The 72089-nt window shown below is 37.2% G+C and overlaps 3 protein-coding genes across 3 annotated transcripts; all 3 read left to right on the forward strand.

The window, feature by feature from the left end:
• Nucleotides 1–202: 202 nt before the first annotated feature.
• LOC111915448 (probable L-ascorbate peroxidase 4, peroxisomal) lies at nucleotides 203–3767 on the forward strand. The gene is made up of 9 exons (XM_023911105.3): nucleotides 203–321; nucleotides 1235–1350; nucleotides 1458–1507; nucleotides 1757–1822; nucleotides 1928–1976; nucleotides 2064–2146; nucleotides 2874–2941; nucleotides 3058–3166; nucleotides 3346–3767. Exons 1-9 carry the CDS (start codon nucleotides 203–205, stop codon nucleotides 3547–3549), a joined length of 864 nt encoding a protein of 287 aa, XP_023766873.1. The 3' UTR covers nucleotides 3550–3767.
• Nucleotides 3768–32386: 28619 nt separating this feature from the next.
• Nucleotides 32387–33109, forward strand: LOC111915412 (protein CANDIDATE G-PROTEIN COUPLED RECEPTOR 7-like). The gene has a single exon (XM_023911071.1). It carries the CDS (start codon nucleotides 32387–32389, stop codon nucleotides 33107–33109), a length of 723 nt encoding a protein of 240 aa, XP_023766839.1.
• Nucleotides 33110–71443: 38334 nt separating this feature from the next.
• LOC111915411 (pollen-specific leucine-rich repeat extensin-like protein 2) lies at nucleotides 71444–72064 on the forward strand. Its single transcript, XM_023911070.1, has one exon. It carries the CDS (start codon nucleotides 71444–71446, stop codon nucleotides 72062–72064), a length of 621 nt encoding a protein of 206 aa, XP_023766838.1.
• Nucleotides 72065–72089: the final 25 nt, after the last annotated feature.

Genomic DNA, 72089 nt, shown 5'->3' on the forward strand with positions numbered 1-72089 from the left:
AATGATTATCTCGATTACTTTATGTCAATTTTCATACATTTTGAAGTGATTTTAGAGCATTAGAAATACAAAAAACTGGAAAACTTAGTTATGTGCGATGTTTGGCTTGGTTTGATTCGATTTATGATAGCATATGGATTTACTGAGTGATTTGATACGTTTTAGTTTTTTTTGCAGGGGAGACAAGATGATCAAAACATTGATGGCGGCAAGAGCTCCTGTATTGTCTGAAAAGTACTCGAAGGAGATAGAAAATGCGCGTCGAGATCTTCGTGCTCTCATCTTCATCAAAAAATGTGCTCCTATCATGCTTTCGTTAGCGTACGTTATTTCTTTTCCTTGCTGCATCGTATGAATTTATAATCACCTACACATCGATGATGATCTCTGTATAGTTATTTGATTTATAACTTGATGTTACGAAGTCTAGATACTATTTTTGACTTATTGATCGATCGATCTAGTTGAATCGTTATCTTTGCTGGATGATTGACTTGTGTTTCCGAGATCGGTTATGCACAAGCTCGTTAAAGCAACTTAACCAAAGCAAAAGTTATTAAACGCTTCTTAAGATCAACATTGCTTTCAAGTTCTCATATGGAAATGAGTTCGCTCTTCTATTGTTTATCCGGTAAAATGAAACTATATCGATTATAAATGTTTAGGCATATCATCGTATTGATGTTGTACAACACACAAATTCTATTTGCTTATAATTATGACCTAATTCTTTCTCACACACAAAAGGTCAATTCGCTATGTTGTCGTTTTCAGCAAATTTTATTATATTATTTTACATGTACAATTGGATTGTTACTTTGTTAGTCATGCTTGTATATATTTTACTACCACCATTTGTTTGTGCTAAAACAAAACTTATTTGAGAGTTTGCTGGTCTAAGTTAAACAAGGAAAAAAGAAGGAAAATAGAAGGAATTAGGCCTTTCTTATTACAGAGAAACTAAACAAGTTGAATTCAGGACACAGATAGGAAACAATGGACAGACATAACACTAATGAAACATTTGATTGTTAGAAGTGATGAAGATATATATATTTTGAAGAGAGCACCTTAATTAGAACTCTTAACATTATAAGATTTAGTTATGGTGTTTTACATTGTCATCAGAGATGATTTATGATCAATCATAATATATAGCATATTGATTTGAACTGTTAACGATGTGAATTTGTGTGTTCTAATCTTCCTGAAAACTGTCACTTTGTTGGGCCAGATTGCATGATGCATGGACTTATGATGCTAATACAAAGAAAGGAGGCCCAAATGGAGCAATCAGGAACTACATTCATGGAGAAAACACTGGTTTGAAAACTGCAATTGATCTCTGTGGTGAGTTGCCATGTCTTAATCTTTATTTGTCCCTCTTCACAATGGGATTTGTCCAATGCCTTTTTATAGTGTTCCTAATAAACTTTGTGTTGATTGATTAAAAACAGAAGAAGTGAAGGCCAAACATCCAAGAGTTACATACGCTGATCTCTATCAGGTGATTATTTACTTGTTTAAATATCTGCTTAATTACATTACATGCTAATAGCTTCAATTAATTTAGTGGTTACATTCTTACACTTATGGTATTTGGATAAATTTGTAGCAAATGGGAAATTTGTAAATCCAATAACCTATGCTTATTGTTATCCTTGCAACTTTCTGTTCATTCTGCATTCTAACAAGATCCTTGTGTCACTTAAAATTCACCTTTTTAAAAAAATATATATGATGGAATGTTGTTCAGCTTGCTGGAGTTGTTGCAATTGAATTGATAGGAGGCCCCACTATTGACTACGCAGCTGGAAGGAAGGTATAATAAATTAACATTTTAGTAAATTAATTAATAAAGCAGTTTCTTATATTATAACTTCTCCACTGTATACTTGCTTATTCTCCATGTTTTTCTCTAAATCAGGATTCAAAAGAGTCGCCTAATGAAGGACTTTTTCCTGATGCCAAAGAAGGTCGGTTTGTGTTCATGGTATTAATTAATTGGATTAAAACATGCATATGAAAATGGAATTCTAAATTTACGTGTAATTAATCTGTAGATCCATCACATCTCAGGGATGTGTTCTATGGGAAGGGCTTATCTGACAAGGATATAGTTACACTTTCTGCTACTCACAAATTGGTCGGTTTTCCTTCCTTACCTTTTTTTTCTTCCATCAAGTTCGACACCTATTAACATCAAAAATTGAGTCTTTTGGTAAAAATAGGGGCATTGTTTATTTATTAAAATCTATTCCTTATCTTCAAATCATTATATATATTGAATGTTAGTAAAACATATTTAAAAGATTAATACATATATTTGTTTGGTAAAAAGCATAAACTACAGTTAAAGATAAAGTTTTTATATGAATCCAAATATCATGGAAACTCAAATTTAGCCGTTTTTTTTTAAATTTTAAAATATATTTTAGAATTGGATATTTGTTAAGATAAATTGTAGTTTATATTAGAAGTTTATCACATGATATCATTGATCCAAACGACTAATTTTCGATGATTCACATATATAAAATTTAAATTTATTTTTTAGTTGTAGTTTTATTCAATATTGATATCGATAAGAAGGTATTAATGAGTTCTTTTTAAACATATAATTGTGTTAAAGCTATATCAATATGATATATTATATAAGTAAAAGGACTAAAATGAAAACTTTGAAGGGGTCTTTTCTGTAAATATACATAACGGTTTGTTACTTTGTGGGGTCATCACTCACATTCACAACCCCATTTTTGCAAAAGAAATACGAAACCATTAGGTTGAAAATAACCCCATTAATGTTTTCCAAAAAGAAAACTCTGAAAATAAAAATTATAATACAATCCGTTTGATCAATTGATCTGCAGGTGAATGCACATCCCGAAAGATCTGGATTTGGTGAAAAACCGTTGAAGTTTGACAACTCTTATTTCGTGTAAGTAAAAAATTAAGATGGATCTTTTTGTATAAAATTAAAATTCATATTTTGTGTTGTTTTTTGATCATCAGTTGACATTATTCTTATCGTGTAATGATGAATGAATGAATCAGGGAGCTTCTAAAGGGAGATTCTGATTCTGATGGATCGCTCAAACATGCAACTGGTAAAGCCTTACTTGATGACCCAAACTTTCGTACCTATGTTGAGCTTTATGCTAAGGTAAGGTATCATAACTAAGTCTCATATAATATATATATATATATATATATATATATATATATATATATATATATATATATATATATATATATATATAATATCCTGTAAATTAAGAGTTTATAATAATAAGGAAGGTTAGGTTGTTTAATTAGTATTAGTGGGCATATATATATGTACAGGATGAAGATGTATTCTTGAAAGACTATGCTGAATCACACAAAAAGGTCTCTGAGCTTGGTGTCACCCTACCTCTGTCACAGGATGCCTCATTTGAGGCAAGAGGTGCTGCGAATCTTGTTTCCTCTGCAACTTTGGTCTTCCTTAATTTCAGTTCCATGCTTCTAGTTTACATCCAACAAATCAATCGAAAATGCAAAGAGTAAGCAGTAATACCCACCCCCACCCCCACCCGTTTATTATATTAGCTATATGATATGATATGATTTTGGAAACAACGTATCGTATGATCATCGCATAGTAACTTTACTATTCACTGTTATTTCAGGCAACATGCCCTTTATATGACTTGTTGCTTGCTTTCTTAGTTTTATGTTATAACCTATTCATATCTTTTTTTTTTTTTTTTTTTTTTTTTTTTTTTTTTTTTTTTTTTTTACATCTTAATTTTGTATGCCCATACAACTGGAGTACACAATTTTTCAAACCACCAAAAAAAAAAAAATAGTAAATGATTCCAAATTTGTAAATTGTCTCCTTTTAACACAGTACGTGCATGGTATATATATATATATATATATATATACTAGGTTATAACCCGTGGGAACCAAGGATATAAAAATAATTAATTTTTTATCGTAAAAAGTCATAATTGTTAATCATTTATTTTATATAAATTATTAATTAATAAAGTTATGTTTTTTTGTTTATGTAAAATTAAACTTTTATTATTCAAATAAGTATATGAAATTATTTTTCAAGATATATTAGACAATTTTTATTTGTTTAGCTAATGAAAAAATAATAATATTGTATAATGTAATGTTAAATTGATTATGAAAATAGCTTTACAAACATTCCAACCTAACCTCTTAAGTCATGGTCATGACATATATACTTCTTAAACTAATGATCGGTTTTTGTTTTAATGAAATTAGAAAAGAGATAAGTAAGTGGTTGATTGGCTACAACAATCTTTACCAAGCCCATAAAAGATTTCATAAAAGTGAAAATTTCAGATCAAATAAAGAAATACATCAAGCATGAAAACATAAAGGCAATCCATTTCTCAGGTTGATATTGTCTATATAAAGGGTCTTGTCCAAAAACAATAATGCATAATGGTAGATATTATTTTTTACCGAGGAAATCATTTTTCTTTTCATTCATATCAACACAAATTATATAACAAACCAAATCATTTTTCTTTTCATTCACATCAACACAAATTATATAACATTAAATAACATCAACACTTTATTGCAGGATCATTACATGTCATATGCATGATATAAACCCCAAAAAAAGCCACCAACTAAAATTTAAATTCATGTTCCAACACACAACTTATTACACTACCATTAATCGAACAATATGACAATTTTACTGCATTATTATTAATCTATAAAGAAAGGAAAACAAATTCTTCCAATGAGTAATTTTTCCTATATTTGGAATTTGTAAATATTAAGAAAAACTAACAAACAAAGTGGAGGAAAGTCAGAAAATTTGAGAATCTAAAGAAGGAAATGCAAACAATAATCAAAACAGAAAATGATATTTTAAAAGTTTCTATATAAATTGGGTCATTTATGAATCCCTTTCATTTTACCAAACAAAAGAAAATAATGTTTTTTTAATGGAAATAGCCAAAGTGTATAATTCTGTTTGCATCTTTAAGTGGTAAATTTTTTCTTAATTTCCTTTCAAAAAGAAATGTCTGTAAATGCTCAAGGATCACCTGTTTGGGGAAATGCTGATAGATTTCATCCCTATAATTAAGGCAGAGAAGAACAATACATTAGATAGTATAAATTTTGAAAATGTATACATTATGTTTACTATCCAAAATCAAGAATCTAAAGAGAAGGTTGACATATTTCGTTGCAATTGTAGTTTCCAGATAAAAAAAGGAAAATGTACAAAAAACTTGTAAACATATGCAAAAAAAAATAGCAATGTAGTTTCATAAAATCCAGAGTTGTGCATATGTACTAACAAAAACATATGTAAATGGTTAAAATTTCATTGTAAAATGCAATTTTTTGCATATATATATTCCAAGCCTTGTAAACATATACTAAAAACACCAATCTTTCTTCGACAAAATTCATTCTAAAATGCAATTTTATATGTATTTCTTTCTATATTAGACAAATGAGTGAAAGTAGGTTGTTATTTCTTGCAACATGGAAGTAAAGACTAAAGAGAGTTAAACATACGCCCGGTTTACAAAATTGAATCTCTCTTTGTATTTCAATAGATGGAGGCTGCAAATTTAAGCAGATGTTAGTACAGATAACCACTATTCTATAACCATCTCATGTAGAGTGATGGTCTGAAATGCATATACGAATAACATTTACTAATCAACAAATGTCAAATCGCTCATGTTCTTTGCAAAAGACACTATTATAACGAATGAACAACATAATAATCAGTTAAAGAAAATGCTAACAGAACAATCACTATTGGAACTTGCTTGTTTCTTACTTAGGTAACATGCTTAAAAAGAATGAAATCGTAATAAAGTAACCAGGTTTCTATATGCACGATCCTTTTAACTTGCAACATAGCAAACTATTTACGTAATTCAGTCAAAATGTTTTTCAGTTTTACCATCCAAATATGTGATACACCCATACCATGCTATTTTCAACTTCATATATTTAAAAAACTCTAGTATTAAGCTGATGAAAGGTACAATAATGTTAAGATGCTAAAGACAAAGCATATGTGCTTTATTTATTACAAATGAGAATCATCAGAAATGAAAAAAATGATAATAATTAAACTCTTGTCAAACAGTTAGAGTAAAATATAATTGAAATAGTTAGGAAAAATAGTAATATAATATACCTGAAGGGCATAGTTGGGAAAGGATAACAATTTTAGTAGATACATAAAAGACTTTCAAATTATCGATCAGTTGAACTTGTCCATTTGAAAAGCACTTTGGTTGGGGATTCTTATCAAACACATGGTGTGCGTCTCGTGGCTCATGCCTACGACTTATGTTCCTATATCAACCAAATCAACCCACTCCAAAACCCTATCACTGTTGTTTCATCTTCACTTACACCATCGTCTTCATTCTCTAAAATGATAAAAAAAAACAAAATAGAAATAGATTTTGGAGAATAACATACCTTATAAGCACCAACCTAGAATTTCGTTACACAACATGTCTTCTACCAAAACAAAATTACATGCAATTTTTGGTACCTTCTCTGAAGCTGCTCTTGAATTAATGCTTTGAGTATTGTACATGAAGTAGACGCAAGTTAAAAAAGATACAATGTTTTGATAGAACTAACCTTGATATAATGAAAAACTCAAGAAATTGATGTCGATTACCTTCGTTGCAGATGAATTTGTAATCAATAATAAGGGGTGTTTGGAGGTATATATGAATTCAATAGAATGCATAGGGTATCAGATTCAAATTTGGAAAAGATTAGGTTCCTAATTTCTCACTACTTACTTTTTGATTTTTGAAGATTGATGGCCGATTTTATGGATTGCGTTCAGCTAAATTAGGTTGATTTTTGAATATTATAACCGAAAGGTTGATATTTAGAAATAAACGTGGATGGACCCCTATTATCTCCCCCTTAGGATGATCACGTCTCAGAATCATCAACAAAACAGGGATGTATAATGACTCCATAGGTTATCTTTTTGTCACACCCCAAAACCGGAACGACGGAAACGTTCTGGGGTGGATGACGTCATGTCAAGTATCACAACATATGTAGTATAGTAATCAAAGTACAACAACCATTGCATTAATATTAATAGTTTTACATAAGTTACATTTCATAGAGACATTACAGTAATACAAGTAATAATATAGGTGCAGCTTGGTACTAAACTGTCTTCACCAAAAGCTCCTGGGATGTACCTGTCTATTGCTGACTTGAGAATACAAGTTATTTTGAAAGCGAGTATCAGCATTTTTATAAATGCTGGTGAGTTCATAAGTATTTAGTGTCATTTGTGTAAGTAAGCATTTTATTCAAAATAACTTTATAAAAGTAGTAGTTTAGCATCAATGGTGTATTAGAGTCCTTTCCAGAAAATCCTATATTTTCTAAATAAAAGCAATCTTCTACCAAGACTCGACAGAGTTATGTTTTAAAGAGTAATTTTCCCTGAAATACTATCATTACCAAAATACGGTATTTGATTTTAAAGTAAGTAGGAGGATAAACAATAGGAAAAATAACATATGCCTCAGCAGTAAAATACCGCTGACTAAGGCAAAAGAATTCATAGACTCCAGGAGAGTATCGAATGAATGACACGCCTGGCTCAGTCTAACAAAAGGAGACACAGACCCCAGACGGTATCAAATGTACGATACGGCTAGCAAGGTCTAAAACAAAGAAACACAGACCCCAGACAGTATCAAATGAAATATACAACTAACAAGGTCTAAAACAAAGAAACACAGACCCCAGACAGTATCAAATGAAAGATACAGCTAGCAAGGTCTAAAACAAAGAAACACAGACCCCAGACAGTATCAAATGAAAGATACAGCTAACAAGGTCTAAAACAAAGAGAAATTCTAAGAGTGTGTTTCCAACATTCAGTGCTAATTATCATTACCTTAAGGCCATGAATTATAAGGTAAACATGGAGATACTCGTAACCATACTGTTCGACACTAGAGTACTTGACGCCCTGCAAGCGTCGGTGTAAATTTGACATTTGTCACCCCTTGGCTTGGTAGGCCGTGGACTGTAGCTAGCAGTCAGGGTGCGGGGGTGTCAGTCCCGTATAGATCTATATACACAATGCCCGCTCTCCTTACAGGAGACTCTGGTTACCAACTCGACGACGGGGAGATCCGTGTCTTGAAGATGCATCTCGTAAAGTGAATTCTGATGTAAGTGCTGGACTAATGATAGAGACTCACAACTGAACTGACTCTTTTGAAATTCATGTACGAGAAGGAGTGAATAGAGCTTCCTAACTATTCCTATAATAGTTACTAGTGTCCCTGATCTATGAGTGACGAGTAGGAGGACGCCCTTGCTACCCAAGGGAAAGGAACTGGCCGATGTAAACCTATATGTCTATACATGTATACATAATATATAATTAATGATTAAACGACCTTCGGACGGATATCCGATCCCACCAGACCACATCCAAACGAGGAAAAGGAAATAGGGCGAACTAGCATTCCTAAGTCCTTTAAACATTATTTATATAACTATACAAGCACCAACATACATTTAACTAAGTAGAACCATTTAACGAAGTAGAAGCGTTAACAAAGTAGTAGCATTTAACTAAGCAGGAGCATTAACTAAGTAGAAGCATAACGAAGCAGTAGTATCTAACGAAGTAGGAGTATAAAAACATGGGAGAAAACTTTGGAAAACCTTTACACTTAAGAAAATCATGACTTGGTATTCTTTTGTAAAATAAGTTTGAAAACCTTTAGAAACCCTTGAAAATCTTTCATAAACAAGTTTTGATTATAACTTTGATAAAACAATATAAGTAAAGAAAACCTTTGTTTAAAATACTGCTGTAACTGAATTTGAAGTAAAACATACAGCGCGAGAGACAATTTGAGAAAAGATTTGAACGAGTAAAGACGTTTTGGAAAACCATTTATAGTATCATACTTGGTAAAACAGCTGACAATGTAATAAATCCTTGTGCATGCGGGTTATCAATCACATGTGATTGATATGATAACTGGCATGTTTTAACTTGTATTCCCTCCATAAAAGCATGTAAAAACATTTAAAAGGTTAATTCAGGGGTATGAACTCACCTGTTGTAAGCGGATCGAACGAAAGTGTCGGTTGGGTGCTCGGTGTCAAGTAAAGACTTGAACACACTTAGTGACCTATTAACATATGATGACATATGTCTACATACAATTAGAAAATATAATACTAATTAAACACGTATACGCATCCTAAAATGCGGGAAACACTTTGGTCAAGTGTTAGGAGTGTCCCGGGTAACATCTAAGGGTGTGTATGGCCTAGATAGGGAGTTTACTCTTCAAGAGTAAACTCTTTATAGAGTTTACAGCCGTAAGACCTTATCCCCATGAGTTTACGGCCATAAACTCATGGGTGGTGTGTTCTTTGATGCATTAAGGTCTTATAACACTTGTGGAACTAGGCTAGGTTCAATTCTAGGGCTTATGAAGGGTTTAAGGCTTCAAAATGGACCATTTGATGAGTTTACGGTCCATTGACACTCCTTGAGGAGTTTACGGCTGTAAACACATGAGTTTATGGTCGTAAACTCATGCTCGGCCATTTCTTTTGTTGTTTGGTGGTTCTAACTCATGCATGTAAGGTTCTAGTCACTTTTAGGAGCTTAGGAAGGTGTTTAGGGCACTTAAACACCTTGGAAAGGTGTTTACGGTCTAAGAAGATGTTCTTGGGGAGTTTATGTTGGATTAGTGTCTAAGTCCATAACTATTTTGGTATGTACTTGACCCGATTATGAGCATGGTCCTTTTGGGTTGCCTTCACCATAGCAATATGTAAGATGATTTAAGGAGAGAAAGGTTTAAATATGATTTATTAATATATTATGAGAATAATATATTAAAGGAGAAATCATATTGTTTAATTAATATTAGTCAAAAATTAATTAATAATTAATTTTGTGGCTAAAAGAGATTAATTAAACTTATGGGACTGGACTGCAATTATTGGATAATTGAGTTATTGGGCTAAGGAATGCTAAAGGAACAAGGGGTGAACGAAATTATGATGGAAGCCCATCATATTTTCGTCCATGGCCTTATCCAGAAGGTTCCATGGGCTGCTTAGAGTTTAAGCTGTCCATTAGGGTTTTGACTGAAACCCTAGCAGCCCACACAAGTATATAAAGGACCCCTTAGGCTCCAAAAACGTGGACAACTGATTCTCTAGGGTTTCCAGCCGGTATTGGTGCCTCCCTTCTCTTCTCCTCTTCATCCAAGTTGCATATGGTGTTTGTGACTCCATTAGAGGTGCAACACTTGAGGCACCAAGCTTTTGAAGCCAATCCAAGCAAGGAATTGATTGTTATTGCTATATAACAATCAAAGGTAATTCTCTAAACCCTAATTCAGTTTATAATATGTTAGATCTAAGTTTATTAGTCTTGGATTCAAAGCATATGCAATAGAGAAACCTAGATCCAAGCATTAGGGTTTGTATGAGCACATAGGATTGTTCTTATGCATAAAACCCATCAGTGGTATTAGAGACTTGATTGGTTTCAGTTGTATGTGATGCTTAACTGCTTTATTTGCTGAAAAATCGATTTTTGGCCTCTGCCCGACCTGACTCGGCGAGTCAGTGGATGAACTCGGCGAGTGTTTCCCTGACTCGGCGAGTCCAGGGGTCAGAGAGAGGGAATTCTGGGTTTTTGCTGCTGTTTTGACTTGGATTTGATACCTAATTCGTTTTTTGAAGTTAAAATCCGATTTTTATCTTAAATTAGTGATTATCCTTGCCAAAACAATAGATAATTTCAAATCTTTTAAATAATAGTTTGTTTATATGATAAGTATGGATTATTTCAAATTATTTGGTAATTATCTAATGACTAAAATAAGATTAGGTCAAATATAGATAATTGTGAAATTAATTGTTTAATTTGAATTATTTGTTATTTGATCCCTTATGTTTTGAAATGTTTCAAAACTTGCCCTCAAGTTTTTTTTGGAGTTTAAAAGTTAATTAAAGGGTTAATTTTGAAATGTTAAATTCTAAAACCCTAGTATTTTGAAAAGTTCAAATCACACCCTTATGGTTTATTAATTAATTAAAGTGTATAATTAAAAGTGATTTAATAAACCCATAAAGTTTTGGTTTATATTTAATTAAATTAAAAGCATAATTTTACTAAATTAAACCACCTAGTGTTTTAAAAGTGTAAAATACACCCTATACTATATATAACATTAAAAGTCTAATATTATATATATGTATGAGTAAACAGTCAGTCTTACCGTTAGTAGGCCTCATTCACGAAGCTGGTCTATAAGGGGTGTTTAAGGAAATTGCCTATAAAATGGCGATTGAATGGGTATCCACTCTTACCCACCGCACTCTTGACTAGTGGAGGGTCGTTAGCCGAACGGGTAGGATAGGACAGAAACCTTCCATTATAAGTATAATGAAGTACAAAGTAACTAAATGCTTTTACAAATTCCCAAATCATAGTTACTTTAGGAAAAATGTGAAATTGTATGCTAACCCATGGAATTACACTTCGTACCCTTGTCAAACGTTAGTGGAGCGTGTGTGGTTAACCAGCACACTAATTTGGGGATGACATTGGTGGCGAAGGGTGGCTCAATGCTTATCATAGATCAATGGAGCGTGTGTGGCTAACCGGCACATTGATTAGGTGATTGTAGCATTGGGTGCACCGCGTGATTCGTATGGTTATTCACACCTTGTTTGTGATCCTCGGCATCCCAGTCACAAATAGTAGGGCATAATCGAGATTAAACATGCCATTGAAAGGTTCAATGAATCTCAAAAGATCTAGGAGTTTCAATTCATTTAAAACTTAAACTTCCTTTCGTTTTTCATGATGGAAATTGGTAAATCGTCATTTACCTACCTTCAAATATTTTGCAACTAGATTACGGCATCCCTTTTCTAGGTTGTAGAATATTGTGTTGGATCCTAGCCTTAATAACTCATTTGGGTGTTTTATTAAGGACTCTAATCAACTTAACTTGAATTTTCTCCCGTTTTGTAGATGTCTAACCGTGGTATTCCCGAATCCCAAGGAAAAAGTGTTCCTAATGAAAGTGAAAGCTTGATTCAAAGTGAGAGATCAATGTGGACTAGCTTAATTTCACTTCCTCCTCTTCCTCCCGTTGTTCTCCCTAGCCCTAATGATCGAAGACTTGAAAGGTTCAAGATCACCGAATCCCTATTGGAAATGGAACATCAAGATGGCAAACCCGTGTGTGCTCACATCCTAGGGATGAAATCACACATTGATAGGTTGATCATGTTGTGTGCGTCTATCTCAAATAAGTTGGCTGTGGACTGGGTTCTTTAGTCACTCTCTGAATCATATGATAAGTTCATTAGAGAGTATCATATGATGAAACTTGACGCAACCCTCATTGATTTGACTTATATGCTTATTGCTGTTGAATCATAAATGATTTGGCAAAGTAAGGGAGCATATTTGTCTGATAAATCAACCAACCATGCTTCCGTGGACAATCTAGGAGAATCCACCTGTTCCTGCTGCCAAGGAAAGGGGAAATGGATACGAAGCTGCCCGAAGGACCTGAAGAATCTAAGAGATAGGAGAGTCGATAAGTATGACTCTACTTCAGGTATAAAATCCACTATCTAACTCCATTTAAATCCTATTCTTTATTCATAATGTGATAAGATTACATTTGCATGTTTTGCAGGTTTAGAGAAAAGAGAGGAATTTTGATGGAAGAGCAAGATGAGTCTGATCACGAAGAAATGGATTTCGATCGCATGAATTCGAAGATCAAATTTTGAGCTTAGGAAGTTATGATAGATTTGTTAGGAGTATATGATTACATAGTTTTTCATTTGAATTTTGCATTGTAAGGACATGTTTTCCGCCGTTTTACGAATAAAATAAATTTTGGTTTTTATCTTATTTGTTTATCCTTGCAATGAAATATATGAAAAATTGATGTTTGTGTACTTCTATTATTAGCAAAATGGATTTGATTCTTAATTATGTTATTTGTGGAAATGTCAAAAATTTACCAAATAGGGAGAGTTTCTCATCGCCTAAGTTTCAAGTGGACAGAAACTTGGAATCATGCAATGTGTATTGCATGATGAATGAAAAACTTTCACATTTGGGAAACTTAGACTAATTCTTTGGAAAAGTGTCAATTGAAGGACTAGGAGATCGAGTACACTAGGTCGTACGTTGATCAAGTCTACCACAAGAGTGACAAAGATATTCGTCATGATTTACTAAGGTTTAGTAAATATGGTTATACTTATAAGATTGAGTATAATTCTGAGTTAACTGAAATAGTTTCAATCAATAGCAGAACGAATAAGAAGAATCAAGAAGGCAGAAAGATAAAAGTTTCTCCATTCTAAGAAGAAGGGAGAGTACCTTTTATTGTGTTTTATGATGAAGTCTTAATGATTAAGAACCATATCTCAATTGATCCTCTAAGTGAGTCTTAGTACATTTGCATGTCTAAGAAGAGGAATCAAGAATTGTAGAAATGGTTAAATCAAAGAGTCAATCATACTTTGTTCCAATATCAAGTCTTGGAGTCATACTCCAAGATTGTGACATTGAGTGAAAAGTCTTAAGTAGGTTTATAACACTCATCAAATGTGGAACTTGGAAAAGTTTTCTTATTCTTGCACATTTGAAATTGGTAAGTTGTGCTGTCTTGGATAAGACAAAGACCAACTAGGACCAATTGTGTGAAGTGTTTTGTCTTGATAAGAACTACACTAACTCTTGAATATTTGGTTTGTCAAGAAATGTTTCTTGACAAGAGAATCTTATATGTCAAGGAGTCAGTGGGAGTCTTAATGGTCTTGAAAAGTTTCAGGAACAAATCAAGAATAAACCTTATCGATCATCACTAGCACACGACTTGAGGTTTACAACCTATCGTGCTGACATTATTTTGTTTCTATGCCATTCCAATTGAGTTAATTGTGCATATGAGTTCTCATTTGAATGCATACTAGAGCCTTAGTCGATGGAAAGTACATTGATATGTAAGGACAAATTACTAAACTACTTGGAAGACATGGTGGGCACTTGTGTTACCATAGGGCAAGAAATCAAGATTAAGAAAGTTCAGTCCATATGAGTTTGGTTTTGTCGCAAACCTTGGTTTTGGCAAATTCACATGGATAGGAACTCATACACCATAAAATCTAAGTGTCATAAGATTCCCTCCTTCATGAAAATGACTGTGAGGAAATACTTCCACTAAGAGAGGTTTTAAGAAGATAGCGATTGTGAAAATTGTATTCTCACATTCGATTATGGTTACGGCATCCCTTTCCATAGTTCGAATTGTGAGATCTGGCAATTAGGTTGAACATTTGGAACTTAGTAACATAAGTTCTAGATTGTTTAAACACACATATGAGCTATCTAAGGCAAAGGTGTATAAGTTTAAGAAGCTTAGATAAAGGCTTATCGAAGCATCTGGTATTAGAAATATGAATTTCAGAAATTCAATAGGCATTGTTTTCTGTAAGTTCATTTGTTTTTTGAATACATGTCAAGGCTAGTGGGAGCATAAGTGTTATGCTTATATGATAATAATCATCATGATAGTGGGAGCATAAGTGTTATGATTGTATGATTATTACGGAAAGTATTGCAAGTTAGCAATATTAATTATAGAAAAACAAAGGTTCCATTTGCAGAGATACATGGGTTGAAAAGTTGTTTTTCTATAATTAAGGGAGAGAATATTATACTTCGTTTCAAAATCTAAAGCTTAGATTAAGAAATTTTAATATTTTTCAGTCAAAGGATACATTGTGAGTTCTTAAAATTCGATTATGATTACGGCATCCCTCTTCATAGTTCGAATTATGAGAACATGACACATAAAATATTATAGCAAAAGATTGGTAAAGTATCATATCTTTATGTGAGACATTATGCATCGTGTCCCATACACTTCGGGTATAGGATCGATTGCAAATGCTATAATAATTTACCATTCTAAAAATTTTCAAATGTCTAGCGCATTACTAAACTACTTGGAAGACATGGTGGGCACTTGTGTTACCATAGGGCAAGAAATTAAGATTAAGAAAGTTCAGTCCATATGAGTTTGGTTTTGTCGCAAACCTTGGTTTTGGCAAATTCACATGGATAGGAACTCATACACCATAAAATCTAAGTGTCATAAGATTCCCTCCTTCATGAAAATGACTGTGAGGAAATACTTCCACTAAGAGAGGTTTTAAGAAGATAGCGATTGTGAAAATTGTATTCTCACATTCGATTATGGTTACGGCATCCCTTTCCATAGTTTGAATTGTGAGATCTGGCAATTAGTTTGAACATTTGGAACTTAGTAACATAAGTTCTAGATTGTTTAAACACACATATGAGCTATCTAAGGCAAAGGTGTATAAGTTTAAGAAGCTTAGATAAAGGCTTATCGAAGCATCTGGTATTAGAAATATGAATTTCAGAAATTCAATAGACATTGTTTTCTGGAAGTTCATTTGTTTTCTGCATACATGTCAAGGCTAGTGGGAGCATAAGTGTTATGCTTATATGATAATAATCATCATGATAGTGGGAGCATAAGTGTTATGATTGTATGATTATTACGGAAAGTATTGCAAGTTAGCAATATTAATTATAGAAAAACAAAGGTTCCATTTGCAGAGATGCATGGGTTGAAAAGTTGTTTTGCTATAATTAAGGGAGAGAATATTATACTTCGTTTCAAAATCTAAAGCTTAGATTAAGAAATTTTAATATTTTTCAGTCAAAGGATACATTGTGAGTTCTTAAAATTCGATTATGATTACGGCATCCCTCTTCATAGTTCGAATTATGAGAACATGACACATAAAATATTATAGCAAAAGATTGGTAAAGTATCATATCCTATGTTTTGGTGCATCAAACGAAGGATTACAAGGCTCTAGGCACTCGTGGAAGCTTTTGGAGGTGTTTGAGGGGTAGTTTAACACCTTAAAAGGTGTTTATGGTCCATGGATATGTGTTTACGGTCTAAGGATGTTCTTAGACCGTAAACTCATTTTTACTCCCCAAAATGCAAGTTTTTGGTGTTCTACGTCCTTTTGGGTAAGCCTCTAATGTTGGGTTTTGAGCAATCTAACACTTCCTAAGTGTGCATGCAACCCTAATAAACCTTGGATCTATGTTTGTCTAAATATATGCAAAATAACAATTTTCCAAGGTTCATAACCTATCTAACATGGCATGGGGTACTTTTAAACATAAAAGAATTAGATGAGACTACATACCTTTTGATGATGAGTGTTTGATTCCTAAGGAGTTTGAGGGCCAAGCACCAATAGTGTGAATGCCTCAAATGGAATCACAAATCACCACAAACTCTTAGAAAACTTTGAGAGAGTATATACATACATAAAAATCGGCCACACACAAAGTCTCACACAACTAGTGCCACTAGTGGCTATTTCATGCAACATAAGCATGCTTATATAGTGTATATGATTAGGGTGAAACCCTAATAACCCATGTCTTTTCCTTTCCAAGGACCCATGGGTTAAAAGCTCCATGGATCATCCATGGACTTCCATCCAAGCCTAGCCCATTAAGAAATGAGTCTTAGCCCACACTATATAAAACCAATAGCCCACAATCTAATTAGTCTTCCTTTTAATCTCTAAATTAATTCATAATTAATTTAAGACTAAGACTAATTAAATAACATGACTTCATATTAATATATTATAACTTATAATATATTAATAAACATATGTGTATAACTCTCATAAAATTATCCATAAATAGTTTGGATGAAATGCAACCCAAATGGACCATGCCGGGTCGGGTCAAGTATATACCAAATAAGTTATGGACTTAGACACCTTATCCAACAGACTCCCACTTGGATAAGTCTAATAACTATATTTGCGTATGTTACTTCAGGAACCAACCAACAATCGTAGCTCTCGAAAACTCTGTTGAACTATGAAGTGCCATTTTAGATAAGTGATCATATAATCCTCTGTTCTCATGATATCAGCCGGACAAATACATGGAACAACGTCGTACTTATTGTCCAGCAGTTTGTTTCCCGATTTTCGATTTGTTTGACAAAGAACTTAATCGAACACATCAATTTAGTTCTGACCGGCCGGTACATAGGTCACAACAAAATCATCGAGGGGCCCAGATATCGCTTCTATTTCTAGAAGGAACAGATAAACTTCGACTCATATGCTTGTTCTACTACTTGTTGAATTGTACACAAAGGCACGTTTTATAACATCAAGTTACTGATGCGTTTACGTGCAATCAATGCACAACCAACTCATAGGTAACAACTCATATCTCTAGGTTTGAAGATTTATATGATATTACCGTCTCACGATCACTCGAGATAAATTCCATGAAGTGATACAAGTGAGCGTGGGTTTAATCCAATACTTCATAACTTATGAGCACTCATGAATGTTGTAGCAACCATTGCTATGACTAAACCCATTTAGCCATCTACAAACTCGATTCATGACAGTCTTGATTCATACCTACTTCCAACATATGAACGGCTGTGGAGTGTTTAAATAACTTAGTCATTCGGAAAGAATAACCTAGCTATTTTGGAAGTCAAAACATGCAAAGTGAAACACAATAATAATTGAATCCAATATGGTCTCAGAACCCTTTTGAATATAAATAGAACCACCTTTTATTTATCACCATATTGATTACATTATTCATTGTATAATGTTTCAAACAATCAACTTAAGACTTGAATAAAAACAACAGTCGTCCCATGCTCCTAGCATGTACACTTTGTTTTTCTAAACAATAGTTATGCCATACTCCAAGTATGCACACTATGTTTGTCTATGATCCTTACATTGTGATGTAGATCAATTGAACATGAATCCATTGATACTCATTTCACAATCCCAAATCCTTATTGTAAATGTGAGAATCCCCGATTCCTATCATTTACCAAAAATCCGTTAGATTTTAAACTTTTATGCAATATTCCTCTTGTAATGATTATGCACAAAGTCACCAAAACCTTGTCACCAGTCATTACAGAGTATTCCAAAGAAGGTCAACTTCTATGGAACGGAAGTCTCATATTCAAAGTACATTGCTTTGAACATCCTTCTTGCATTAAGGTTTTCTAATCTTACATAGATTGAATAACTTCCACCTATGGAGACATTTCCATAGTCCCATTTTGACTATCACTTCCGAACAAGAGTTACTTCTTTTCAGAATATGTCAATATGGTCCTTTCCGATTTCCGACAACTTACATCATACTTCCAACTTTCCCTGAGCAACCAATCTTTGGCGAACCTCAGATTGTCCTCGACAATTGCTTAATCACTTTAGTCATATCTAGTTCTAGACTTTTCCCTTCTCAATGCCTTAAGCATTTGGAATATTTAGAAAAGATGAATATTATAGCACTTGCAATCGATCCTATATCCAAAGCATATGGGACACGATTCATGAAGTTTGACATAAAGACATGATACTAGACAAGTCTTTTGCTACAATATTTTTTTATTTGCCATGTTTCCAAAATTTAACTATGAAGAGGGGTGCCGTAATCATAATTGAATTTTGAGAACGCAATATATATAGAATTTCCTTAAGTCGAACCATTCAGACATAAAATTCATACATATATCCTTGACTAAAGATGATTAAAATCTCAATCTAAGCTTTAGAATTGAAATGAAGTATAATTTTCTCTCCCTTAATTATAGCAAAACAATTTTTCAACCCCTGCAACTTCACGAATTGAAACTTTGTTTTCTATAATTAACATTACTAACTTGCAACACTAAACGTAAAAATCATGCTCCCACTAACATGATGATTATCAACATAACACTTATGCTCCCACTAGCTCTGACATATTTCCAGAAATCTGCTGGACTTCTGAAATTTAGATTCATACATCCTTTCTTAGATAGCTCACATGTGTGTCTAAACAATTTTCAGAACTATGAAAAGGGATGCCGTAATCATAGTCTCAACTGCTTAGGTATTTTCCATTTCTCATAAGTCCATGTTAGTGTGCCGGTTAACCACACACGCTCCACTAACGACTTTTGAAAATGCAAATAACACAATTGATATCTACGTAAAATCTACTTAGTGAAAGCGTTTACTCACCATCATTTTCATGAACCGGAGAGAAACCTTATGACACTTAGATTTTATAGTGTATGAGTTCCTATCCATGTGAATTTGTCAAAACCATAATCACAAGATAAGGTTAGTGACAAATTCAGCCTTACATGGATTAAACTTGTTCAGTCTTAGTTTCTTGTCACCTTGGTAGCACAAGGCCCACCAATGCTTCCAAGTTGAACTCTGATAACTCACATGCAAATTCAACTTATTTGAAGTAGGTACACAAATAAGAATTATGTCAACACGATAGGTTGCAAACCTTAAGTCGTGTGCTAGTGATAAATTATAGGTTTTACTCTTGATTAAATCTTAAAACTCTTTCAGGATCTTTAAGGCTCCCACTGTCCCCTTGACATATAAGTTTCCCCAGTCAAGAACCATTCCTTGACAAAACAAATATTCAAGGGATAGTGCGGATTCTTATCAAGACTAACACTTCACACAATTGGTCTTAGTTGGTCTTTGTCTCATCCAAGACATCACAACTTACCAATCTCAAATGTACAGGAGTAGAAAACATTTTACTCTTACATTTGACTAGTGTTAATAAATCTTCCTTTATGTCACTCAAAGTTACAATCTTGGAGTATGACTCTAAGAATTGTTTTGGAACGAAGTATGACTCATCTTCTTGATTTTAACCAATCCAACAATTCATGACCCCTCTTCTTAGTCATAACAATGCACTAAGATGTCCTTAGAGTATGAATTTGTGATATGGTTTCATAATCATTAAGATGATCATGAAATACGATACTAAAGTACTCTCCCATCCTTTCAGATTTGAGAAACTTTTATCTTTCTGCCTAATTTGATTCTTCTCATTTGTTTTGTCATACATTGTAACCTTTCCAATGTTATAGAATTATACTTAACCTCATAAGTATAATCATATTTACTAATCTTTAGTAAATCATGACAAATCAATCTTTGTGGTGGACCTTGACCAGCGCACACCCAGTGTACCTAATTCCTCAGTCCTTTAATTGACTCACATATACATGTGATCAAAGAATTAGTCTTAATTTTCAAAGATGAAAATTCTCATTCATCATACAATACAACTTGTATGATTCCAAGTTTCTGTCCAATTGAAACTTGGGTGATGAAAAACTTTCTTCATTCGGTAAATTTAGACACTTCCACAAATGAAGGAATCAAATCCACTTTCCAATATTGCTATTACTGGAAACATATAAGCAACAATTTTCCACAGATGCCATTGTAAGGATATTTTTAAAATAAATAAAATTAAAACCCTTTTTTTTCTTTTATTTTAAAACTTTGCGGAAAAACTTATCCTTACAATCCACATGAAAACCTTGTTGTTATCTATTCATAAGCAATATATTATAACTCTTAAGCAACAGCTCAAAATTCTGATTACCGAACCATGCGACCAAAACCCACCTTCGCAATCAGAATCAACATATACTTACTTTAAGCTTCCTATCTTTTCTTTTGATTCTTAAAAACATCAACATGTGACCCATTCACATTATGTAATAAGAATCTCCAAATAGAAACTTAATAGAGTTAGTCAGTGGACTTTAACTGAAGTAGAGTTAAACCTCTTGACTTGATCAACCTTATGACCTTTCAGGTGAATAGGGCAGCTTCGCAACCAATGCCCCTTCCTTTGGCAACAAAACACATGGACCCTTTGGCACATGAGACTATCTCAGACTTAGCCTTTCTCTTTACCATTTGGTCAACCGAGTTGACTATGGCCGATCCCTTTCCATTGGGAAGAGAAATCTTTTTCTAGATATCCAATGCTGGCATTGTCAATGTCCATTTAAGACTTGGGAAGTTGTTCTTTTAATCAAATTTGCTTTACTGGTGTTCCAAATCATTGCTGATTCCACAACACCAAGCAAATAGAAAACATCATTAAGGGTCATGTCATAGTCTGTCTCATAGTAGTCCCAAAGAGACTCACTATGTTACTAAGAAAGTGATTGAACATCCAACTTTCATGAGACTTTGACACCCAACTCTCCCGGCTTGTCAATATGTGACTTTATCTCCAAGATGTGAGCACACATAGACTATGCTTGCTAATAGGGATTGAGTGACTTTAAACTTTTCAAGAACTTGTGGGTGAGGGAGAATAATTGGAGGAGGTGGAGGAAGTGAAGCATGATGTTGAGGGACACCATCTTCAAGAGATTTGGGAAGATCATAGTTTTCTAAACCAGACATCTATAATAGGAGAAAATCAAGTTAGTTGATTCAAAGTCCTTAATATAACACCCAATATGAAGTATTAAGGCTAGGACCCAACACAATATTTTATAATTTGGAAGAGGGATGCCGTAATCCAAGCTATAAAATATTTGAAGGTAGGCGAATGACGATTCACCAATTTCCACCATGAAAAACGAAATAATTTATTAGGTTTTAATTGGATTTGAAATTCCTAGATCTTTTGAGATTCATTGAACTTTTCAATGGCATGTTTCAATCTCGAGTGTACCCTCTCAAATTTTGTGACTGGGATGCCGAGGATCACAAAACAAGGTGTGAATAACCATACCAATTCACTTGGTACCCTTAATATTATCACCCAATCAATGTGCTGGTTAACCACACAGGCTCCATTGATCTATGATAAACATTAAGTCACCCTTCGTGATCCTTAATTGTCCAAGTTAGTGTGCCGGTTAACCACACACGCTCCACCAACGACTTGGTAAGGTACAAAGTGTGAATTCCATGGGCTAGCACCAAATTCACATTTTTCCTAAAGTAACTAAGATTGGGAATTAAATAAAAAATATTTAGTTACTTTGTAATATTCATTATACTTTTAATGAGAATTTAAAGTCATTGTCCTACCCGTTCAGCTAACGACCCTCCACCAGTCAAGCAAGCGGTGGGTGAGAGTGGACACCCATTAAGTTGCCATTTTATAGGCAACAACCTTATACCCACCTTATAGACCGACTTCGTGAATGAGGTCTACTAACGATAAAACGACTTGTTCTTATACATATATATAATAATTAACCATTAATCTTATAATAGTATAAGAGTAGAATTTTAACTTTTAAAACTTCTAGGGTATGGAATTAAAGTTTATTAAAGTGTGTGAAACTTTACAAATTCCAAAACTTGAGGGCAAGTTTTGTAACTATCCAAAACTTTTCATTTCATAACTTATGAATTAAAGGTTCACAAAAATGAAGACTCTTCATTTTCATGTAACTTATGTGTTTAAATGTGTGTGTTAAAGAAAGTGACCTTTGGATATCCATAACTTGAGGACAAATTATGGACTCCATTAAAACACATAAATGATCAAGAATTAATTCTAAACAATTCAGCAAATAATTCCTATCATCTTCTAAATTCATAAGAACATGAACATGATCATCAAAATTTCAAGAATTATATGAACACATAAAAATCATGGAATTTTGATATATGCTATTGTAAATGGATTAGAACCACCATTACACCAACTAAAACAAGTTTTAAAACACCAAAACAGTTTAGGGTAATGTTTCTAGTCCATTTCCAGCGGCAAAAGTCGAAAATCTGCACTCTGTCGCTCCTACTCGTCGAGTGCATGAACCTACTCGGCGAGTAGGTTGAAGATACACATGGACTCGGCGAGTCCCCCCATGGACTCGGCGAGTTCATCAGGCAGACATCAAGTTTTTCGACTTTTTCAACTATTTTGCATCAAGTATCAAACAAACAAGCCTAGGCTCTGATACCACTGTTGGGTTTTGAGCATTCTAACACTTCCTAAGTGTGCATGCAACCCTAATAAACCTTGGATCTATGCTTGTCTAAATATATGCAAAATAACAATTTTCCAAGGTTCATAACCTATCTAACATGGCATGGGGTACTTTTAAGCATAAAAGAATTAGATGAGACTACATACCTTTTGATGATGAGTGTTTGATTCCTAAGGAGTTTGAGGGCCAAGCACCAATAGTGTGAATGCCTCAAATGGAATCACAAATCACCACAAACTCTTGGAAAACTTTGAGAGAGTATATACATACATAAATATCGGCCACACACAAAGTCTCACACAACTAGTGCCACTAGTGGCTATTTCATGCAACATAAGCATGCTTATATAGTGTACATGATTAGGGTGAAACCCTAATAACCCATGTCTTTTCCTTTCCTAGGATCCATGGGTTAAAAGCTCCATGGATCATCCATGGACTTCCATCCAAGCCTAGCCCATTAACAAATGAGTCTTAGCCCACACTATATAAAACCAATAGCCCACAATCTAATTAGTCTTCCTTTTAATCTCTAAATTAATTCATAATTAATTTAAGACTAAGACTAATTAAATAACATGACTTCATATTAATATATTATAACTTATAATATATTAATAAACATATGTGTATAACTCTCATAAAATTATCCATAAATAGTTTGGATGAAATGCAACCCAAATGGACCATGCCGGGTCAGGTCAAGTATATACCAAATAAGTTATGGACTTAGACACCTTATCCAACATCTAAGTCATTGCTAAGCATTAGAAGTGGTTTGGAAGGGTTTTTGAGCATTAAAACCCTTTTCGAAGGGGTTTACGGTTTTGGGAGGCTCCCAAGATCGTAAACTCATGTTCTTGGGGTTTTTGGATGATTACGCCACGCATTTGCAAGCTAGATAAGATAAACAACGAGCTAGGAAGGTTAACTTACCGATTTGAAGCTCGAATGGGCGATTTTTGACCAAAACCCGTTTTGTAGAGAGAGAAAATAGAGAGAGAGAGAGAGAGAGAGAGAGAGAGAGAGAGAGAGAGAGAGAGAGAGAGAGAGAGAAAGTCTAAGGTGGGAATGAAACCCACTCCACCCTTATATAGGGTGGAGTTTATGGCTTGGCTGGGGTTCACCTGACACCAACCGCGAACGGGTTTTTTTTTTTTTTTTCACAACTATTATTAATCACGACAAATTTTAAAATTATACCGCCTTAATTTTGGTTCGCTAGACGAATATTATTTAAAATATTCTAACGGGTTTAAATCCGGTCAAAAATATTTTCGGGATAAATTTGGCTAATTTTTGACGTAATTAATTTCGACTTTAAAACTAACAAAAATTTTTGGGTTGTCACACTTTTCATCCTAGGTAATAATCGCAACTTCTATGTTGGTGCATACAAGTTTCTAACTCTTGGACTCCTTGACTACAGGCGGTACTTGATCTTGCACTTGCTCCCTGTCTCACGTTAGACTCTAGATTATGACCTTAAAGTCACGGTCTTGATTCTTAATGGAGACTCCTTCTTCTTCTTAACAAACTTAAGATAAGTATATTTGATTACTACAATAGGCCGATGTGTCATGTTCTAATGACCTCTCATCGTATGTTGCAACGCTCGGACTCAGGTCTCTTAGAGTCAAATTCCAGAACAGACTATACCTTCCTTCATGTTCTAATGGGATACAATCACATTTCAACATGTAGCATTTCTAGCTACCTACTTCTTTAACGATCATCGCGATACTTCTACTGATTGCCTTGGTTAGCTTTCATTTCAATCTTTTGGTTTAAGTCAGATGCTACATTGAACTTGGTTCTCTGAACCACGTATCATACTCATCGTAGTCGGACTCAATTTGATATGACCACTAGGGTTAGAATAGCAGCAATCTTCTTAGTCATTACCGAAACGATGGTAACGACATGATTGAATAAAATGGAATCAATTATTGGCTTCTTGGTAACCTTGTGACTTTTCCTAATCCAAGTGTGAGTCCTGTGTTTCCGGTAGTATATGCATCTACTACCTTTCACACCTACTCATACTCATCCCAAGTATTGTCTCGCAGTCCCCAAGTCCTAAAATCACAAAACAATTTAACACATACGAGTGTGTCCAAATAAATATAAAAATTTCCCTAGACTCTACTAGGACTTCTTCCATGCGTATCTTCAATCATCAATTCTGCTTCAACTCAGTTGGTGATGGAAATTTTAGATGATAGGAAAACTTTAGGAACTACACCAATCGTTATATCATCCCGCGAATCAAATGTTTACATTCAGATGTACCGTACTTCTCTAGACGTACTACTATTTTATCAGACGTATTCTAAAGGCAAGATACCTCTTTTATGATATCTTCCGATGGGTATCATTCACTATCTTAAGCCATCTCATTTCCTCTATTTTCTCAGTCTATGATGGTTCACATCACTTCCTGAACTTCTGCCATTGTCATAGGTTCGGGTGCAGGCGCAATGACCGATGCATGACCCATCACATTCTTAGGCTCAGGTTGTCATCTTCCTCGGATATTTCCTAGTCTGTCTTCACCATGACGTTTTGTACTCCCAAGCAGACGTTCGGTGTACCAAGGCGAGAATTTTAAGATAGGAAAGAATTTATGTACGATAGACGTATAGATCTCCTTGTCACACTGAAAAGTTATATGCCAGTTCTAATACCGTAATCAAACGTTTAGAAATCAGAACACATAAAATTTCCAGATCCGGTCGGCAACAGACCATAGATCCAAACAAATAATAGCATATAAGATATTTTTATAGCTATAACATAAAACATTTAGCACATAAAACATTTTAGGCATCTTTCCTAAAATAAACTAGTGCTTGTGTCTAAAATATAGCAGACACTCATCTCACAATCATCGCTTAGCATTCTAAGTTTAAGTCTAGAAATTTCCTACAAATTCTTAGTTCGCTTAAACTAATGCTCTGATACCAACTGTGACATCCTCATTTTCACGGCCAGAAAAGACCGATTTTGTTTATGCTTTATAAAAATCAGAGTACCTCTTTTAATAAAAATGTTGCGGAATTTGTTCCCAGTAAAACATGATAAATACGTTATCAAAGCATTTCCGAAGAAAAATATTTTTATTCATTTTAAAACATTGGGATGTCATCATCAATACAGAAACATAAGCATAAACGGAACTTACATTTATTTACACTAGTGATCTACATCTCTTTAATCTCTCAGTGTAAGGTGACTTCATATCAACACCTGTGATATAAATAAACTGAGTGGGTTAGGTTGGGAAACCTGATGAGTACATAGGGATTTCAATCCCACAATGTTATACCATATATATAGTTTAAAACTCACAAAACATACAATTTCACCATATATATAAACAACTCTTATTCCACCTCGTCGATCCTCACAACGAGACTATCCATACTCTTGGACCTAAGATTAGCCGTTTTACCTAATCCATACTCCCGGTTCAGAAATGAACAACTTTACGTAATCCATACTCTCGGACTAGGGACGAATGACTAATTCATACTCTCAGATTAATGATGAATGATTATGCCTAATCCATACTCTCGGACTAGGGACAATGACTATGTCTAATCCATGCTCCCGGATCAATGACATATACTAAGGTTTTATTCTCTGAGTATAATTCACTCGTACTCGTAAGAAAACACTACCCAATATTCCTCATAATTAATTTATGTTTACTCTTTATCCTAAATCATCATATATAATCATGTATGTTCTTTAACACGTATTTTAGGAAACGTCAATTAACTCGCACATAAACATATAATTAATACTTCAATCAATACATGTATTAAAATCATGTTCTTGAAAGGGACTATGCACTTACTTGAAAAGGTGGTGAATCCGAACTCAGACAGCGCTTCGTTTCTTAAAAATAATTTCCTTCAACGAAACCTAGTATTATTACCACTAGAGTTTAGTCTATTATTCACCGACATTAATTAATAGTCTAGCTATTATTACTATTATATAAGCGTTAAAAAATACTTATATAACCCATAATAATAGCCCAAGTGTAACAACGTAAATTTCAAAACAATTTTTTGCATTTTATAAAAACACAAATCATTTATCATTCATAAAAAAAATGTTTGAAACTCAATCCATGCTATATAAAATTCCCAAGATCTGATAACATAAAATCACGTGTGTGTGTACTGATCAAGTCGGCGCCTTCCCACGGTCATCACTAGTACTTGAAACAAATAACACCAACACTGTAAGCACAAAGCTTAGTGAGTTCCCCAAAATACCACGCATAACACATATTAGCCACTCGAGGCTATAACTCTGTGGGTCCGTAGACCCTACTCTGTGAACCCTCTGGTTCTAACTCTGGGAACCCTCCGGTTCCAACTCTATAAACATGCACAACATAAATCACATAGAAATAATGCAGTACAACACAAAACATACATATAGCATACAAATACTCTGTCACATAACTCTGATTACCTACTCAAGGTAAAGTATAGTGAGAAGACTCACCTCGTGTATCTCGTTAACTCGCAAATCCCGGAAATCACTCGCGCTCGATCCCCCAAGCTATAATCCTCTTATAACACAATATATCTCTAATTAACACTTTCACAACTAAGGTTGACTACCCCTATCAAGTCAACCCTGGTCAACTCTGGTCAACGGTCAACGGTCAACTTTGACCGGACTCGGCGAGTGCACTAGAGCGACTCGGTTAGTCTATATGTGCTCACTGACTCCCTAGGATCCTCTCTTGACACGTCGAGTACTTCCCTGACTCGACGAGTTCCACCTGGCATGAATCGTGGGGCCACCACGACTCAACTTGCCGAGTCTTAAGAACAACTCGGCGAGTTCCAACTTGACTCAGTCCACTCGTCAACCCCTCTGACTCTCCCTAACTCACTGAGTCAACCCTTAACTCGGCAAGACCACTCGCTGAGTGGTTATGGACAATCTTCATGCTATTCGCCGAGTCTGTTCTTTGGACTCGGCGAGTCTATGCCATGCATGAACTTAAACTCACTCCTGAGGTCAGATCCGTTCCAATAACTCATAGATCCAGTCCTTCCAAGCACATTCATCACGTAAAGTTACAATCTTGGTGCTCATGCAAAGGTCCAAAGGCCTTATTTGATGATGTGGTCTCTAGAGTGCTATTCTAAGCTCATGGCCTCCATTAACACTCATAAAGCTCTAGGGAAAAGAGTCTCTGGACCTCTTTGGGTCCAGATCTAAAGCATCAACACAAGAAGAGGCCAATTACTCCATGAATCATTCGACAAAGAAGCCCTAACTCTAAGATTTATACCAAGGGCTGAGAAAGGAACGAATGGTTACCTCAAATGAAGTCTCTGGACTCAGGAATCACTGGATTAGCACCTCCTTTGGTCTCCTCTTGCCTTGATCCTCTTCTATATGCAAAATCACCCACAAATAATCAAGGATCTTCCCCTTCTCTCTCACAAAACGCTCAAGGACTCTTTTAGGGTTCTCTCTGAGGTTGGTGGCCGCAAATGACGGCAATAAGCCCCTTTAAATAGGTCTCATACCCTGAAATTTAGGGTTTCATTAAGCAGCGTGGACTCGCCGAGTCCACCTTTTGGACTTGCCGAGTCCGGACGCGAACCCTTTCCCAAACCGCGATCATACACGGCGAGTTTGAGCTCCAACTCGCCGAGTCTCCTCACAAAACACCAAAAATTAGAATAATAAATAATACCTGGGAATCCAGGCTGTTACACCAAGTACTTATTATAAGTTCCTAATAACATTACTATAGTTAAATAAACGATATATTAAAAATAGCGTAGGCGTAGCTCACTTACAGCGGGTTTTATAGAAAACCGTACTTTGCTTGGAGCAGCGTTCCCGAGCCAAAAATCTCTTCTTCTCGGAGCCGTCGAGTACTATGGGGCTTCCGCCTCGTGCTAGGGAGGTTCCCTAGGCTTTTCGGGGGGTTTCGGGGCTAGAGAGAGGTTCTAGAAAGAGAGTAAAAAGAAGAAAGAATGGGAAAAGTGTGAAGAAAATGAGGGTGGGAGAGGTTCTATTTAAAGGGTGAAAATGGCTGAACTTGGTGCCACATGTCACCATCTAGTGGCAAGACTTGGGGAGAAAGCAATGGCCAAGAATGTGCCACATCACCAATTTTCGTACAGCACACTTCCGACTTCTAAAATCCGTAACTTTCACATACGACCTCCGTTTTTGACGTTCTTTATATCCACGCGTAGGTAAAAATAATATCTACAACTTTCATTTTGACTCCGTCGGCTAATTCTCGACCGATCTTAAATTTAACAGTACGAGGAGATTATACTGTTAATTGTCCGTGTAAAATTCATAACTTCTACATACGGACTCTGTTTTCGTCCGTATTTTTACCGTTGAGTTCCTATTAATGAGATCTTCAATTCTCATTTAGGTCGCGTAGGCCAAAAACCGCTCGATCTAAAATTCGAGTTTCGAGCTATGCACTACTAAGCCAAATCTTAGAAAATTCATAACTTCCTCATACGAAGTCAGATTTGGCTTCTTTTTATGGACGCTCTCAGGTTAAAATATTCTACGACTTTTGTTTAGATTACTAAGGCCAAAAAGTCCTCTATCGTAAATTCACTATTTATGTCTCCCGATGCCGTGTTGGTTTTGCCGTAAAACTTCGACGAGCCATAACTTCTTCGTTATAACTCGGATTTTGGCGTTCTTTATATGTATGGAATCCTTAAGACATATTCTACATCTTGGTTAAGATTATTTATTCTAAATAATATTTTGCTGAAAAGTCGTTTTTGACCCCTATTATCTCTAAATTGATTAGCCTGGATCTACGGGCATTACATTGTACTCTTCAGATGTTCAGTGAGTAGTATCCGATTGATTTGGTTCTTATCGTTTTGCGTGGGCATAAGGTTATTGTGGGTATGGACTGGATAAGTACCAATAGGGGGTGATCGATTGTGAGTAGCAGTTAGTTCGAATTCGAACCTCAAGTGGGGGAGAGTTATTGGTTCAGGGAGAGAGATCTCATAGTGGGTTGTATTTGTGTTTAGCACCGAGGGCCAAACGTTATATTCAACAGGGTTGTTTCGGATTTGTCGCCTGTATTATGGACACTCGAGATAAGGGTAAGGCAATCGTGGATGATGTGCCAATTGTGCGGGATTATCCCGATGTATTTCCAGAGGATTTGATTGGGGTGCCTCCGAAGAGGCAGGTTAAGTTCATGATTGATCTGGTTCCAAGTGTGGCTCCGATAGCCAAAACACCATATTGGTTGGCTCCTCCCGAGATGTAGGAATTGTCTACACAGCTGCAGGAGATGTTAGACAATGGATTCATCCAACCAAGCAGTTCGCCATAGGGAGTGCCAATCTTGTTTGTGAATAAGAAGGAATGGTCCCATCGTATGTGCATTGACTATCGGGAGCTGAATAAGGTAACAGTGAAGAACCGTTATCCACTCTAGATGATTGATGATCTGTTTGACCAGCTGCAGGGTGCATCATGGTTCTCCATGATTGACCTGCGTTTGGGTTATCATCGGATGAGTGTTAGGGATGAGGATGTGTAGAAGACAAGTTTTCGGACTCGTTATGGTCATTACGAGTTCGTGGTGCTGCTTTTTGGGCTCACAAATACTCCAGTTGCGTTCATGGATATCATGAACCGCGTGTGCAGGCCGATGTTGGATTAGTATGTGATTGTATTTATTGATGATATCTTGGTCTACTCCAAGACCCAAGAGTAGCACGAGGAGCATCTGAGGGAGGTGGTGGAGACTTTGAGGAGGGAGTGACTTTTTGCAAAGTTCTGCAAGTGTGATTTCTGGTTGCGCGACTTGTCAACCAGAATGGTATTCTGGTCGATCCGACCAAGGTCGAGGTCGTGATGCAGTGGGAGGTTCCGAGTTCTCCATCTGAGATTCGAAGTTTCCTTGGGCTAGCAGGTTACTATCAGAAATTCATACAATATTTCTCAAAGATTGTTGTTCCTTTGACTCGGTTGACAAGGAAGACGATTACCTTTTGTTGGGGGCCTAAGCAGCAGGCAACCTTTGAGATCTTGAGACAGTGGTTGTGTGAGGCTCCAATTTTGACCATGCCAAAGGGTGTTGAAGATTTTATGGTTTATTGTGATGCGTTAATCACGAGTTTGGGGGTAGTGTTGATGCAGAGGGGTTGCGTGATCGCTTACGCTTCGAGGCAGCTGAAGCCTCATGAGGCGAACTATTCGACACATGATTTGGAGATGGGGGCTGTGGTTTTCGCCCTCAAGATTTGGCGGCATTACCTCTATGGGGTCCATTGTACTATTTACATGGATCACAAGAGCCGAGGTATCTGATGGATCAGCCAAATCTGAACATGAGGCAACGCCGATGGTTGGATGTGGTGAATGATAATGATTGTGAGATCCTTTATTACCCGGGTTTAGGTTCCATATTGGGGCAGTGTGCGTCAAGTTCTGATGGAGAAGGCGTACAAGTCTAGGTTCTCCATTCATCTCGAGGCGACGAAGATATATAATGATCTTCGTCCTGACTATTGGTGGCTCTGCAGAAAACGGTATGTGTAATGGCATGTGGAGCGGTGCTTAACTTGCAGGAAAGTCAAGGACGAGCATCTACATCCTCACAGCAAGATACAACTGTTGGAGATTCTCGTATGGAAACGGGAGGATATTACCGTGGATTTCATCACTAAAGATAACTCATCTTTCACGGCAAGATGAGTGAGGTATTTCCTTGAATCCTTAACATGATTTATCAAACAAAACAATAATGAAAGATAACTCCATCTCTTTGACATAAATTTGTATTTTTCTTTGGAATTTCAAAACACAATTCAATCTTAAAGTTTTAAAAAACTATTGGTGTATTTTATGTTGTTTTGTATGATTTTAATAACATGATATTTCCTTGTTTGGTGGCTTGCAATAGATGGAAAAGAAAAAAACTAACGTGGGATTGGGTTGAAATTTCTACTTTAATGATGTTTAATTTAGATGTTAAAAATCGATGGGGGAGGTTTGGGGATGGAGAGGTTGAATCCGAAATTGGAGATCGGCAGATTGGTTAATCAAGTGTGCCGGTCCGTATTCATCTCTCTTCCTTACGTGCTTCCGAGATCCGTCCAATCCTCATCGGTTTCTCGTACAAATTATTGTATCCTACAACCACAAGTAGCCAATCCGAACCCCTAATTAAGCCCTAATTACTCTTGACGATGAATCTCCACACACAACTTTATAACACCGATGGTGTAAGCACGGAAGACTTTTTATCGGTCGTTTTCTTCCTCTGTTATCTGTGTTTCCTAGGGATTTGGGTTCTCGTATGCTTGAGAAACCGGCCATATGTTAACAAGATTCACATACTGATGGGTGCGTTGCTTGTTATCGTGATGCTTGACTTGATCTGTGGCCCACCGGATAAACAGTATGTGAAGATTACACATAATGCTCATGGCTGCGATATCATAATTTACACATTAAAGTTTTTCAGGCTTGTGTTTTTCTACGCCATTATCGTGTTGATAGGTTCTGGATTGTTTTTCGTGAGGCGGTTTTTGCTAGTAAGAGAGAAGATAATTGTGATGAGTGTGATGCTAGTTAATATAGCTTTTATAGTGATATGGGAAGCAAACCCTTCTGATATAGAGTACGAGAATTGGTATGTTGACTTTCTGTTTGCAGACTATATCTGCTTTATTAGTCTTTCTTGGCCTGTTCTCAGGACGCTTATCTGGTTAAAGGGAGCTGCTAAGGGCGAAGGAAAGGGTGCTACGAGTTCTGCAAAGATAAAAATATTTGAACACTTCTTTCTAATGGTTATGATATACTCTAGCCTTTGGAGGCATGTTGTTTATGTGGTGAAGAAGCGCATTGCAGATTCTAATGCGATAAAGGAAATATTAAGTCTTGTGTTTTGCATGCTCACGTTTTACTTATTCAAGCCAGTTAAGGAATCCGAATCTGTTGAGATTAACGATGTAGACGTACGTCAACCTGCTAAAGGTAAAAAAAGTCAAACGCCTCCTCAAACTGACGTCTCTTTTTCATATCAATTACCGGAAGATTTCAATGGTGAAGCTAGTGTTTAGTCTACTATAGCCAATCATGTTGCCATCTATCCCAAACTAAAAAAGGGAGGGTTCGGCTAAAAAGACAATGTTGTAATATGGATATCCTAATTAATTTTTTAAATATTTTTATTTGCTGAAATTATATTGTTTTCCGAAAAAACTTATTATAAACAGTTAATTAGTAGTTGACTTTTAAAAAGTGGCCAATGGAATGTCCGCAACATCCTATACATTGTGCATCCCGATGTGATGTGAGTGTAAAGTGTTTGTATATGTATCATGTGACAATTTATTAAAGTGAGGGTAGCCGTTATTAAATATTAGGATGTTAGGTAGGACTCCTTAAGAGGAGAAGATTTAATCATTTTTAACCTATAAATATATATATGGTGTGTGCTATGTGATAAAAATGAAATGGTGTATTTATTTGCTTGTTTTACTAATAGAACCTGGGGAAGAATGTAATTGAGATTTTTATGGAATCAACAAAATTCTTTAGTTTAGGTACGCAAGTGAAAAAAATAATACTAGAAGTTTATTGGTCTTTACATTCTAAAGTTTATTCACAAATTGCTTTAGATACTTTTTCTTCAAAGAGGGTGAAGGGGCAAGAAAACTGACCAATATAATTGACAGGAGGACGTCTCGATAAAAAAAAATTGCTTGATGTTTCAAGTTGATAGTGTTCAATCTATAACTCGTATATAAAAATTTATATCTACCAACATGGCACAATTGCTCACAAGTACAGATAGGGTTAATTATTTTTCATTGTGCATTTCCATACTTTTATGTTTTAAAATATCCAAAAATATATTTTTCCGTTATTTTCTGTATATTTTCTGAAAAATCTTGAAATAATTTCCTTTCATTTTCTTTGTCATATGTTTTTATTAATTTTTTTTTTGTTGCTCGACCTCAATAGGGAAATATCAGATATGTACAAGGCCGGTCCAAATTTATTTGAGGCCCATAGCAAAACAAAAAATAAGACCTTTCAAAATTCGGTAATAGCATATGTAACACAACGATGTCTGTGGAAACGAATACATAATCGTTAAATAACACTAATATATAGCCTTATTTGAGTTGAAGCTAGCAAAAAGTTAAATAAAATAATATCGATGTTTGTAGAATAACTAATAAATACACTAATCGGATCTAAATACATTTGCATTATTTTATATATGAAAACCTTATATATTCTTTTTATTGGGAGATTTAGAAGTGCAAGTGATATATGTCTTTTAAATTGTTCACATAAACTTGAACATAAAACTATTTTGCTCCTATAAAGCAATTTATATGAGACAAGACTGTGATTTAAGTTAACGAAGAAAAAACAAAGTAAATTTAAAAATAGGGATTTTCAAAGCTACTAGAGTTCAATTCCTTTTTGTAATTTTTTTTTTCAGTAAACTTATTGAAGTCAAAATATGTAAAGATTTTAGGGAGAATTTCATATATGCCCTCCTTAAACACTAAAATATCACAAATATATAATCGTTATTTGGATAGGAAATCACCATGTCTTTGCTTCCTGGGCAAGATTTAGTAGGAAGGAAGGAGGTAGAAAGGAGGAAATTCATTATTCAACAGAAGGTAATAGAATGGAAAATAGAAAGGAGCAATATCGGAAGGAATGAAGGCCAGGTTAAGTCTTATGCTGAAGTTGTTAATAATAAGCAAGTTGTTAATAATAAGCAAGATCAGGTGAAAGTTAAATTGAAAGAAGTCAATCAAAATATGCAGCAATCTATAGAAGGAATCAAGGTGGGAATGACATATATTCTAGTTATTCCAGATGCGTCAACAATTGTGCTATGGAAGGTACATGATGTTAAGTCCATGGAAAATCTTTATAAGATTTGCTATAAAGAAGGATTTAATGGTTTGAATATAGCTTATATAGGGGGAGATTGGGTGTGGATTGAGTTTAAAAAATGCAATACATGCATTAAGTTCAAACAGAGTACTTCTATGAATTCAGTTTTTCTGAATCGAAACTGCTCCAAAAAAGTTTCACTTTAGATAGCAGGGTTATTTGGGTAGAGGTGAAAGGTCTCCCTTTATGTGCTTGGACACCACCTTCATTTTAAAAGGTGGCAACGAGATGGGGAGATCTAATTTTTATTGATGATGATGAAGATGCTCCTGTTGGGGTGGGGAGAGTTTGTTTAAAAACAACCAATATGAAAAAAGTGTCAGGAAAAGTAAATGTAGATATTGAAGGTATGATGTTCATGGTCATAATTGATGAAGTTTCTGATTGGTATCCAACTACACTACTAGAAAAAAAGCCTTTTACGACGCTCATTGCGCGTCGTAAAAGGCTTAGACGATGCGCAAATGCGCGTCAAGGAAGACCCTGTCATAAAGAGAGATGACGCGCTTTTGCGCATCGTCTATAGACGACGCGCATTTACGACGCTCATTTACGACGCGCATTTACGACACGCGTTTACGACACGCAATGCGTATCAAGGAAGGCCCTGTCATAAAGGAAGACGACGCACATTTGCGTGTCGTAACCTTACGACGCGCGTGTTTATGACACGCAATGCGTATCAAAGAAGCCCCTGTCAAGAAAGGCCATGTCATAAATGAAGATGACACACATTTTTGCGTATCGTAATTTTAAATGTTTAAAAAAAATATTATTTATAGATTTACTAATTTTCAAATTAAATTTGCATTTAATGTCTCATAACAAAAAATAAAATACTATACAAAAAATACAATCCATTGCATAAAATTTAATGTCATACAAATAGTCAATCCATGGAAAGATAAAAACAAATCAATAGAAATTGTTTTCTCCCTATACATGATTATCACATACTAAATAAGAAACTTTATTTCATATTCATAAATATGATTACATTATTTATTAAAAAAACATATACCTACATCTTCGCCTAAAATGTTATTACATGATGCAAGTTGGCCACTTCATTGATGGATCACCAAGAGGAAGACCAACAACTGCCCTAAAATGTTCCATGATGTGTCCATACTCATGTCCTGTAACTTTAAACATTTAATAAAGTAAAATACCTCCTAAAATAAAATTGCACAAGAAACAACACATCATAATGAGAAATTACTAACATGAATGGAAGAAGTACACTATAAATTTGTTTTACCAAGAGTGGCATGGACGATCAGGTGCTACAAGATTATCCAAGCTGCCAAACAAAAGCCAAAACATTGGAAAAAGTTGACATAGAAAAATGTAGCATGCTTCTTTTGAAGGATTTGGCAGTGCCTGCAGATAGCTCAGAGGCAAAATTTTGACATAGAAAAATGTAGCATGCTTCTTTTGAAGTGTGACATAGCTTAGGGGCAAAAAGGTAATTTGACAGAGAAACATAATTATCTTACCATGTATGAGCAGAAGGCAAACAATAAGAGCTTCCATAAACTTTGTGAATCTGGATGGTAGTGCTAGTCTTTGGAGTAGCTTGAAATCCATTCCCAAATCCAGGCGTCACCTCCTTTCAGGCAGCCAATAAACATGTTCGTATCAGAAACAACTAATAAACCATGTTAATTCTTCAAGAAAATTTAAATAAATACACAAAGCATATGGACAATTTTATATAAAATGTAGCTATTTGGAATTCCGACAGCCATGCAAGCTCTCTTACAAAGCGGGTTACTCATTTCTAGAAGGGACCTTGGAGATTCCTCCTTGTCTTACAGATAAAGGAAATGTAAGAAAAAAAATGAAGCCTTACAAAGTATATGGACAATTTTATACAAAATTCTATTGAAACAGATAGAAACTTGGGAGTATTTATATTAGGTCATATCCTAAGAAGGCCCATAAACAAGTGATATGCTTAAACAATCCTTAATTGTTTTCCAGAGTGTGGTATTTTGTTATTAACATGGAAGACCCATAAACATCTATTATACCTGTCAAGTCTATCTGTTCCAGCCAACAGCAACAGCTTTGGGACAGGAGATGACAAAAAAATTTCCGAGAGGCCTTCATACCTGAATTTTTTTTATTTACAAAAATAGAAAGTTAAACATAATAAAAAAAATTCCTTCAATGACTACAAATATCAAAGAGTTAATTTTTACCATCCTCTCCAATATTGTTTTGTTTCCTCCAATCGTGCTCTATGTCGATAGTTGTACATACAACAACAAGATCAATCAACTTGCACAAAAGGAATTCAATATATTTGTAAAAATATTTACAAGGGAGTTGAATTACTAATCTATTAACTTTTTTTTTTCTAAATTCCAAAAAATAATTTACAAGAATCAAGATATGTTGTATAAAAATTAGGAATGACAAAAGAAAAAAGAAATTAGTTTTCAAAAAATAAGAAACCTAAAAACTTACCACTGCTGTGAGTCATCATACTTTACAGTCCCGGGAATCGATATTCGAGCAAAATCGATGTTTCTTAAAGGGCCTGATCTCACATTCCACTCAATCTATAAGTATTTACAAATTACAATTCAAATTTTATATATAAAAAAATTAACAGTTTTGTACATTCTTATAGATATATGAAATAAGTGAAGTCAAAAGGCTGATTTTACAGAAAGGGTAAAATGGTCATTCACTAACATCCAGACGATTAATCTTAACACAATCACAGGAGAAATTTGTACCTTCATCATTCGACCTGCAATCTACAATTTTTCATTTAAACTCTATGCAGTTCTAGCATCTTCAAGGCGTGCAAACTGAATAGTAACACAAAATTTATATATATGGTGGTCAAAGTTGACAAAATAGCATTTTTCACTTGCCATGGGAATCGGTCGGCTATGATTCGGATCAGAGGCCTGGAATCATCAAGGTAGAAATTAAATCAAATATGATGCCACATCACTGTTAAGTCTATAGTCAAAAGTTAAAAAAGGTCAAATAAGTTATATTTTACCTTATTTCATATAAATGAAACATGGGTGGCAAAGCCTATTCAAAAAAAAGTTTAAAGTACCTAGGTGGAACAAACTTGAGACTTGGTTACTATATTATGAAATTAACCCCTTTATGTAGAAATAAAGTTGACACAACCAAAAGAAGGGTAGTATTATACTATTATAGATCATAAAAAGTATATCAACAAACAAAAAAATGACATGTGAATATGTGATGGCTAAAGAAAACAAGAAAACATTGTATTTTGCTGTTTGGTATATTAAGCTTTGTTTATATGTAAAGTTCAATAAATAAGAATCTACTACTAATTCTATGAACATCCACGTAGCTGTAAGCCTGTAATTGCAGAATAAGTAGATAAAAGAAGAAGATGAATCCAGAAACATAAGCAAACAAAGGAACACAGTTTGGCTTAAGAGATGGATATGAAAATTTTGACAGAATAGATTCCAAATTGTTAGATATATATTATATTTCTAACCTGCATATTAAATGCCACCATCTGAGCTCCATGCATCCACCCAATCAGTGGGTTGTAGTTAGATGAGTCAACTCATATCCCTTTAGGATACACCCTCAGAACATTCCTCTGGGTAAACCTATAGCAAGCTAGTTTTTAGCAAGTTTTCAATTTGAAAATGTTTATAAAAAATTAGGCAATACCTGACAATTGGAGAAGAGTCATTGAAGAAGATAATGAATTTGGAAACTATTCATAGTGGAGACTATTTACTTCTAGCTGGTATATATGCATCAGTTGGTAGATTAGAAGATGCATTTAGGGTAAGAAGAGAGATGAAAAAACGAAACCATGTAAAATGTTGAGTCAACTCGTATCCCTTTAGGATAAAGATTTTTAAATGTTTCTTTTTTAATAGTTATATGGCACTGTGACACTAAGGCAAGGACGTGATGAAAAAACGAAACCATGCAGCAGAACTTGCAAGATTCCCACATGTGAGATGAGGGAACTACAAACAAAAACCATGCACTAAGAGCTCCAGCGTAAGAAACGCCAAACAAAAAACCATGGATTTTCAAAATAAACCTGATAATTAAAAAAAAAAAAAATGTTACTGGCTAGAAAAGGAAGCTTTCTCCAATCTGGATTTAAACAAAGTGGCATTAGAAATATTGACACATGGAGATTAATTATAAATTCAAAAATTCAAAAAAAGAATGTTACTGGCTAGAAAAGGAAGCTTTCTCCAATCTGTGACATCATTAGATGACTCCTCAACAGACTGTTCTTTCTGTATTAGATCCAATTCAATTTCAGCCTCTTCAATTTCCTGCCACACGTCAATCAATACCTCTCATTATTATTATTTTTATTTTATAAAACAAAATATTGTAATGTTAGAACTTACCATAAGTTTTTCATCAGTGTTTTTCGAAAAGAAATCAAAGTATGATTGTGTTCCATGTTCTCTCCAACTTCCAGAATGGCAGCCATAACCAAGGAATTGCTAACAATTCTATTTCACAGGGAAAAATACATGAAATGTGGGATGGGATGCTAGGTTGATTCATACCCCTGATACAGTTAATTCTATCCTTCATTGTCCCACCTTGCACCTATAAAGAAGCATAAATAATAGTTTAGTAGTAAATTTGTACACATTTATAAAAGTTTAGTGTTGAGAATTGTTAAGAATCGTTATTATTTAGGAAAAGAAAAGAAACAGGATAAGTTTTTTTAAATACTATTATTATTTATCCATTCCAGAGAACACTTAATATGTATGTTGTCATACTTAAGAAAGTGAATGACCATTTTACCCTTGTATTTGCAAAACTACTAAATCTAATAGAAACATGGGTAGAACGGGAAAATGCAACATCTTAATTCATAGAGTGAGTGACACCCATTACGACATTGCTAAAGAAAGTAAATGAAGTGTCTAAATGTGAGTAAATGACCATTTTACCCTTGCATTCATAAAACAATAGTGCTACTATTAGCTACATGATGCTAAATGTATTCAAGTAAAAAAGAAACGGGCATTTATAAAAGAATAGTGCTACTATTATCTACATTATCAAAATTCAATTGTAAACTCAAAATTTAAAAAAATGTTCAAATCAGATAGGGCATGATTTACATGAATATACACGAAGAAGAAAGATAGAGAATGCGGAAACCATACCATGAGCTCCTGACCACCAATACTTAATTTACTCAGAAGCCTTAAAGCACGCAGAACTCCTTCAACATTCATAAATTCACAAAAACCAAAGCCCTTCAAAGCCCCAATAGTGGGATCTGGTACATGTTTCCAACTTTTAACAGGCCCACAAAGCTTCAGAAGACATAAATGTGTAATAAGTCCAAGAACATTGGGCAATAAGATCTATTTCCAGTAAAGATGTGAGAAAAAGAGGAACTTACCTACAAAAAGGGAGAGCATGAACTCATTGTCCACTGATGATGCTATCTTGCCAACATAAACTGTGGTCATTGGCTTTTCAGCTGGAGTTATTGTATTGATGGGTCGCCTAATGATTGTAGGGACCACTGGACCCCGCATAGCCATCATTGGTGGGCGTGCTAATGATGGAATGGCTCCCACTGCTCCAAGTGGCCTTTGAGGATATGCAGGTTGCAACATTTGTGGATATGGAGAGGCATAACGGAGAATCCCTGCAAAAATAAGACAAAAATACTAATACAAAAAAGAGAGATCAAATAGTGAAAGTATCACAGCAAAATTCAAACATATCGCTCATATTTTCATCATTGACATATTTAACTATATACCAAAAACTCAGATCTGATGTGAAGTTAAAAAAAAGGAAATTTTAACTGAATTGAAAATTAAAACCTGAAGTTCTATAATGAAGCTAATGCTCTGTTCCATGGAAGGCTCGTGGAAGGTCAATGAATGATTTGATTGTTCCACTTCCATAACTCTCTGTCTCTAGCTGAATCACAAGTTTAAAACAACAAATTTTGGGGAAATTCAAGAAGAAGTGATCATTTGATATCAACAAAAGAACCCTAGCTTTAGTTTACTCTCTACTTTACTAGATACATGTAGAGAAAGATTGGGTGTGCAATGGATTCCAAGATTTAACTAACTTACTGATTATAATAATATATATTTTGGTTCAAACATTTAGTCAAACACCTGGTGTGCATAAAAAAAATCAGGTACTTATATCATAAAATATCAATAATTCCATGAAAAGATTTGAGAAAGGGTAGAAGGGCACAAAAATCGTCCAAAAAGAAGGACCAGTTGTACATGAAATAGGTAACTGTGGTTGAAAAAAAGAAGAATTACCTTTATAATATGCCTACTACGCAAATGAAATACACTCCTTTAATTTTGAAGTCTCCAGAATCGACATGAGGTCAAGATGACCTGAAGCAACCAGGAAACTATCATACTACATGATGGAGGCATGCAGAAGTAAGCAGGATGGCAACATCGGGAGAAACGAAACTGCCAACAAGGAGAACCCATAGAAGGGAAGAGACGAGAAAAAGGCACCGTATCGTTCTTCTGCTTGTTTCTGTTGTATAAGTAAAATCAAGATTGATAAAAGATTATAAAAAATTGGGATGAGAGAATAAAGAAAACATACCTTAATCCGTACGAGGTGGGTTGAATCCGAACTCCTCAGACTTTGTAGAGAGAACTCATGTAGTAATGCCCTAAATCACCGATTCTCTAAGAGTAAGAAAATTAGTGTGATTCTGATGGGAACCTTAGATTTCTGTCGATTCTTTCAAGTTTCAATCAAAAAATGAGAAAGAGTTAGGGAAATCAAGAATGGAATGCTCACGATCATTGGGAAGATGAAAGATAGAAAGAAGGTAGAAAAGAAGAAGGCGGGTCTTCAAAATTTTGGAGATTTCATTTCCCCCCGTTAATAGGAGAAGCGCGTTTCATTAAAATTATAAAGCGACAGTCACAGAGGACGCGCGATTAAAATAAAGTGCCCTCCGTGTTTTTTTAATTTTTTCTTGGGACACTAATTTAAGGGCACGCAATAGTGCGTGACTTAAATCCTTAAAATTTTTGAAGAGATGACACTCTTTTAAGGTCACTCTTATTTGCGTAACATAAATCATTGCGTGTCGTGGTTTGCACGTCGTAAAAGGGTCTTTTTCTTGTAGTATATATTGGTGGGTGATACTCAAGAAGAGGAAGATAGTGATGAAGATTCTCAATATGAGTTGGAATCTGAGAATGATGTTGGTGTGGAAGAAGGCAAATGTGATAATATTCATTCTTTTGACAATCAATCTTTTGAGGGCGAACAAGAGGGAGGGGTGGACCGAGAACTTGGTAGAGAAAAATCTTTATAAAGCAGAAGAAAAAGAAAAAGGTATTGTAGAGGAGGTGTCATCTGAAACCAAAAGTGTTGAAAAAATGAAACTACAAAGATGGGGGGATGAAATAGAAATGAAAATTTTGTCATGGAACAAGTTAGTCAACCTGTTTCAAATGTCAAGGAAAGGGATAATACTGTGGACATTGATTCAAGTGTTTCTAGACCTCCTAGGTTTGAAGATTATAACCTAGATAAAGGGGTAAAAGGTCTCAATTCTCCTCAAATTAATAAGGATACGACTTCTGTCACAAACCGAAATTTTTTATTGGATTAGGTTAAACACATCAAATTAAGGTCAAACTTATAGGCTTCTAGACCGAGTACACACAAGGATTGCGTGTTAGGAAGTGAACCACGTAAGAACCAAGAGCCTAGAACAACATTTGAGCCATAAAACCTCAACAAGTGAGGTTCACGGCCAAGGACCATGTTCATGGCCGTGAACCCCTTTTGGGCCATGAACTCATGGTATATAGATGAGTTTTAGCCTCTTTCCCTTCAATTCTTCTTCTCTTAGCCACAATCACTTTGTTCTCTCTCAAGTATCATAGTTCAAGAACACCATCTTTCACTCTTAAACACCCCTTTTCCTTTGTTACTCCATATAAGCTTACTAGGAACTTCAAACACCCACCAAAACACTAAGATCTTCAAGAGTTCTTCATCATTTGGGCCGTGATCATCAAGTGGCCCGTGAACCTTTAATGTGTTCATCATTTGGGCCGTGAACCACCTGTGGGCCGTGAACAACTTGTCAATTTGGGCCGTGAACTCCATTGGTCCGCGAACAATTAAAGCCCTGTCGTGAACCATCCTTCCTTTGGGCCGTGAACAACTTATCAACCTCCTATCTTGCTTCTAACATTCATTTGGTGAGTTATTCTTGCATCCTAGGTTGTTTCTCAATCTCCTTTGTAGTTAGATTCACTAATTACTTGCCAATATGTATCATTATATGTCATTTAGGACTCATTTGTGTCTCGGTACTTCATTCGTGGAACTTATCATAATATTCAATTGAATCACCCACATAAGGTGAGTTCATATCCCTATAATCAATATTTTAAATGTTTTTAAATGCTTTTAGGAGGGGGGGGGGGAATACAAGTTGAAATCAATAATATTGTGTAGTTATTTACCTGTGATAACCATCACATTCAAGAATTTCTTATGCTTTAGTCAGTGATTAAATCAATTCAAAAACTTTTTTACAAGATGTTAGATTGTTGTTTATAAAACTCCATTTTTAAAAGAACATGCATAACTCAGTAGATAATTGAGTCTTTTCTACAAATCAGGGACATGTCAAAACAAACATACTAGTAAACTATAATAGGTATAGTTTATTGGTTCAGTTCATACTATAACAAGAACATGAAGGAACATACAAGAACAAGAACAGGAAAGAACATACTATATTCTAGAATAGAGGAACAAATCATGATTCACGTACTTATACTTTAAACTCCCAGTAACCTAGGAAGGGAACGTATCATTAACTCATTGTTTAAAACAAAATGTAACACCGTGAATTTCAAAATAATTTTTCGCAAAATATAAAAACATTTTTCATTTAATTTTTCATAAAACATCAAGTTTAAATCTTCAATTTACATCATACAAAATCCCAAGATCATATCACATAAAATTCCCTTGCGTGTGTACAGATCAAGCCGACGCCTTCCCACGGTCATCACTAGTACCTGAAACAATAACACTAACGCTGTAAGCACAAAGCTTAGTGAGTTCCCCAAAATACCACATAAACACATATTAGCCCCTCGAGGCTATAACTCTATGGGTCCGTGCACCCAAACTCTGTGAACCCTCAGGTTCTAACTCTGGGAACCTTCCGGTTCCAACTCTATAAACATGCACAACATAAATCACATAGACATCATGCAGTACAACACATAGCATACACATAACATACACATACTCTGACACATAACTCTGATTACCTACTCAAGGTGAAGTATAATGAGAAGACTCACCTCGTATATCTCGATAACCCGCGAATTCTGGAAATCACTCGTGCTCGATCCTCTGAGCTATAATCCTCCTATAACATCATACATCTCTAATTAACACTTTTACCACTAAGGTTGACTACCCCTATCAAGTCAACACTGGTCAACTCTGGTCAACGGTCAATTTTGACCGGACTCGGCGAGTGCACTAGGGCGACTTGGCGAGTCTATACGTATTCACCAACTCTTCTAGGATTCTCTTTTGACACGTCGAGTACTCCCCTGACTTGACGAGTTCCACCTGACATGAATCGCGGGGCCACCACGACTCAACTCGCCGAGTCTCAAGAACAACTCGGCGAGTCCCAGCTCGACTCAGTCCATCTGACAACCCTCTCTAACTCTCCCTGACTCACTGAGTCGACCCTTAACTCGGCAAGACCACTCGCTGAGTGGTCAAGGACAAACTTCATGCTACTCGCCGAGTCTGTTCTTCGGACTCGGCGAGTCTATGCCATGCACCAACTCAGTCTCACTTCTGAGGTCAGATCCGCTCCAACAACTCATAGATCTGGCCCTCCCAAGCACATTCATCACGTAAAGTTAATGTCTTGGTGCTCATAACACACCCCATGCCTCATAAATGGTGTTTTGACCTCAAGCACAAAGACCCGAATCCAAAACCCCCATGGATTCATAAAAAGCTTGGACAAAGGGACACTCTGGACCTCCAAGGGTCCAGATCCAGAACCTACTTCGCTTAAGGGACCAAGGAAGCACTAGATCTAGCCATAAAAGGGCTCAATGAACCCTAAATCAACTTGAACATCAACATAACAGAGAATGGCTCGAAAATAGTACCTCAAACGTGATGTTCTGGACCTCAAATCTTCAGGAAGTGGCTCCTCTTGTTTCCCCCTTGGCTAATGCTTCCTTTCCCTTGCTAGATAACACCTCCAAGGTCAATAATGGCTCCTTGACTTACTCTGAACGCTCAAGCTCACTAGGGTTTCTCTCAAGGGACTGGTGGCACAAATGACGGCCATAAGGCCCTTTAAATAGGCTCCAAACCCGAGAAATTAGGGTTTCATTAAACAGCGCGGACTCGCCGAGTCCGGGCACGAACCCGCGTCCAAATCCGCGATCATACTCGACGAGTCTAGGCTCCAACTCGCTGAGTCTCCTCACAAATCATCAAAAATAAATAGATAAATAAATAAATAATACTTGGGAATCCGGGCTGTTACAATTCTCCCCCACTAGAACTAGACTTCGCCCTCGAAGTCTCGCTCTGCAAATAGCTCCGGATACTGCTCACGCATCTCACGCTCCGGCTCCCAGGTCATCTCTGATCCCCTCCGATGCTGCCACTGAACCAAGACCAGAGGTACCTCCTTGTTTCTCAAAACCTTGATTTTCCGATCTCTGATGGCCACTGGTCTCTCGGCATAATTCAGGCTCGCATCCACCTGAATATCCTCTAATGAAACCACTGCCGACTCATCGGCTATACACTTCCTCAGCTGCGACACATGAAAAGTGTCGTGAATCTGCCCCAACTCTGCTGGCAAATCCAAACGATAGGCTACCCGGCCTACCCTCGCGATCACTCGGAAAGGACCAATATATCGGGGTCCCAACTTGCCCCTCTTCCTAAATCAAATCACTCCTTTCCAAGGAGAGAACTTCAGGAGTACAAGGTCGCCGACCTGAAACTCAAGCTTGGACCTGCGTCTGTCTGCATAACTCTTCTATCGGCTCTGAGCAGTCAACAACCTCTGTCTGACCTGCTAAATCTGCTTTGTCGTCTGAAGCACAATCTCTGTACTGTCCATCACCCGCTGACCAACCTCTCCCCAACAAATGGGGGTCCGACACCTCCTCCCATACAACAGCTCAAAGGGTGGGATACCAATGCTCGAATGATGGCTGTTGTTGTAGGAAAACTCTGCCAAGGGCAAATATGCATCCCAGCTACCCCCAAAATCCAACACACATGCTCGGAGCATGTCCTCGAGCGTCTGAATCGTCCGCTCACTCTGACCGTCTGTCTGGGGATGATATGCGGTACTAAAATGCAGTCTAGTACCCAACTCCTCATGAAACTTCTTCCAGAACCTGGAAGTGAAACGCACATCACGGTCTGAAACAATCGAGATCGGCACCCCATGCCGAGATACCACTTCCCTCACATACACCTCCGCCAATTTCTCTGCTGAAGAACTCTCGCTGATAGCAAGGAAGTGAGCGCTCTTCGTCAATCTGTCCACAATCACCCAAATTGCATCAACTCCTCTAGCAGTCCTTGGCAATTTGGTGATGAAATCCATAGTGATCTGTTCCCACTTCCATTCGGGAACCTCCAATGGCTGCAACTTACCATGCGGCCTCTGGTGCTCGGCCTTAACCCTCCGGCAGGTCAAGCACCTCTCAACAAACCACGCGACATCCCTCTTCATACAGGGCCACCAATACTCCTTTCTCAGATCCAAATACATCTTAGTGGTCCCCGGATGGATCGAAAATTTCGACCGATGAGCCTCTTCCATCAAAATGGTACGCGTTCCTCCCACAAACGACACCCAGATACGCCCCTGAAATGTCATAAGCCCCCGACCATCGGTAACGAACTCTGAAACCAAACCAACAACCCGTTCCCTCTTCTGCATCTCAGGTCGCACAGCCTCAGCCTGTGCCCCATGAATGGCGTCCAACACTGGAGCTATCACGGTCAATCTCAAACATACCTCCCGCAACGGGGTGCTCTCCGCCCTGCGGCTCAATGCATCGGCTACCACATTAGCCTTGCCTGGGTGGTACAGGATCTCACAATCATAATCCTTGACCACATCCAACCACCTTCTCTTATGGGCTGATCCATCAAATACTTCAAACTCTTATGGTCCGTGTATATCGTACATCGAACCCCATACAAGTAGTGACACCAAATCTTGAGGGCGAACACCACTGCCCCCAACTATAGATCATGGGTGGGATATCTCGTCTCATGAGGCTTCAGCTGCCTCGATGCATACGCTATCACATGCCCCCTCTGCATCAGCACCGCTCCCAATCCCAAAATCGATGCATCACAGTATACCACAAAGTCCTCCATCCCTTCCGGGAGAGCTAACACCGGGGCTTCGCACAACCTCAGGCGAAGTGTCTCAAAGGAGGCCTGCTGCTCGGGGCCCCATGAAAAAGCAACACCCTTCCGGGTCAATCTGGTGAGTGGCACTGCGCTCTTGGAGAAATCCTTAATAAACCTCCGATAATACCCTGCCAACCTTAGGAAACTCCTGATCTCGGAGGGTGACTTCGGCACCTCCCAACTCATCACCGCCTCAACCTTGGCCGGATCGACCAATATCCCTTCCTGGTTAATGAGATGTCCTAAGAACTGGACCTCCCGCAACCAGAAATCACACTTGGAGAATTTGGCATAAAGCCTCTCCGATCTCAGAACTCCGAGAACCTCTCTCAAATGCTCCTGATGCTGCTCTCTAGATCTCGAATATACCAGAATGTCATCGATAAATACAATCACCGACCGATCCAGCATCGGTCTACACACTCGGTTCATGAGATCCATGAACACTGCCGGAGCATTGGTGAGCCCGAAAGGCATCACCACAAACTCGTAATGCCCATAACGCGTCCTAAACTCTGTCTTCTGGACGTCCTCATCCCGCACCCTCACCTGATGATATCCAGACCTCAAATCGATCTTGGAAAACAAAGATGCTCCCTGCAACTGATCGAAAAAATCGTTGATCCTCGGCAACGGGTAACGGTTCTTGACCGTCAGCTTGTTCAACTCCCGGTAATCAATACACATCCGGTGTGAACCATCCTTCTTTTTGACGAACAGGATAGGCGCTCCCCATGGCGAGTTGCTCGGCCGAATAAATGTAACATCCCGAAATATCAAGAGTAGAGTTGAAGGGCTAAAAGAGTAAATTGGGAAAGAGCGACTCGGCGAGTCCATGTGCGGACTCGACGAGTAGAGTCGCGACTTGGTCGCGTGTTAAGTGGCCGACTCGGCGAGTCAGTGTAATGGACTCAACGAGTAGGCGCTGAGTGGAGAAAACCCTAATTCTTGGGGTTGAGCCCTATATAAAGAACCTAACATCCATTCCCCCAGCCTCCTTACTCATCCTCAAGTCCAGAAACCCTAACCCTCGTGTGTGAGTGGATCAAGTGCATTTGGAAGCTTGGAGAAGCAATTGTTGAGGAAATCTTGAAGGGTAAGAGGCTTGGAGCAAGGGGCTTTGCTTGGATTCGAGTTTCATTGCAGTGGGGGCGTTCCTTTGAGGTAATATCTCGTTTTTGAGCTGCTATTTCTTAGATGCATCATTTTGGGGGTGTTAGAGATCATATCTTTGGATGTATTGGAGTTTAGAGGTTAGATCTGAGTTTGCTACCTCAGATCTGGAATGGAGAAGGGTTGGAATGCATGAAAGTCCCTGTTTGTGAGTGGTTGATGGAGCTATTTTGTCCCAAACCCAAACCCTAGAGTGAAAATGCATAGATCTCTTTGGATTCACGTAAAGTTTGCCACTTTACATGATGGATGAGTTGTAGGAGGCTAGATCTATGTTTTGGATCAATTGCATGGCGTGAAATGCTTCTGTATGGATTCAGACCGGTGGTACTCGACGAGTCACATGGGTGGACTCGACAAGTTGCTTGAAGATAAGCTGGAACTCGACGAGTTGGAAGAACAACTCGGCGAGTTGGATGATGATGGCCTGGAACTCGGCGAGTTGTATGAACAACTCGGCGAGTAGGTTGAAGATAGCCTTAGACTCGGCGAGTCTGTTATTGGACTCGGCGAGTCTTGTCGAAGAGTCCGAATATTTTCTGGTTGAGTCGAGAATCGGCAAGTCAAGGGATGACTCGGTGAGTTGTATGCGAGTGGACTCAGAGTTGTGGGACTCGGCGAGTCTCGAGGTGACTCGGCGAGTTGAGTCGCGGATTGGGGAAGTTCTGAGCATGGGGACTCGACGAGTCGACGGGTTGACTCGGCGAGCAGGGTCAACCAGGAGGGTTGACTTTGACTTTGACCAAGAGTTGACCGTTGACTTTTAGGGCGGGGTCAGCGATGTGGCCTTTGGGCCAAGAGAGAGGTAAAATAGTCTTTTACCCTTAAGAGGGTACCACGAGAGGGTTGATTCTAGTCTCGAGAGTTATATTCATGAGAGTATATGCCTTACGTGTTAGGCGGTGGCGAGTTCGAGATTCAAGTGTGGGGATATCTGCTTTCTGCTTGCCAGGTGAGTCTTCTCACTACACTTTACCTTGAGTAGGTAATCAGAGTTATTTGACAGAGTATTTGTATGCTATATGTATGTTATGTGTTGTACTGCATTATTTCTATGTGATTTATGCTGTGCATGTTTATAGAGTTGGAACCGGAAGGTTCACAGAGTTATAACCAGAGGGTTCACAGAGCTTGGGTGCACGGACCCACAGAGTTATAGCCTCGAGTGGCTAATATGTGTTATGTGTGGTATTTTTGGGAACTCACTAAGCTTCGTGCTTACAGTGTTTTGTGTTATGTATGTGTTTCAGGTTTCTTTCAGGATCACGGGACGGCACCGGCTTGATTGTACACACCAGAGAAAGAGTCATGTTTTGAGGATCCTGGTTTACTATGCAAGTGAAAATGGAGTTATGTTTTGTAATTCGATCATTAATGAGATTTTAAACAAGTAATTCTAAGAATTAAACGATTATTTTTAAATGAAAAATTGTTTGAAATTTTCGGTGTTACAAGTTGGTATCAGAGCCTTGGTTTGAGGGATTCGGATGCGCCTTCGGGTAAATCTGGACTCAAGCTGAGGAAGTAAGAAATTTTTTCAAAAGAAATGAATTTCTAAAAGTGAATAAGAGTTCAAAGAGAAAGCGAGAAAGAGCAGTGTGTACAATCAGCCAAAGCCCGAACGGTGATTTCCCAAAATACCCTTACTTTTGTGTTATGAGATATTTATGATGCACTTTATGAGATATTATTGCATGCTAGAGACAGGCTAGGTATTTCATATCCGAGGACTAGAGTGGCCTGATTTGTGATGCCTTAGCCTAGGACTTGTTGTTATATGTGTTATGCTTTTGAGTATGTGATGTGTGAGAGTATCCAGTTAGAACCCATGAGGGGTAGAGTTACAAAGTTTGGTGGTACTTTCAAGGATGAGCCGAGAAAGTGGAGTTATCACCGAGAGTGAGTTCTATGTATATTGACCCAATATCGTGTTCCTAGAAATCCTACGAACCATGATGGGTAGGACCCTGTCAGCAGATCCTCCTTCAGTGAGGTTGTAGAAACTTCTATCTCCGTTGTAGGGAATGGGTTGACCCTGTTCCTGACTCCATCTATTAATGTTAGTGGCCCACAGGGGTGCGGGTCCTTGAAATGCGGGACAGGGGTTCAGGTTTGGGTTTTGAGCAGATGGGGGTAGATTGTTTACTTCAGGCTCCAAGTCAGAACTATCGAAGAAACCCTCAGCATGGTGATCATCCAAAGGGATTGGGTGATCATCTTCTTGTTCTTCCTCTAGCCATCCAGCGTTGCCTTGGTTTGGGAAGTATGGATCACCGTGGTGAAATCCAGTCATTAAAATCTACGCGAGAAAATGGATATAAGAAATAACTAAAATAGACTAACTGACTAAGATAATTACAGTAAGACTAAATACCCCTATGGTATTACTTTATGGTTGTGTTGGTAAGTTTTTAGACTTGTTGCCACATCACAACCATTCTTGGGCATATGCTAATCACTCCTTGGACCAGCATAGTTGATCAGGCTATGCCATTCCCAAGACTGACCATATATCCCCAGGCTTACTTGTGATGTTCAACAATCGTAATTCTTTTGTTCTTGTCATTGTGACAGTGATTTTAGTATGAATGCAGGCACGTATACTTACTTAAATATTTTATTATTTAAAGGTATAACTCTTAGACAGAGTGTTTTTATCCCAATGTATTTATAGTTAGTATATCTTTTATGGATTGATATACTATATTCACTATAAACAAAGCTCTAATACCAATCTGTCACACCCCAAACCAAGAACGGCGGAAACGTTCCGGGGTGGAGGACATCATGTACAGTATCATAAACAATGTAAAGTAGTAAACAAGCAACAACATCATCCATTGCATTAAAAGTAAAGTTTTAATACATGTGTGATCTTTCAATGTAATAAGACACCAAAAATACAATCAAAATACCTGTCTACTGGTGACCTGAGAATACAAGTTATTTTGAAAGGGAGTATCAGCCTAAAGCTGGTGAATTCATAAGTATTTAAGTGTCATTGTCTTGTTTTGGAAAACAGTTATGAATGCCCTGTAAATCTTTAAATGAAACAGTTGATGTAAGTAATGAAAAACCTAGAAAATCCCTTATTTCCTACTGGTATGAAATGTAGTCTTCTACCAAGACCCGTATGTTTTGTAAGTAAAATGATAATATTTCCTTTCTTTTTGACTAGTACTAAATATACTTAGGCTAACTCCTCGTTTATGTGAATGTATCACAAAATAAAGTAATAGGAAAATATACTAACGTAATTGTTATCCTTTGGTACTAGGACTAACACGAAATCGCAATTAGCGAAATGTATAACCTTTGAACATCCGTAGATTGTTCAATTGTCCTCTGTAGCTACAGCAGGGGGAGGAAGGGTTAGTCCCGTAATCGATTTCCTAATATAAGTATTAACCGTAGGCATCCGTAGATGTTCATCAACCTCTGTAGCGAATAGTAGGCCCGAGGAATGGTTAGTCCCGTAATCGTATTCTAATGTAAGAATCAACCGTAGGCATCCGTAGATGTTCATCAACCACTGGTGCTAAGCAGCTGGGCTTCAGAATGGTTAGTCCCGTCTAGATATCCTGTTGAACTGGGATAGGCAGGACAATTTACACAGAAGGTACTAATAAATCATCCTAATGAATCGAGGTACAAGCATCCATGTAAATGTATATAGGAAGACGTATCCATGTAAAGTACTCATGTAATGTATTCATATAAGGTACTCATGTAATGTATTCATGTAAGGTACTCATGTAATGTATTTATGTAAGGTACTCATGTAATGTATTCATGTAAGGTACTCATGTAATGTATTCATGTAAGGTACTCATGTAATGTATTCATGTAAGGTTCTCATGTAATGTATTCATGTAAGGTACTCATGTAATGTATAGTGTAGACTAATGAATGAACTGACTCTGATGTAATTCCTTGTAATAGGAATAATGTTATGTATATCCTAACTATCCCCATAATAGTTAACTGGAAGGTAATTGATTGTCCAAACAGGTTTATACACCCTTGCTATACAAGGGTGTGGGAAACTGAATGAAGGATGAAAAACTATAATATCAATACATATAAAAGAACATAAGTGTATAGATATAGTTTTGCTCAAGAGGGTAAAAATGGTTTTGTAAAACATCTATGAGTTTTGAAAAATAATTAACAATGATTTGATTTCATTTTAATAAACATTTCAAACGTAATACTTTTTCTATCAAGGTACTTTTAAGATATAAAACCATTTCGTGCATCACATTTTGTAGTATGTGAAATCTGCTGAATGAAAACACAATTATAAATACATATGATTGATTTAATAACATGTTGTTTTCTACCTGTATCCCCCCCCATTAAAGCATTTAAAATCATTTAAACATTGATTAAGGGGTATGAACTCACCTGTAGATGGTGGTTTGGATGTACTGAACGGTGTCAGATTGTTAGGTGTCAAGTGAGGACTTGTACACACACTATGATCCTAATGAACATATAATCACACATATATGCACCCAATTAGTCTTAAACTACTAATTGTAAATGTTAAGACATCCTAGAACATGATAAAAACTTTATATAAGTGTTATAAGCCTTAAGGATTTCATCTAATTTGTTGTAGGACTACGCTAATGAATTTAGGGTTCCAAAGGATCCCATATTTGAGTTTACTCTCCAATAAACTCCACACAAGGAGTTTACGGTCGTAAACCCTTGAGTTTACGGCCGTGAACTCCTAGGCTTAATGTCCTTTGGTGTTTTGAGGTTCTAAATGATCCCTAGAAGCATTCCAACTGCCGTAAACTCATATGGAAGGGGTGTTTTTATGCTTTCAAGTCCCAAGCTCATGTAGGATAGGTTCTAGACAATTATCTAAGGCTAATGAAGGCCTTAGGTACACATTGGTACCCTTTCTTGATGTTCACGGCCCAAGAGTCATAACAATTGGAGATTAGGGCCGTAATCTCACTTTGGGAGGGGTTTTTGATTTTTTAAATTGATTAAATTAACTAGGAGTAAATCTAGGTAATTGTCCAAGGCTTTAGCAGTTGTTAAGGCACTCTTTGGCCTTGAGTTTGGAGTTCACGGTCCAAGAACTTCTTGGGCCATGAACACCTAAACCTTGGTGTTCTTGGGGTAATTTCTAGTCATATACACACTAGCATACAAGCCTAAGGTAGGTACATATCACGGGGGAAGGACTAGGCATCATTTTAAGAGTTTACTCCCCAAGGTGTTCTTGGGCGGTAAACTCCCGAATCTAGTTGTTTTGTTATGAAATCGATGTTATCAAGCACATTACTAGCTATATAATACAACTAGAGAGAGGTACTCATGATTTGGGATGAAAACCCGAAGATCCGTGAGAGAGAAAATGGCTTTTCTCTAGTTGGAAATGTAAATAATGAATGAATATGGTTCAGAATTCTATATATAGTCCTGGGATTTTTGGCAGAAAATATTTTATTCCTGAAATGAGCTCTAATGCAATAGAGTTTTGGAATAACAGAGTTGCACAAAACCCTAGTGCATCCTCTCTCCTGATATCTCCTTAAGTGCAAACCCTGAATTACTCAAACTTATACGGGAAAGTCTAAAAATTTACATTGACTGTTATAACATCTATTGACTTAGTAATGTTCGTTCAGAATGGAAATTTTGGGTTATCATAGATCTACAGCTGCAGAAGAACTCCCTCGATTACATGTTTGGACGAAGGATCATCCTGCGAACCAAGTGATCGGTAATCCTAATGTTGCTGTACAAACTCGCTCAGCTACCAACATCCAAAATGAATGTCATTTTTTCAGCATTCACATCCATGGTTGAACCCAAATCCATCAAGGAAGCATTGGAGCATGCTGATTGGATTACAGCTATGTAAGAAGAACTGGCAGAATTTGACCGAAATGAAGTTTGGACTCTCATGCCTCCTCCTCATAATCATCCCATTTTTGGTTCAAGATGGGTGTTTCGTAACAAACTAGATGATGCAGGAGTAATCATTAGAAATAAAGCAAGGCTGGTGGCTAAAGGATTCACTCAGATCGAAGGGCTTGACTACGATGAATCCTTTGCTACTGTGGCACGACTTGAAGGCATCACAATTTTTCTTGCTTTTGTAGCTCATAAAGGCTACAAAGTTTACCAAATGGATGTTAAGAGTGCATTCCTTAATGGTAAACTTAACACTGAAGTGTACCTTCAACAGCCCCCCGGATTCTTTAATCTTTCCTTTCCAAACCATTGTTATAAACTTCGGAAGGCTGTCTATGGTCTTAAGCAAGTTCCTCGGGCATGGTACGAGACTCTCACTGATTTTCTCAAACGCTTTGGTTTTCAAAGAGGAACTTTAGATCCTACTTTATTCTGAAGATCAAACGGAACGGAAAGCATCTCATGCTGGTACAAATTTATGTTGACGACATCATTTTTGGATCTACGGATTCATCTATGTTTGCTGATTTTGCTAAACTTATGATCAGTCGATTCCAAATGAGCATGAATCATGAATTAAGCTTCTTTCTTGGTCTTCAAATCAAAGAGACTATCCAAGGCATCTTCATTCACCAAGAGAAGTACATTTCGGAATTTCTCAAGAAATACTCAATGGACACCTGTGCCTCCGCCAAGGTACCTATGGGCTTTGGGCACAAGATTTTTGCCAACCCTTCGGGTGTTTCTGTTGATTAAAAGAAGTACCGTGAAATGATTGGATCCCTACTCTATCTCACAGCAAGTCGTCCAGATATTATGTTCTTAACATGTTTATGTGCCAGATTTCAAGTCAATCCAAAGATGTCTCATCTTTTGGCTGTGAAACAAATATTCTGATACCTCAAAGGTACAAAGAGTCTCAGAATTTGGTATCTAGCAAATGAGAGCTTCCTACTACAAGCTTACTCTGATTCGAAATGGTGGTCTTCAATTTGATCGTAAAAGCACTTCAGGTGGCTGTCAATTCTTAGGTGGTCGTTTGGTCAGTTGGTCATCCAAGAAACAGAACTGCATTGCTCTCTCAACAGTCGAAGCAGAATACATTGTTGCTACCATCTGTACTTCTCAGGTTCTGTGAATGAAGTCACAACTTTTGGATTATGGTTACCGCTTTCAACGCATTCCTATCTATTGCGACTCTCAAAGTGCTATTGCAATCTCTCATAATCCAATTCAGCACTCCATGACCAAGCACATTGACATAAGGTATCATTTCGTAAAAGATCATGTACTTAATGGTAACATTGAACTCATTTTTGTTCCATCTGACAATGAGATTGCTAATGTCTTTACCAAGGCATTGGAGGAAACCAAATTCAATGGTTTTCTCAACAAAATGGGTATGGTGGTACCAGATCCTCAGTTCCTTGAAGAGACTTGTTCTCTCTGATAGACTTATCTGAAAGAAATCTAGTTCAGATCTCAAAATCTCTTCATCTCAAAACTACTTTCTCTCAGATATATAGGATCTTCTTGCTTATCTTTGTTTTCTGACCTACACTTGAGTTTTAAGTTGTACATTTCATTTTATTCATCATGAGTATCAAGTTCAAACCATCTTCAAGATCTTTATTTCGGAACTCGCTTCAATGGAATTCCGGAATTCCACTCCGAAAAGGTAATTTTTCTCTAAACTCCGGAATTTCAAACTTGCTCTAGAATTTTAAATTGCTCTGGAATTTCAAACTGCTCCAGAATTTCAAACTTGCTCCGGAATTTCAAACTTGCTCCAGAATTTCAAGCTGCTCCGGATTTTCAAACTTAATCCGGAATTTCAAACTACTTTGAAATTTCAAACTTGCTTTGGAATTTTGAAAAGTGCTCCGGAATCTCAAATGTTGCACTGGACTATTTCTCTCTCCGAAACTATCTCAAAAGAAGATATTTAGAACTCATCAATGTACCTACCGGATCGTAACCATTCCGGACTCACTCATCCTGAATAACAAAGGGTTTTAAGACGAACCATTCAACGGTTACTTATGGCAATTCTTATCCTATCAACTTTGATTCCCGAAACCACGATTGCACGTTTCCTAAAAGCAAACATCAAATCGCCGAATAGCATATCCATTTTAAGCTTTGAACAATTCAACATTTCACCATCAACCCTAAAAAGACACAATTTCATTCAATGCGAGCCATTTGATCTCAGATCCTCATAATTAACTTTCAACCTGACCCATCTTCCTCTACCTATAAATACCCTTTCAAATTCCCTTTTACCTCTTTACGCTCTCTCAATTCTCAAACCTCCAAAAATCTCTCACTGATCTTCGTGTTCATCAAGCATTCATCAGTCTTCAAAGAACCCAATTCAAACTGCATCAGTTCCCAAGAAATCAATCGCAAGTGAGAAATCATCAAAAGGATCAAAGGGCTCATCTTCTTCTGCCGATCAAGAACCCTTTCTCAGAGATACAACCCAACTCTTCTCCCTGAATCCCCTAGACTATGATGAATCGATTAGAGTGATGATCGAGTTCATTGAAAACCACCCTATCTCCATTCCTCTTACCAAAATCCCAGATCTACCATTACCACTTCATCATCTTCATCGCGCATTCACAAGTATCAAACTTAAGGATGGAGTTCTGGAAACTACCATTATTGGTGATCGCACCATTCCTGTCCACAAATCGACCTTTCTCAAGGTGATTGGTGTCACACCTAATCCCATAGGTTTTGAAGTTGTTGAACCAACATCTGAAGAGTTTCAGACGTTTCTGAACTTCATTGGTAACACACAAGACTACAGGGCAAAGGATTTCAAGAAAACCGGTGTTTTTGGGCTCTGGACTCTTCTTATGCATCTCATCATCCAATGATTATATGGCAAGCATGGAGGAACTGATACATTGAGCAAGGATTGGCTGAATGTAGTCTTCAACATTTACTCCAAACGCAATAATGTTGTAAACCTTCCTGAAGTCCTGTGGCAAGACTTCTGCAAGTTCTCCATCAAGAGGAAGCCGAACGAAATTTCAAGCCCTAGATTTTGTGCTCTGACGATTCAACAAATTTTCAAGGAGCTTTCTGAACCGGTTCCGGTTAACATCATTCCTCCAGAGGTATGTGTCTCTTTTAAAATAGTTAAGGCATATAGAATTTCGAACCAATCATCTTTTGGTCCGGTCAGACGTCTTCCAGACATCATGCTGGCCATCATTCCTTCCGACTCTCCCTATTTAAAACAACATCTTGAAACTTCGGTTGTGTTCGACCCAACACAACTTGCCCCGGTCTCTATTGAGCCTACTCCGGAAGTGGCCAACCCTGCCATGTCCAGACCTAAAATCAAGAAATCAACCAAACGGAAGGCTTCTCCTACCAAGCCTAACGCCAAAAAGAAAAGCAAAGTCAGTGCCCAATCTCAATAGGAAGGCACCCATGACATTTCGGTTGATTCAGGCCGTCTGCACACCCCACCTACCCACTCATCTGAGGTACCCCTCAATGTTTCAATACCACTTGCACAGACTCAGGGGGAGTCTCCACATAATCCACCCTCACCCTCCCAAAAGGGTGATGTCGGTGTTGGTCAAAGTTCCTTGCAGCCCCCTGGAACACACTCACGTATCAAATTTGATATTCCCATTATCTCTTCTACACGCACACACTCCGGAACCATTGTTCCGGACCCCAAGCATCCGGAAGAAGGAGCAGTCCCCTTCGCTCTCCTGGAGATCCGGACCAATATCTCTGACACCATGCGAAAAGTGGCGTCTGTGGAAACATCTGTAACGGAGCTGAATTTTAAGTTGGATCAAAAAGTCTCTGGACTTGATTCCAAACTTGATGCTATTCTGTAGACACTCTCTAAGCAGTCTGGACCATCAGTTGCTGAAAGAGAAGCCCATCTTGATCAGCTTGTCTCCATCGGGCTCAAACATACAATGGATCAAATTGATTCGAAATATGACACATTGGTGGATAACTACCTCCAAACCATCACCTCAATTCTCAAGGGCCATGATGATCTGGTGTCTGCTACCAACAACCTAATCAAGCAGACCCATCTTCACCATGAGAAACAAATCCAGAGGCTCGAAAAGGAAATTAAGCAAAAGGATGAGATGAACCTCATCACTCAAAAAGTCCTCATCAAACTCCTGCGCTCAACTTGGAACATTGATGATGTTCCGAACAGGAAGTTTGATGAGATGATTGCCATCCTCAGCAGCACTTGCAAGCATCTCTCCGCACAAGATCCCTCTGTCGAAGCCTATGACACTCTCACTCTTCAACTCTCCACAAGTCTTCAAAAGGTTTTCTCCAAACTTGATGATCTCAAGGAAGACTTCACGCTTGTACCGGTCTCAAGATTCACCGATGCAAGAGGGGGAGAAGGCCCAAGCAGAATATGGAAACCTGCCTCGGAATTCACACTCCGGGATGAGGACCTGGATTCTGAAGATGAAGAAGTTCAAATCATATCTGCATTCCTAGGAATCACTAAAGGAAGTGAAGATGATGAAAAATATATTACGGATGAAACTCCCAAAGGAGTTCTTGGTCTTCAAGCTCCAAAGCTGACTATTCCGAAGGTTACTACAGAAGAACAAAAGAGGATCTGGTCGGCAGTCTCTTGGCCATGCTCTCTTCCGGAAGTTTTTGAGCAAACTGTCAAAATGGCTAAGTCCAAATCTCTCCTAACAGCTCAAGCTTTCCGAGCCACCCCTTCTGTGCTGTCCCCCACTCCCATTCTGGAACAAAAAATTGCTCTGATCGACCAGGGCTCTCCTGTCAGGACCCCTGATGATATTTCGAAAGAACCACTTCCAGATCCTACTCCAGAATTCATGATCGATGAGAACATGAAGCTTGTCATCTCTGCACTTCAAAGAGACAAAGGCAAGAAACCAATAACATCCGAACAAACAGCTTTGCACTGCGGACCTCCTCTCAAACAAAAATATAGATGGTCTTAGGAGGAAATAAATAAAGCTCTTGAAGAAAGCATCCGGATCTAGGCTCTGAAAGATAATCCTGACCCAATGCACGGGATATCTCCTATTTGCCGTGAAGGCATCCTTTAGAGTCACAAAATCGTTCTAGTTATGTCCTATGACATTCCTACAAGTGACTTTAATCAACTCGATCTTCCTCTCTCTCCCTTCAGCAAGTATTACACCAAGTTCGCTCCACTTCATCCCACAGATCCTTCGGAAGTGATCATCCGAACAGAAAGAGAAAGACTTGATACTTTCTACTCTAAGAACACAATGCCATTCAAGGAGGTGTGGTAGAAGAAGAAGATTACTAAGGTCAATGGATTCGGAAGAAAAATCTTGGTTTAGTTTGAACTACACTGTTCGTTGTTCCGTTTTCACATTCTCCGGAACAAGCCCACTCCCCAAAAAATTACTGATGCGGATTTCCCCTCTATGAATCCAAATGACATTCTCACCTTGGCCGCCTACTTCAGAGAGAATCAGAAGGATGACCTCGGTATGGGAGCCTATCATGCTCCACTAAGCTTCTTGAAATATTACGTTGCAAAATTCAGCCAAAGAGACTATGAACTTGCCCATCTTTACGGGACTGAGCAATTTGTTCCTAAATTCGACTTCATCCTTCCGGAAGCTGAACTCCTCGCAAATGGTCCTGTTGAAGAGCCTATTCTAGGGTTTTTAAACACTACAAGAAAAACAAACAAGAAGGATTTCTTCCGAGTCCTGGACAAACACCTGATTCCTACCAAAGCTCTAAAGAAGTTTATTTCGCGTGCATCCAAGATTGATGCTCCGGAACATGTGAAGGAAAATTTTGTAAGTCAGCTGGCATGGTACATTGAAGTCCGCGAATGGTTGTTCCAGGCCTACGCCTTCATCAAGGAAGAAAAATTCTAAGCTTGATGGATTGCTAAGTTCACTTAGGTGGAGATTGTTGTAACCTGAAAGTGGACCTCTAGCAATCCTAAGTACATATTTCGAAGTGTGTTGGTTCCAAAGGGAAAAGTGCTCCGGAACCTGTCTGGAGCTGAAGAGAAGAAAAGGAGGAGTATTTTCCGGAGTGATCCAAACGTCCGGAATACATGCTGATCCGGAAGAATGCTATTTTGTCTTTTGTCATTAATTATCCTTGTATTGATGTAACGTTTCATAGGACTCAACCTTTCGTTATATTAGACAATCAAAATGTCAGAAATAGTTCTATTGTCCAGTCCTATGTAAGTTACTTAGTTAATTCACTATAACATTCTATCCTATATAAAGGAGCATTCAATACATGTAAAACACGGATCTTTCACTCACTTTTGGCATTGACTCTATCATATTTAAAACATTCTTCTTGTTCTTCATTTATTAACTTTACCTTGATCATATACTCTCATTCTTCAATTAATGTCTTGATCTTTTGTTGAACTTATTATCTAAGACTTGACTGGTCTTTCTAGTCTTTACTTGAAATTCTATTAGCAAGCAGACATCGATCTTAAGCATTCACTCAAGGTTTGAGTTTTCAAACCTTGTCCCTGCGCAACGATCTTGTTCTCTCATGATCCTCCTACAATGGATAAAGGTGATCCAAAGAAACTTCATAGCTATGAAAATATTGAAGCGAGAGTGTCATACAATAAAATGTATGCATTCGAGAAGAAGCCAAGAAAGAGTTATGCAATAGAGAACACACATATGAATCAACTTGATTTCCCAATTAATGAAATGATGTTCATCACAGCACAATCCAAAACTATTGAGAGATTCAAGAATGAAGATGATTTTCTACATATGAACTGAGGTTTCTATTGGATAATGTGTCTAAGACCATAACAATATTTGGTATGTACTTGACCCGATTTAGCATGGTCCATTTGGGTTGCATGCCATCAGAACAATTTGGATAGACTTTTGTGAGAAGAGGATATTTATGATTTATAAATATATTATAAGTTCTTATATATTAATGTGATATCATATTATTTAATTAGCATTGATCAAGAATTGGTTTGGAATTAATTTTGTGTTCAAAAGAGACTAATTAAATAAATGGGGATCGATTTGGTAAATCGTTCATTCTTGTATAGTGGGCTAATGATCCATAGTTTCTCATGATGCCTTTAACAGAAGATTATTGATTATCTTTTGCATTGTAACCCTAAGCACCTCTACAGTCGATGTTCTTAATCGAGCTCTTCTGAGGTGTTAAAGTTTAATCATACGACATCTTTAAAGCCATTCCTGTGTTCTTAATTACATATTTAATTGTTTCTCTGCTTAGAATCTATCGATCCTATTGGAACATTGTTCCAACAATTGGTATCAGAGCAGGAGACTGTGTGATCAATACACATTCCTTTTGTATTAAGAATTCTTTAGGGTTTCTGCTTTTATTGAATATAAAGAAGCCGTCTTTTTCCAGTCAACGATAATTCTGGTGTTTGATAAAACCCTAATCACAGTTTACAGGTCTGATTCTAGCGGTTCTAAGGAAAGGCTCACCATGTCTCATGAAGATTCTCAAACAAATCCTATCAACATCTCTAACAACATTGGATCTACTGCAAGGGTTCCCATTCTCTACACACAAGACTATGAAGTATGGGCGCATCACTTTGAAGATTACATTTTTGGATCTGAAGACAATGGCTATCTCATCTGGGAAGCAATCATGCTTGGGCCATTTGTTCACTCTGGAATGAACACAACTTTGAAGAGTCAAAAAGAATATAACAAGCATGTGACAGACGTGGACAAGATACCACAGGATGAGAAGGACAATTTGTTATGTAATGTGAAGGCCATAAGAATGATCAGATTTGCTTTGAAATCTGACACTTTTCAGTTGGTTGGTTCATGAACGACGGCTAAATAAATCTAAGATAGGTTGAAGGAACGCTACTCAACCGATGAAGATCTAGAACACTCTATTCAAACCTTGTTGCTATCTGAATTTGGAGTTTTCGAACAGAAACCAGAAGAGAAACTGATACAAACATTTGATCGCTTTAATCATCTCCTAAGCAAGATGATCAAGCATGGAATAGAAAGGAAGTTAATCGAGCAAAAAGTAACCTTCATGAATGGTTTTGAGACCAGAATGGATGGATGTGGTTTCAACAGTGAAAGCACATGAACAGTTTAAATCTTACTCACTAGCGAAACTTGTGGGAATACTTAAGTCCCATGAGAGTGTGGTAACCAAAGAGGCGAAGGTAGTTTCAGGTGTGGGATCATTGGCCCTTGTTTCAAAAGGAAAAAGTGTTGCAGAAGAAGAGGAGGAGTCAGATATGTCTGAGTGTGACCTTACAAGCGAAGAATATGCTATGATGGTCACCAATCCAAAGAAGTTTTCACGAAGAAAATTTCTTGTCAATAAGAACCAAAACTGGCAGGGAAGTTACAGTACTGAGAAAGTATAAGATGAAGCGAAGAATACTTCTCAAAAGGAAGATAGAAAAAAGGAGAGCAAGCTTGCAGGAGACTCTGGATTCGACTGCAATTACTGTCATGGCAAGAACCACTTTGCCAAAGATTGCATGCTGAGGAAAATGATTAAGAAGAGAGATGCTGAGGATGATGAGGCGTACTACATGTGAAAGTTGGAAGTGATCAAGAAAAAGAAAGCAACTAACAGTTCAATGAATGACTTGATTATGCAGGAAAATGCAAGTGAGGATGAATTCAGTGGTATTGAAGTCTGGTCAACCGATTCTGAGGATGAAGAGGTGAGAAAGCCCACGCATGGAAGAGCTTATGTGGAGAAAAATGAAAGTTCAACCGGAAGATGTTTGATGGTTACAACCGAAAGCAAAAGTAAGGAGCCAAACCTAACTGAGGACAAGTGCTTTCTAGCCAAGCCCGTGAGCGAGAAGGTCAACGACTGCTAACGGCTGATCCAAAAGGTACATTCCATCCTTGAGTCACATAAAGTTCCGATAACAAATTATGAAGAAGAATTAAATGAATTAAAATTTAAATTTTCTAATTTAAGTGACAGTCTCATGCAAACTCGCTTAGCAAACTCTAACCTAACTGACCAACTCAGCAGGGTGTCTTCAAAGAGTGAGGATAGAAGGATGTGGATTGAGCTGAAGGAGTTAGAGTTAAATAGGGCTAGGGATGAAACTATTTATTTACAAAGGGGCAATTTAAAGTTTTTAAAACAAAGGAATGTTTTTTGTTTGATTGTTAAGCACTTATACACTAATATTGCTCAATTGCAATTAAATTGTGAAATAGGTGAAAGGATTCATAAGATGATCTTACCCTTCCTTGAATTTAAGGAGGATAAGGTGATTGTTGAATGTGAATCGATAGTGTCCTCAGAAGAGACATCTATCGCTTAGAAAATTGGACTGGACAAGATAGAGGCCTTCATTGACTCTAAGGAACATAAATGTATGCTCAAAAATATTTTAGATGAAAATGATAGGTTAAAAATTAAGTCCGAGACCATTCAATCATTTGATTCATCGAACGCCAAATTAATTTTAGAACATAGAAAATTCATCTGAATTTGATGAGGAAAGTGAGATGAGCGAAATCTCAGTTGAAGACATGGTTGATTGTTTTGAGTTTATGAAGAGCGAAACCGAGAATGAAAAACCCCTCATTTCTTAGAATTCGATTGAATACGCTCGCTTTTCAAAGGACAAGTCACAGAAACTCAAAGAGAAAGCAATGGTTTATCAAAAGATTCAAACTGTGCCGAATCAAGTCTATGCTGTTACAGGGGTCACTACAAAAATAACAGCAGAATTGAAAACCTTGGTCGACAAAGACAATGCTGAAGGATGCGAAGACTACTTCTGGTCAGTCCCTATTGATAACGCAGATGAAACCGTAGGCTTATCTGAGTAAACCTCATGGAGGGTAAAGGAAGATATGTTGATGAACCTATCAACAAACCCTCGAGTTTTGACAAACCAAGCACAAGTGGAACAAAAGAGATCCCTAAAGAACTAAAGAAAGCACCAAATGTTCCTACTAAGGCAACCGAAACTTAAAAAGGAAAAGCCAAAGGCTAGTTTCAATATCCACAAGTCTGAGAAGGAGTTAGTTGAACAGAAATGCCAAAGAAATCAAAGATACATGAAAAATCTAAATTAGCAAAAGCGTTATTGGCAATCTCAAAATCCCAACTACGTACCTCCCAAGAAAGAATCAATTTCCAAAGGAAAGGAAAAGCTAAAAGAAAAAGAAAATTTTAGTCCAAGCTCCTACTATTCCAAAGCTCAAAACCAAACATCTACATTCAGATACAAAACTAGCGCTAAGAACCGAACGTCTAGTTCCAGTCCCAACGTCAAGACCAACAACGGAACGTCTAGTTTCGGTCCCAACGTCAAGACCAACAACGGAATGTCTAGTTTTGGTCCCAAGTCAAGTTTTGGTCCTTCCTACTCCCATAGTAAACCAACACCAGTGAAGGACATCAAAGGGAAGGGAAATCTTAACTCAAACTCTAAGTTCAATAATAAGAAAAAGTTAGCTAACCCTGGGATTCAAAAGAAAGTTTCAAAACCATCTAACAATACACCATCTAATACACCAAAATTTATACATGACAAAAACAAAATCAAGGTGTATACCATCAAAAGAAAAGATCAAACCACTCTAATTAAAAGAACCTACTTGGTTTATATTCCTACTGCAATTCCTTTTTCTTTAAAAGACTCACCAAGGCCCAAGAAACTTTGGGTTCCTAAATCAGCTTGAATTTGCAGGTTATCAGTGACGAGCAGTTCGATGACAAATGGTATATAGACAGTGGCTGCTCACGTCACATGACGGGAAGGAAGGAAGAGCTAAGGGAATTTCGGTTCCTAAAAGATGGTGAATGCGTGAAGTATGGTAATAACTCTTATGGCATAATCAAAGGATATGGAATGATAACCAATGGAGATTTATCGATTCGAAAAGTAGCTTATGTAAAAGGGTTGCAAGATAATCTCATCTGTGTATCATAGTTAGTTGTGGGAACAGGTTTGAAGGTTTTATTTGATGATGAAGTATCAGAAATTATTGAGAAGCAATCCAAGAAGGTTTTGTTAAAGTATGAACACAAGGGAGAGATGTATCCTTTAAATCTCAATCCAATTCATGGAGAACCAGCAATATGCCTGCTATCAAAGGTGAACACTGATGAAAGTTGGTTGTGGCATCGACATCTATCGCACCTGAACTTCAAAGACATTAATAAGTTGGTGCTTGGTGATCACGTTCGAGACCTTCATCTTCTCAAATTTGATAAGGAACATCTGTGTGCAGCGTGTGAAATGGTCAAACAAAGCAGAAAAAGCCATCCTACAAGAATCAATACAAAGATTGTTCAAGCTCTTGAACTTCTGCACATTGACTTATGTGGACCTTCGGCTATCGAAAGCTTCGGTGGTAGTAAGTTCATTCTTGTCATAGTAGATGATTTTTCACGCTTCACTAGGGTTTTCTTTCTTAAACAGAAATCAGACGCTACTCCCAAGTTGAAGACGTTCATCAAGCAAGTAGAAGTACAGCTACGAAAGCTGGTAAGGAACATCAGAAGCGATAATGGGCTTGAGTTCAAGAATAAAGATTTCGAGGATTTTCTAGCTGAAAAGGAATTTCTCACAATTTTTCGACCCCTTATACACCACAACAGAATGGGATTGTCGAAAGATGAAACATTTCTTTGTGTGAGGCTGCCTGAACCATGCTAAGCTTCGCTTCTCTTCCACTATACTTCTGGGCTGATGCAGTTGCAATCGCATGCTATACTCAGAACCAATCCTTGCTCAACAAACGATTCTCAATCACTCCATATGAGATTCTGAACAATCAAAAGCCCAACGTCAAATTTTTTCATGTGTTTGGTTCAAGGTGTTTCATCTTTAATTCAAATGAAAACTTAAACAAGTTCGACGTCAAAGCTGATGAGGGAATTTTTCTTGGCTATTCACTCTCTTCAAAGGCATATAGAGTTTTGATCAAACTTTCTAAATGAATACAAGAAACATACTATGTAACCTTTGATGATAATTATATGAAGAAAGTTCAAAGAAGGGAAAGTGCCTTGGGGGAAATATTCCCTAAATTAGGAAAAGTATATGTTCCTATTTCAAACCTATTTGAAGAGTACATAAGGTTATTTGATGAACCAGAGAAAGCTGCACACTCAGAGGCGAAAGCAGCAGACAACAAAATTGACAATCTGAAAAAGATCATAGATGAAGCTGAAAAAGAAATGGAAAATAAATCTCCTAAACCGACAGGTGGTCAACCCTCAACTAACTCTCCAAACAACAGCTGAATGTTCAAAGGGGAGAGTTCATCGGCACTAAAGATAACCAATATGTCTTTCGAGGGGGAGCATCCAACTCCAACACAACCCAATGATAGTCCATTTGAGGGGGAGAATCCTACTCCCACAGAGGATGAAATCCCTGCATCTGACAATGGTTACAATTCACCAGTTGAGGGGGAGAAAGAACATACAACTGATGAAGATGATCAATCAGAACTTGAAGAAGAAGTAAACGCAGAGTTGAATCCAGCTTATGATCCTAATTTCCCTCCTCTAAATAAATGGACTAAGGACCATCCAAAAGCACAAATAATTGGTGATTCATCTTAGAAAGTTCTAACACATTCTCAATTGAAAGCGAAACAAACTGCATTATTCTCTAAGGTTGAATTATGTATGTTTAACTTGTTTATATCCAAACTTGAACCAAAGACGGTCAATGTTGTATTTGATCACGCTGATTGAGTACAAGCTATGCAAGATGAACTCCATGAGTTTGAACGTAATCAAGTTTGGAGGTTGATTCCCACTCTAAAGGATGCTTCAGTGTTAGGCTTAAAATGGGTCTTCAGGAATAAATTGGATAAAGAGGGGAATGTCATTCGCAACAAGGCTCGGTTGGTGGTGATAGGATACTGCCAAGAGGAAGGGATTGATTATTAGGAAACCTTGGCTCTTGTAGCAAGGTTGGAATCAGTTAGAATTTTTCTAGCATATGATGCTCATAAAAACTTTAAAATTTTTCCAAATGGATGTAAAATGTGCTTTCTTGAATGGAGAACTAGAAGAAACGGTGTATGTTGAGCAACCACTTGGGTTTGTAAATGAGAAATTCTTTGATCATTGTTATGTGCTGGATAAAGCTGTATATGGTTTGAAGCAAGCACCGAGGGCCTGGTATGAAACTTTAACTCGCTTTCTAAAAATGTCTAAGTTTAAGCAAGGTTCGGTTGACCCAACCTTCTTTCGCAAGAAAGAAGGCGGGCATCTTATGATTGTTCAAATTTATGTCGATGACATCATCTTCGGCTCCACGAATCCATGCTTAACAGTTGAATTCTGGAAGTTGATGGAGACTAAATTTGAAATGAGTGCAATGGGTCCCATTAACTTTTTTCTTGGATTAAATTTAAGACAGGGACCAGAAGGCATTCTTATTAACCAAGAGGCCTACATGAAGAATCTATTGGAAAATTTTGGAATGAAGGGTGACTCGAAGGTGAAGGTTCCTATGGCGTTTGGCACCAAGTTAACATCATCTCTGGAAAATCCTGCAGTCGACATAACTCTATATCGTCTAATGATTGAATCTCTCATGTATCTAACTGCTAGTAGACCAGATATTATGTTCTTTGTCTGTTATTGTGTCCGGTTTCAAGCTAATCCAAGAGAACCTCACATGGTGGCAGTGAAAAATATTTTTCGCTATTTGAAGCGAACCTCGTCACTCGGTCTCTGGTATCCAGCAAAATCAGGTTTCTTTGTGCAAGCCTTTTTTGATGTTGATCTGGGTGGATGCGGTCTAATTTCTTGATGGAAAACTGGTTAGCTGGTAGTCCAGAAAGCAAACTTGTGTGTCTCTTTCATAAGTGATCTGGATACAAAGCCAATTAAGAGACTATGGACTAAGTATGAAGAAGATACCTCTATATGGTGACTCTGAAAGTGCAATAAGAATATGTCACAATCCAGTGAAACACTCAAAGACCAAGCACATTGCACTACGATATCATTTCATCAAGGACCATGTTGAAGAGGGAAACGTAGAAGTTCATTTTGTTCGATCCTCAGATCAACTTGCTGACATATTCACTAAAGCCTTACCTGAAGCAAGCTTCAACAAAATTTTACAAGGTTTGGGAATGATGGAAGCAGAATCAGTATCGAATCCTCAAACCTCTTTCTAAAAATTAAGTTAAGCGAAATAGAGCGAACGGTCGGTCTATTTCAGTTCCAGATTTTTCGGGAACCGAAATTAACCGAATGCTCGTTCTATTTATGCTCCAAAATTTTTGGAAACCGAAATGAACCGATCGCTCATTCTATTTTGGCTACGGAATTTTAAGGAACAGAAATGAACCGACCGCTCGGCTTATTTCACTTCATTTCTTTAAAGTCTGTTTTCGGCTGTATACTTCGTAATCTTTTTCTTATTTATTTTCTCTGCTTTATTTTTAAGACTTTCTTATTTGTTTTTTTTTTCTGTTTCAATTTTTTTTAGAAAAATCAAAAATCCAAAAATATTTTTTTTATTATTTTTTTTAAAAGAGTTTTTTTTTTCTTTTGTTTATTTTGTTTGTGTGTATGGTTTGCTTCTATATGTCCATTCTCTAGGTGTCATGCATTTCATAGCTACAAAATTTGGGGTAAGGCATGTATGATTTTCTTATCTTGAACTAGTTAAGCATCCCTAGAAGCATGATGCTGCATGTAGACTGAAGCCTTAATGACTATGAGTGAAGCCTTCATGAACTAACTCTACCTATCGGTTCTTCCCAATCAGGCTGCTAAATTCACTTCAGTCCTGAGCTACCTTTCTCTTCTTAAATGAGTAAGGAGAGTTCTTCTTTGTCACTCTTATATATCAAAGGTACTTTTAGTTCTTTCAACACCCCTCATCTAAAAATTTCTCCATCACATATCATTTCATAAAAGTAACCCTTGAGACTCTCAGACATAACCACTGAGGTTTATGGTTACACAAACTTTGTGTTTATGATCTTGGATGCGTACACCATGTGTTAAGTGAAACCCAAAATCCAACACCTTTATAGAATTGATGGTGAATTTTAATATTCAAGCTTTAGCTTGTTACCTAAAGAAGTATCATTTTATTTTCTTGCGTGATCTTTATGAAATTGTCTAACACGAAGACATTTCTTCCCAAAAGATCCAGTTTAGTTTTTGTTTTTGAGATTTCTGTTCTAAATTATGTTACTTCCGACCTATCCGACCTACTTGTTCAACAGACCACATTGGTCTCACAAGTACTTCTTCCAACGTTTGGTCTTATGTTAAGCATCGAGGTTCGGTTGAAGCTTAGCCACACTATAAAGCCTATGATTAAAAAGAAGCCTTTCAATGTTTCTTAACAAACATTTGATCATATTCTCACAGGAAACCACACAAGCACTTCAAGTCTCTCTTGAATTTGAAGGAAGAGATCGTGCTCGGGATCCTCAGCTTTATGTCATATTTGACATCACTCACATCCCATACACTTATTTGCTTTATTTCTTATCTGTTGGCAGACTTATGCACAAAAATCTTTCTGATTTTCCAAAGCTCTAGTTTGTGACAATTGTGAGTGGTTTTCACTTTCGGCTTCAAAAAATAAACAGACACATGGAAGTAATAAGGTATTCTGTATCCTGAATGAGTACTGGATCGAAGAAGTTTAATAGATACGACGTTACAATGTGTCTTTGGATAAGTTCAAAAATAGGCGCGTGAAGTTGAAACGGCTCCCAAACCATCGTCGTATAACGTGTATCTGGGGAGAACCAAGCTGTCAAATCCCGCTTTTACAGGCGCCTTTTCCGAGATCGTTTCAACATTGTGGCAAATTCTTTCTCTCTCATGGCAATCGTATATAAAGGAGTTCTCGCATTCCTGTAACTTTGACCACACTCCACTTATCTCATACACACCGGCATTTTTTTAACCATTGTTCATCTTCTTCACAAAGATCAACAATGGCCGATTCTTCATTTATTCAGGATCAAACTTCATCGTCATCCCTACTTTTGTTCAAGCCCAACCAGAATATGATCATTCAGATGACTCCATTCTTGTATGATCATTACATGCTTCAAGTAGTAGAATGTCTCAAGTATTCCCCTCTCGTAATCGCTCTAACTAAAGTGGAATCCGTTCCCATGTCATTCCTCTCTCAAGTATACTCCACAACATATTACGACAAAATCAAAGAGCACATCTACTTTCAGAATCATTCTCGCAAAGCTTCTATTTCAAAAGCACGATTTTACTTTCTTCTAGGGCTTGCAGAAGACGCCTCAGTCATCTCCCCGGACTTCATCACCACAACTCAATTGTTCTCGATGTTCTATGAGATGGGATACACTAAGGTCCTTACCACCTTCACTAAGTTTAAGAAGTCTTGCTTACCTCCGCAGTGGAATGGGTTGCTCACCCTTCTTCATAAGGGGTTAGCTGAGCGTGTTGGTGGATCTGATGGACCAAACAAAGGCTTCATGACGATCCTGTACGATATCTACAATGGAATCAACCTAGACTATGGGTCATTGATCTGGTCTCAACTGGTACATAGTCTGTCCTCCTCGACCAAGCATTCTGAAATTTCCTGAGGTCGTTTTTAGACCATCGTTGCTCAAAGGGAAATAACCTCCCTCAATGTTCTAGTCATGAAGGACTCTCTGCTCTCCTCTATTTCCTCCTTTCATACAAAAAAGATCATTATGGCTGATCCAACCAAGTTTTTGCACAAAGGCTCTATTCCATAAACTATGTACCGTTCTGTCTCTCAGGAAAGTAAAATCACTTTTGATTACAAATTGCTTCCTCCAAAGAGTCCACGACAATTAACTCCATAGATGCAAGCTGCATTAGATAAGGTGGACAAACCTGCTAAACGAGGGAAGAAAGCTGTTGTTAAGCAAGAAGCAACCGAAGAGCCCTCTTCCAAACCCACTAAGTCAAAGAAAAGGAAAACTGACAAGGGTGATTCCTCTACTCCAAAGAAAGTCAAGAAAATGGCTCGCAGAAAACTCACTCCTTCACCTTCACATTCAGAACTGAAGGATGAGCAGTCTGCAGGTGACGATGACGAAGAGCAACATGAAGGTTCACCTTGGGGTAATATACCTCCTCATCCTCCAACTCCGGTGGATATTGTTGATAATTATGTTCCAACACCCCCTCTATCTCCACCCAAGACAACAGTTCAGGTTACTATTGCTCCTCCATCCCCATCTTCATCACCACATGTTTCTACTATTGCTTCACCACCGCCTGTCAGTTCTACTCCCGTCACCACTGCCCCATTACCACCTCCTATTTTCTCCAACGCAACCTTCACCACTACACTTATCATCACTTCTACCATAGATTCTTCTGTCAACATCAACACATCTGATGTGGGGGCGAAGACTGAAGAACCTCCTAAAGTCACAACCGAGCCCTTTCCACAACTCCTTCTAGTGATTCTAATCTAGTTCTTGGAGGATCTGACTTTGATGT

This window comes from Lactuca sativa, chromosome 3 (genome assembly GCF_002870075.4).
Source record: "Lactuca sativa cultivar Salinas chromosome 3, Lsat_Salinas_v11, whole genome shotgun sequence".
NCBI classification, from domain to species: Eukaryota; Viridiplantae; Streptophyta; class Magnoliopsida; order Asterales; family Asteraceae; genus Lactuca; species Lactuca sativa.

Bases quoted from the DNA above. Each gene is read 5' to 3' on its own strand.
- LOC111915448 (XM_023911105.3), top strand. From the start codon at position 203: ATGGCGGCAAGAGCTCCTGTATTGTCTGAAAAGTACTCGAAGGAGATA. The intron at 1,823-1,927 runs GTATAATAAATT...TCTCTAAATCAG, and splicing joins ACTACGCAGCTGGAAGGAAG to GATTCAAAAGAGTCGCCTAA. The intron at 3,167-3,345 runs GTAAGGTATCAT...ATATATGTACAG, and splicing joins ATGTTGAGCTTTATGCTAAG to GATGAAGATGTATTCTTGAA.
- LOC111915412 (XM_023911071.1), top strand. From the start codon at position 32,387: ATGGGTGCGTTGCTTGTTATCGTGATGCTTGACTTGATCTGTGGCCCA.
- LOC111915411 (XM_023911070.1), top strand. From the start codon at position 71,444: ATGCAAGCTGCATTAGATAAGGTGGACAAACCTGCTAAACGAGGGAAG.